Here is a 72089-nt window from a genome sequence, read left to right on the forward strand (position 1 = left end):
AAAAAAATATGCGATCATGATTTTGATTTACAGATTGCTGGCGGGTTATACAGGAGAAAATGATCGTCTGAGAAAAAAAATAACAATATTATTTCATTCTTTCCCGTACGCGACATATTGACAAAAGCAGCAATGTACTTAATGTCCTTAAGAAGAAGAATAGTATTTCAGGGGAAATGCATGACTTCTTTTAAGAAATGATAATACATTTAATGTGAATGTCGCACTTATTACATAATTATCTAGTTGTCATCTCTTCCCGATAATTGGCTATAATCTATTTAATCAAGAATAGTAACAAATAACCAGATTATTCAAATCGAAAGGAGACAATTATTTTGCCAATAGAAATTTTATCAAATAACGGAAATATTTGACAAAACAATAATCAATATTAGATAGAACTTCGCGCGACTAATGGCTTCTTTTTATTGAAATTCTTGTTTTGTTTGCATTTGTATGACACTAAAAGGCTAAAACTATTTCTCCATAGTAAATATGCTATTTGTGACAGTTCATGTTACAAGGTAGCAAATGAAACAGAATATTTCAAAGATTTCCAAGATTTAGTAATGTTAAGGAAATGTTTGTAGAAGGACTCATTTGACTGCTGTGCAAATTTACAATTTAATTCAATCACTGTGGATAGAAACATGGAAAACGAAAACGTAAAACAAATACTGGAGCAAATAAAAGATCAGTGTTTACTTAAAGGAGTTGGTGGAATTAAAGGGCTTACAGTACTTTTTCGTAGAATGGACAAAGATTTTTCAAAGCGATTGTGTTTCAGTGAGTTTTCTCAAGGTATACAGACTTATGGTCTCCATGTAGAAGAAAAAGATATAAGTCTTTTGTTTCAAGTTTTTGATATAAATAAAAGTAACGAAATTGACTTCACTGAATTCTTATCTAAACTTCAACCGGCCATGTCACCCAAGCGTGTTGAAGTAGTCAATCAGGCGTTTGAACTACTTGACGTAAATAATGATGGGGTCTTGAAACTGGAAGATCTAAAAGGTATGTTAATTAGTATCAATCAGTTGTAATTGACAATACATGAGGTTTTAAAGTTTCAGAGCGAAATGCGTATTCCTTGCTGAAAGCATGATTATTATGTTACTCCCTTTTTAATGAAAAAAAAACAAACAAAAACAACTTTAGGTAAATTATTTTATAGGGTCTTTTTAGCGATGTGAATTTTGTAAATAATAGCATTACGTGCTAGTTGCCGTTATTTTCTTATCGATCGATATCTATGTTGTAACAGTTTTTAATACGCATTGCGGTTCAATATATCAGTAAATTCAATTAATCAGATATTTCTTTAAAATACAAAATATATCAAAATCAAATAAATCTTGATATGGTATGGATATGATCAGTTCCATAAGGTATAAATTAACAAACTATAGTCTACATATAGAACAGCAAAAGAAGCCTTCATGCATAAAAGCAAGGAAATAAGAATAGTTTCAGAGGTATATGACTTTTATCGCTTTAACGATAGACTTTTACAGACAGAATACAACTGCTTAAAATTCAAAACATCCACTAGATTGTTTGTCGTACATGTGTGATTATCAAACAGGCGCTGTCTATCTGGTTATTCGAACTTCTTCCTGTCCGTTCTTTATGTAAATCCTGACCTACCACCATTTTAAAGGTTACTTTTGCATTTACCTCATAAACCACGGATGATGACCGCTAAAACCGGCTGTTTATGTGTCTTTGTTCCTTTCATCAACTAAGAATGTGCAAGGAATTGACTTCTCCAGTTACAAACCTAAAACTTATGTTGCTACATCTCATTGAAACCAGTAACCATTTTTTTAAATAACTGCCCTTCGCATTTTTTTTACTTTTGTCTGGACAAAACTCAAATTCTTATGGAGATAATAAATTATCTTTTTGATACTTCAAAAAGATAGATCTCATTGAACAAAAAATTAGGTGCTAAATAATGAATCATAAGTCATAATTATGGCCCTTAGAAGTTTTCATACATAATTTTGTCACAAAAAATATCTCTCTTTTAAGGAAAGGCGCGGTGTCTAAAAAGTATATTTATAACTCTCTATTGCATATGTTTGAGTTATTACTCACTTAAATGTTAGCTCTTGGGCATAACAAAAACAGTATTGCAGATTTCAAGTCGAAACTTCAAGGACGGATAGTTCTCGTTTAGCAAGAGGCACATGCATTGTTAGTTCAATTTTGGAATTATTCCCCTTTGTTTGTTTTCACATTTATTTTCTGTGTCTAGAGAACTTGAAACTTCATAGATTGATAAATCAATTTAAAGGAAAATGCAGTGACTATGAATCATATTTCGTCTTTGCAGAAGTTTGCAAGTTATTGCCCTTTTTTTCTTGCATATCAGACTGGAGTTTCCGTGAGTTTTACCCATGCCGGAAATTTCATCTTGCATGGGGGTTCCAGATGAGTCGCGTGCTGTACAATGGCACGGTTAGGATGACGTCATTTTACCGTTATGAATGAAGTTGTAATTCATACGCTGTTGTAAAAAAGTAGTTACGGTTGTAATGATATAAATTTTCATTGAAAATAAAGATAAAGAATTTAAAATATAATGGAATATGGTAGAATATGCAAGAAAAAACATCTGACATATGTTTGCGGTTCGGATCGGAATATCCGTCCCTCGGTCACCCGCCCATGGGCGGTAACTCGGCAAGCCTCGTTACCGCCCCATGGGCGGGCCACCTCGGGACGGATATTCCGATCCGAACCGCAAAATATGACAGATATTATTTATATTATTTTTCTCCTTTTTTTATTTCTTATCTAGTGTATACCTAGAAACGATGTTTCAACGACTATACTCGCAATAAAGATTTAAATATCTAAAAAGTGATCACAACATTTTTTGTAAGACCTTTAATTAGTTTTACACATGTATCTACCGCAATTATGATTGCAAAATAAATCAGAAGTCATATTAAGTTTAGTAACAATGCTAAAATATTGTGTGCTTTGTATCAAATTTAAACTCTAAAAATAATGCTAAAACTTCAATCACGTGATTTGTACGAAATGCAACAGAATTCCATCATTATATTTATCATTTATTCATTACTTTTATGTTTCGCCTCTTATAATGTTAAAAGTGAACGGTGTTTCATGAACATTTCCGTTGTTTTCTTTTTCTACCGGGCTCATAACAAATTAACCATACTACATATCAAAGTAAAACTTAAAGTGTATGTTTATCTGAGACTTTCTTTTCATAGTATAATTGTATTTCATATGTTTCAGTTGTTTATTCAAGAAACGCAAAAAAACATCCAAAGTTTGTTTCTGGAGAATGGACAGAAGAACAAGTACTACAGCACTTTTTAAATAGTATAGATACTCCCGGTAATCCAGATGGCAAGGTGACACGTGAGGAGTTCATGAACTACTATGCCGGAGTGAGTTCAACAGTAGATGATGATAGCTACTTCGATCTCATGATGCGGGCATGTTATGGCCTGCCGAATAGTGGTACATAAGGGGGCATATGAAAGGCAACATATCATAAAATAAAATTTAAATTATTATATATTGTAATAGACATACTCTTGCAAGATGTACCGACGTTTTTGAATATAAAGTTTGGATAAATGTAATACAAAAACAACATTGATAATTGTGTAGCATGTTTATCATTTTTGGTTATGCTTGTTACGTGTTTCTTGTCCGATTTCATTCTGCGCAATTTTGTTGTACTTGAAGGCAACACACAATGTTACAAGTGTCCGTTGAGATCAATTTGGTCCGCGCAATATATATCACAGCATTGTGTTTAGATATATAGATACTATGCCATGCTTTATGCGATTTTAGGTATTCTTTTGTAGATTAATTATATTTAAAGCCACATGGATTTTAAGGAAAAATTGTGATATATTGTTATACATATAAAATTGAAAACATTTGAAAACGAGGAAACAGTTCAGTCATGGCCATGAAGTCTCGACTATTTTACGATACTATAAATAATGCACTGTTAATGAACAAGTCATGCCTGCAAATATGCTAAAATTACAATTATTTCTCACATAATTCTTATGTAAAAGCATTTAAATGTATGTATAATTACGATTCGTTATTGTCATCTTATTTGTTGTAAGTATGTAATTGTTTTCAAATTGTCAATGTTCATAAACTGTGCTTGTTAAATTATTTGTAAATGCTAAACAATTTGTAAAATAAAATTATTAACATGTTTTGCTTTGTCATTATGCCTTTCAAAACATGTACGAATCAATATACCAAAATAGTTAATATTTAATTTTCTTTTTATTATAGGGTAAACGCACGTTTTTCCGTGTTACAACGTCTGCAGAGTACCGAGGGACGGTTCGTGCAACAATTCCGAGGGACTCTGCAGACTTTATAGTGCATCGACGCTATTATAGCATAAAATGTTAAAACAGATTTATGATGTATATTTAATTCAAAACACATACATTAAATCCTTGTGCTTAGGCGGTATTTATCCAGTTCTACATGTTTTACGTATCCGTTCTATTTTTCCGGGGCCAACAATTTGGGAAATACAAATGCTCAGAACCGAACGAAATTTCGAATTTTAATTGATTTAACAAAGCTTAACATTGGAGATTTATTATCTCAAGAAAAAGACATTAAATAACTGTACCTAATACAAAACATGACCCTCAGAAATTCCTAGAATGATTTCAGTTTGATGGTAGAAAAAAGATCAGTGACATCAGAATCGTTTTTTTAAGCACACACGTTTATAAAAAAAATCAGGCACTAAACATTATTCTCTCAAAGAAATATAATGGGCATTCATCAATATAAACATCAATAAAACAACATTTTCTCATATTAATTTTGTGTTTTCTTGTTTTGTAAGTTGATTGGAGGATTGCGTTCATTGAACGCCGCCTTTCCTTGTTGATCTTGTTTTTCATATTTTAAACTTACTGACAGATATTTGTTTACATTGACAACTGTCCGTTTCTTAGAAAGGGCGACAACTAAGATAAGCGGATATGTCTAAAAGCCGTATATCCGGCATAGTTACTTGAATGCTGCTGACCGATATGCTATTGAGGTCCTCGAATCAATAATTTCAATATAACAAGAGCACATGACTCTTTGGCAAACAGACCAAATCGTTAATTTTTGTTTGTTTGTTTACTGGGCCCTTTATGTATTTAGCAAATGTAAAATCGGGCTATAACAAGAGCGAGTGACTATGTTAACACATGGTTTTAGTCCCGTAATAACATGGGCAAAGAAGGGAAAAATAGCCGATTTTATGCTATTAATGCCATTATACCACAAATAATCAGCCTTGAATTGACTCAAAGATCAAACAGGATCGTCTAGCATATGAGCATTAGTCTGTCTGATACGTAACACACGTTTTGTACGTTTTTTGTTTGTTTTTTTTTACAATACGAATCATATTTAAGTTATTCAGATAGATCTGTATACTATATGTAAGTTACTCTTTATTTCATGAAACGAAAGCATAATTCAGTTTCTTATCGTAGCTGTCGTAATATTAGATAAACCAAAGATCAAAAAAAAATGTTAACAGTCTCAAATCGGAATAGAATTTCCACACATTACTTTTTCCAATGAAAGCTTACACATTGAGGTTAAACAAACTACATGTGTTACATTTTTTTTGGAGTCGACTAAGATCTCTTAGCCAAAGGCCTTGCTACTTGCATTGCATTAAGTAAAATGCAATCACATCGGGATTACAAGATAATTTTCCGATATTTTTTTTCATTTTATATTATCAAATAATATCCTAAAAAAATATAGCTTTTTTATGTCATTTGCTTTACTTTAAATCAAATCAGTAAAACAGAATGGAATATTTTCTGTTGCTTTGTAACACTACTGGGTCAGTTTCCTTAACGTTTAAGTATTTCTACTAACGATTTTTTGGTAAATAAGATCAAACTATCCCATTGATATTTTATGAGAAATCAAATTAAGTTAAATGTACCCATCCGCAGTTTTTTTCTGCCTTTATGTGTGTTGGTATGTTGTATTAATGTGAGAAAATATTTTTGTATAATATTCAGCATTGCTTGATAAAGATACGAAAGACTATTTTCATTGTTCTATTTTCAATTACATTTTCTTACTTATACACAAGCTTTATATAAAACAACGTTAATACGACACATTCTTTATATAATATTTACAACAATTACTTTTAATGACATATTATAAAATAAATTTTCCATGCCAACGTTATCATATAACCAGTTTACAGTTATATATTTCCACAAAATGGCCACATTCAATTCCCATGGCAGTAAAAATTATAGCTTCGTGCATACATGATCGTTGAGTTTAAGTTATTAGAATGAAACATTAACAATTGTTTTTCAAAACAATTTTTACAAAATCACGTAGGAGATTTATCACATGCTAGCAAATCAAAAAGTAGTCTTTAATAGTAGCTTATATTTTCAAATTAGTTTTTATGTTTGTTGTTGTTTAAAAGATGTTTGTATAAAGCTGTGTGTAAACAAAATAAAATATCGCGGGACAAATATTTTGTTACCAATTTAAAAAGGTTTTAAACCAGTTATAAGTAATTATGTGCATTGCCATTTGCTCAAAACGAATTATACCTACATATTTCTTGCACACAGGCATTTTTTAATTATCATTGTTAAATCAAATAAAATGTAAACAACAAACAGCAAAAATATAGCTTTAGATTAGAAATGTATCAAAGTGTATTTAAGGCTTTGGTTTTCTGCTTAAGCCGGTGCTAGGGGGCGTGGACGGTAGTTTGCACTTAACAGTACCGTCCATGAACAGGCTCAATCAAACCGAGCCTGCAACATTTTCAATTTTGTCGCGTTGGGTGTTCTATAGGGATTCTTTTTTCACTATATTTGACAATTGATAAGACTTATTTTGGTTAAGGTACGTCGCACCAGCACAGTACAGGTTTACTGGTAGAGAAATACCTCAAGTACCCTCGCGTGCAATATTTAAGGCAAGAACGGACCTCTGAATAGAACCACTGAAGCTAGTTGTCATGTCATACAATATTGCTTACAAGAATTCTCATTCCCTTTGATATCACAGGTTTTATTACAAAGAATGGCTTTTCACAACGGCAAACGAATCGTAATTTCTCTAACTTTTTTTTCTTATAAACAGTACTTTCTTTAGATTTATCAGGCATGAGCAATAATGTAATGAAAATGTTGCAGGCTCGGATTCATTAAGCTTGTTCAAAAACAGTACTGTCAAGTGCAAACTACACTCCACGCCCCCTAGTACCAGTTTAAGCAAAATTCAACATTTTTAACATGAAAATGGTGAAATTTTGAATTTAGAAACATCCGATGTGTTCATCATATAACCTTCAATGTGACACTTTCGTGCTATTCCATGAATTGCGGTGTATGGTCCTTAAGTTAACGAAAACATTCGTCCAAAAACGAGACAACAATGGAATTTTGAAAGGGGATCAGAAGTTATGAAGCCTGCTTTTCACAGATATTGTGTGAAAAGTTAAAAAGCAGGCATCATATCCTAAGGGTGGATCATACTAAATCATTTTACATTTATTCAAACTAACCATAAACAAGAGGGCCATGATGGCCCTAGATCGCTCACCTGACCCATCAAACTCATCCAAACAATAACCTAGACAAGCATTCTGACCACGTCTCATGACAGGTGAGTCAAAAATGTGACCACTACAGTGTTAACAAGGATTATCCATATTTGAGCAGTGTGACCTAGTTTTTTACCCAGGTGACCCATATTCAAACTTGACTTAGAAATCATCAAAACAAACTTTCAGATCAATTTCCAGGATACTTGGATCAAAACAGTAGCAACTAGAGTGTTAACAAGATTTTTCTATTTTTAGCTCCGGTGACCTAGTTTCACATGCGATTTCGAACTCATCCGAGCAATTACCTAGACAAGCATCCTGACCAAGTTTGATGATAATTGAGTCGAAAATGTGACCACTAGAATGTTAACAAGTTTTTTCCATATTTGGGCGGTGTGACCTAGTTTTTCATCCAAGATGACCCATGTTCGAACTTGATTTAGAAATCATCAAAACAAACTGTCAGACCAATTTACAGGATATTTGGATCAAAACAGTAGCCACTAGAGTGTTAACAATATTTTTCTATTTTTAGTTTTTCATCCGAGATGACCAATGTTCAAACTCATCCAAGCTATCAACTAGACAAACATCCTGACCAAGTTTGATGATGATTGAGGTAAAATTGTGACCGCTAGAGTGTTAACAAGGTTTTTCTATTTTTAGCTCTTGTTACCTAGTTTTTCATCCGAGATGACCCATGTTCGACCTCATCCGAGCTATCAACTAGATAAGCATCCTGACCAAGTTTGATGATGATTGAGGCAAAAATGTGACCACTGGAGTTTTAACAAGGTTTTTCTATTTTTAGCTCTGGTGACCTAGTTTTTCATCTGAGATGACCCATATTCGAACTCATGCAGGCTATTACCTAGACAAGCATCCTGACCAAGTTTGATGATGATTGAGGCAAAAATGTGACCGCTAGTGTGTTAACAAGGTTTTTCTATTTTTAGCTCAGGTGACCTATTCTTTTCATCAAGGATCACCCATGTTCGAACTCATGCAAGCTATCACCTAGACAAGCATCTTGACCAAAATTGATGTTGATTGATGCAAAAATGTGACCGCTAGAGTGTTAACAAAGTTTTTTTTATTTTTAGCTCCAGTGACCTACTTTTTCATCTGAGATGACCCATGTTCGAACTCATCCGAGCTATCACCTAGACAAGCTTCCTGACCAAGTTTGATGATGATTGATGCCAAAATGTGACCGCTAGAGTGTAAACAAGGTTTTTCTATTTTTAGCTCCGGTGACCTACTTTTTCATCCGAGATGACCCATGTTCGAACTCATCCAAGCTATCACCTAGACAAACATCCTGACCAAGTTTGATGATGATTGAGGTAAAATTGTGACCTCTAGAGTGTTAACAAGGTTTTTCTATTTTTAGCTCTTGTGACCTAGTTTTTCATCCGAGATGACCCATGTTCGAACAAATCCGAGCTATCAACTAGATAAGCATCCTGACCACGTTTGATGATGATTGAGGCAAAAATGTGACCGCTGGAGTGTTAACAAGGTTTTTCTATTTTTAGCTCCAGTGACCTAGTTTTTCATCCGAGATGACCCATGTTCGAACTCATCCGAGCTATCACCTAGATAAGCATCCTGACCAAGTTTGATGATGATTGATGCAAAAATGTGACCGCTAGAGTATTAACAAAGTTTTTCTATTTTTAGCTCCGGTGACCTACTTTTTCATCCGAGATGACCCATGTTCGAACTCATACGAGCTATCAACTAGATAAGCATCCTGACCAAGTTTGATGATGATTGAGGCAAAAATGCGACCGTTACAGTGTTAACAACAAAATGTGAACGGACGACGGACGACGGACAATCATCGATCCTAAAAGCTCACCCTGAGCATGCTCAGGTGAGCTAAAAATGTAAATAACATTAAAAAAACAATAAAAAACATCTGAGGTAACCTTTATTCTAATCTTTTCAGAAATATTTTATTTCTTTATGTTATGTTGAATTATGTTGAATTAATTGTTTTTCAAATAAAATAATACATGCATCAGTAGTAGTATTTGAAATAAAACAATTTTAGACATATATTTAAATGAAAATAAAGCTTGTTCAAGGAAAATATGGACATGAAATATTGCGTTTTCCTTAAACAACTTGAGAAATTTGACAATAAATATAATCACTTTTTTCTTCCCCATATTGCATTATCCATCAGAGAAGAAAATATAAGCAAATTACTTACTTCATAATGTACTGTTAATAATTATGGAGATTGAGTAAAAGTATAAACATTTGTATCAACACTATTTCAATTTTCCAAAATATCAATTACAATTCTGTGAGCATGTTCATGTAATTGAAATAAGATTTTCTTTTAAAATAAATATCGAGAAAAATATCATAATTGAAGTTGACATTAAATTCTAAAGTATTCTGAAGAAGCCATTTTAAATGACTCTATATTATAGCACAAACTTAATATTTTCGATCTTCATTCATTGTTATAAAGACTTAAGAAATTTGATGAGAGTCTGGAATAAATGTATTAAATTTAATTGCTCCAATTACGCAGCTTTATTGGCGTATTTCAGTCTTAAATTTTATAATCATTTCCTGTAATTGTTTTATCAAAAGCTCAGAAAATCCCTTAACAGCTGAATTGTTGCATTCATTACTGATAGACATCTATGCGCTTGAGTAACAAGTCCTTAATGATAATTACAGTTCAAAATGTATTTTCTGATGTAGAACAAATTGACATGTAAATAATAAATTATATCACCAAGTCGTAATTACTGTAGGGAAATAAACGTTTTACTAAGAAAGCAATAAGAACTTATGACATTTAAATGTCTAATGTCACGCCTTTAACAGCTAACATGATGGCCAGTCCGTACGTGTATCCATTTACACCTGGATGAAGTTAAATAATGTGGAATTTTTGCTTTTTGCTTTTGACGATATGATTGTCAACAGGACTTTAACAATTAAGTCAAGCTTTTATTACAATACAACGGTAAGTTTTCTTTTGTTTAACTTATTAAACATAGTTCAATACATCATTTTAAAGTATCTAATTGCATGACAAGATTATTACAGTAATTCTTAAGGAATAATTGAATCAAAGAACTATTTTATTTAACAATGTTTAGATATGAATATTACTCTTATAGATATATAAATTATTTACAATCAAGACTAATGGACATTTTTTAGATAAGTTAATATTAATTTCCATTTCTTTTCTAGAAGTAGTTCCCAATTCTTATATTGAAAATGATCATATCCTTTTATATTAGTCAAGTTTGGCGAACCATAGCAACTAAAAAAATAAACAATTATTAGTTGATATTTCTGTTCTTTGTTTCACGATCCTCTGTTTGGCAAGCCATAGCACGCCCGCATCATAAGATCGAAATAGCTGTCATCATCAACGGTTGAACTGACACCAGCATAATAGTTCATGAATTCTTCACGTGTCACTTTGCCATCCGGATTTCCAGGTGTATCGATACTGTCCAAGAAGTTCCGGAGCACCTGTTCTTCAGTCCATTCACCGGATACAAACTTTGGATGTCTTCTTGCGTTTGTAGAATAGACGACTGAAATAAAAAAAACACACACTTGTTCATTTTCATCACAGATACCAATATGGCGTTTTTTCCTTATAAAGATAATGAAAACAAAAATAATGATATTTTAAGAACACTTTATGTCACATTAAAATTACTTGCAATATAAGTGAAACAATTTGTTTTGTTAAGTACGCAACTAAATATATTTCTTAAATTTTTGAATAAATGGTTGCTTATTGAAAATAAAAAGATGGTAGCCACGGCATTATATCGTTATTCTTTATTTATTATTATTTATTTTTTTTTTGGATTTTCGGTTTCTCGGTACTGTTTTAAACAACATGGGCATATTCATTTATGGTGAAGATAATAGTTATATTAACTTCACACTCAAATGTAAATTTTACTTTCACGAAAACTAATGCTGTACAAAGGAAATAAGCATTTTAAGTAGTAAGAAAATCTCATTTTTAAATTGATAGTAAACACTTGAGCATTCTATTCATTTACAGTATTACATGAAATGAAAACATCAATTCAAATTTAAAAAAACCCCCGATGTAAATATTTAAACCCGACAAGTGGGATTTTTGCCTTTATTATTATAATATTATATATCCAAAAAGTGATATTTCCTTTTGCATTTTTTAAACTTGCCGTTTTAGACTTTCACATATGAAAAACTACCTAAGTTATACGCGAATTGATAAAAACATGTTAGCAGAGAATATTGAATATTAAAAGGAAATTGCACACTTCGGAAGGTAACAGATCACTTCAGTTGCGTTGCTGTGATTCAACGACTTCTCTAAACAACCTTGTTTAATCAATATCACCCCAAGGATTTCCTGTAACAGAATTAGCTGTATCGCCTAGTTACAACATTGATTATTTTGATTTCCCCCTTTTTTCAAATTTTAAATTTTAAAAACTTCCTGTTTAAAAATTTTTTTTAATTTTCCCTTTTGAGAACCAATAGCTAAAACTTAAGTAAACTGCCCCTTTTCTTTATATCTTTTAAGGGAAATGAAAAAGTTTTTGGGGATTACAAAAATTATGTTTATACTTACGTTTAAAAACCCGATTTATAAAAACATAGGTTAATGAATGCTTTTTAATTTCAAAAATAATTTCCCATTTAAAAAAGGTATTATTTTTTTTTACTCCCCCTCTTAAAATTTCTTCCAATTTAAATTTTACCCCCTCTTTTTTGCACCCAAAACAAATCAAATGTTTTCGTTAATGAAAAGGGTTTTCAAAATTTTGGACAAAAGGAAAGGCCTAAATTTTTGGGAAAATAAGCTTAAAAGTCTATCTTTTTATTTCTATCCCTGTCAAATGAATCAAATAACATTCGGAGATCGCTTTTATCAAATTCAATACCATACAATTTCAATCCCTTCTTCAAGCTCTTGATAGCACAAACACTTTGAAAAGTCAGTATCCATTCTTCTGAAAGCAACAGCTAGTGATTTTAATCCACCAACACCTTTTAATAAAACATTGATCCTCAATTTTTCAAGAAGTTCAAATACTCGCTTATGTTCAATTATAACTTGCTTGTACATCTTGTTAGTTGACCTTAAAGAATCGGATTACAGCTCAGATTTTACTTATATCATGTTACAAATTCATATATTCGTTTTTAAATTCGTAAATTTTGTAGATAAGTTAATTAAAAAACAACTTGATAAACATCCTTTGCTAAAAAACATGTCAACAAATATGCACGTCATTTGATCACAAAAGTATTTTCATTTTAAGAATTTAAACATATTTAATATATTCCATTCAACTGTAGTTAATGAACTTAGTTAGTGTTCCTAAGAAATATTCATGTGGAAAAACGTTTTACTCAGTTCCATATCCTAACACAATAAAGAACTCAGCAAACTAAACATCAGTTACGTTTATCCTGAAATTGATCAATAACTGTATACCTCATGAAGCTTGATTTAAAAATAGAACTGTGAGTAATTTGTAACCGATACAAGTTACGATTGGTGCAAATTAACAACAGGTAAAAAGACAATTATTTAGAAGCGTAACGGTAAAAACTGATATTGGTTTTTTCCCAAGCGGTTTTAAGCAAGCCCTGAGCAAACGTATATGTTATTACCTTGAAATTTTGATAATTGTACATACAATGTTTTCATGCAATATTCTATTTGCTTTTCCCTTATTATTAAAATACATAGTTTGTGAGGTGTGACAACGTTAAGTAACCCTGTCATGTGTATAGGCAGCAAAAGAAAGTCATACATAAACAAACAATGATGCATTCGTTTTTGTTTTTTTATCCTTTTTCACATTATATGCCTAAAAGAAACGTATTGAATCTAGATTTTAGACTTATCAACGGCGCATGTTTCTAAAGAAAATATAGCTAGAATATATAAAGAATTTAAAGATGTATTATTGTTCAGTAATTCAGTCCCTTCTTTATAATAAATATACATTGCTTGAACGACTTTTAAGACTGTATTGACCAAAACAAGAGTTTGTCTATTTTGAATACTTGAACTGATGTTGCCGCTTGTATAGCTGGGACATCATGAAAAATTATTTGATGATACTGTAATGGTATTTTAAAGACTTTGAATTATTGGAAACATTCGATTTATTTTCATTCTAGCTTGTGGGTAGTAATTAAGAGGTATTTCTGAACGCTAACAAAAAACTGAACTGTTTTAATCAATTGCGTACAGCTAATGCAAAAACGAAAAATGTGACAATTTCAATAAAGTTTGCAATAAATTAACATAATTATTCTAACATTTTAATGACATTTTTGAGTTGCATTGTTTGTAAACATCACTTCAGAAGAATCGGAAGGATTTTGGAATGGTATGCATGTGAAAGAAGGCCCATATTCATATATTTCAAGGATTGACAAAAATAAATGGACATTAAATCAAATTTAAGAATTAATAGATGAAAACTTTTTTTTTCAATTAATATTATCTATCATTGAATAATGCTTTGCAAAAGGTGTTTTGTTCATGTAAATGTTTTAGAAAAAAATCTAAATTGTGATTTTCGGCACAAAGCAAAAACCATAGCACCTAACTACTTGTAATATACTACTTTCAACCGGAAATAATAAATACATGTATTAGAAATCATTTGTTGCTGATATTAAAATTTAACATAAAATATCTCAACATTGCTTTAATAAAAAAATAATAAAATAAATAAAAAAAACAAACAAACAAATCAAAAGGAAGCACGCTAAACGCTAATGGAATATTTAACTATTTTAATGAACTGTGGATTTCTTTTCAATGCAATTATTTACGTTTGAAATTCGTTTGAATTTTATTTAAAACACTTTTTACATTATAAAACTATAACTAATAAATTATTTATAGTGATTTAACATTGGTAAATAAACTCTAATGAAACAGATAGAAAAACTACTATCGTAACTGTTATATGTTGCCTCTAGAGAGTAAAATATTACATATACAACAATATACCAGACGCCTTAGTACAGGGCAAAGCAGGGAGATACATTGAGGTAAATGTATGTTATAAATATTTATAGATATTATAAATAATTATAGATATAAAACTCGAAATATAATTCTATTTTTATCCACTAATACATTCCTTTATATAACTTTAATGTCTAAAACAGAAAATAGGTCGAAGAAGATGAAAACAATTCCAAAACGATGCATATTATGTGTGAAGTAATGCATATAAATAAGTTCTGTGACTTGTAATAATTCTTTGATTTAGTTAAGATGAAGAAGCAATATATGCATTACATTTCGTTTGTCAAAACTAGTGAAAAAGTTATTTGTACATTATGAAATGCATACTTGTATTGACAGGAAATTGACGAAGTGTGTGTTAAAATGCATTACTTTTATTACTTTACTACTTTGCAAATTACTTACTTATAAGTTACTTTGAAAATGCGTATTATTTCGCCACGTCTATTGGCCATGTTAATATAGTTTTGCCACGTGTAGATAGTTTGGCTACTTCTATATAGTTTGAGTACGTCTATAGAGAGAGAATGATGATTTTAAGTGCCAGCATACCACTTTCAAAAACAACTGTTTAGGATGAGAACTTTTAAGATTTGTTTGTTTGACATTTCTCATATGTAAATCTATTATTATATAATATATGGGAAAACCAAAGGAGTTGTCTCACCTTCAAAGTACATTAATCCTTCCCCGTTTTAGTTATGCAAATGATAAACCATTTCGTTCCTTCTTTTTCTTATATTATCACGTATACACTTCTAAAATTTACCCATTTATGTGAGTTGAGTTGAGTTTATTGGCTAACCTATATATAAGATGCATAACATTGGATGCATCTATTTCATTAATTAAAATTGCAGGGTAACGACTAAAAGTTAAGATGGCTTATTTATGCAATGTTTTATTATCAGTTTATCTCCACGATAATGCAAAACACTAAGAGGAAAAAAACAAGAATAACAAATAGAGTGACTTTGTCTACGTTATTTGCATTTCTCATGTCCAAGGCATAAAACAGAAACTACGTTTCACAAAATATAATATAGAAGTGTTAGAAAATCTACCAATTGTAAATAATATATAAAAACAACAAACTTTCAATGTACGAATGTTTGGATTCCATCTTGTTCAACCTTTTTAGCAACTCACCATTTTTATTTGTTTGGGTCGTCAGACCAAACAAATAATGTTAGCGAAATTTCAGACCCTGATGCTGTTAATTGCAAATGCCGAAAGTAGTCCGCTTTTCAGAAGCGGTTACTTCCCTTTATATGTACACTAACGCCGAAAAATTCAGGGGAGATCACTGCGTAAAGATTTTCAAATGACAGGCGCATTAATTTTCAAGCAAAATAGTTTCCGAATGGTCGAAGATTTCTTATATTGTTTTATTCATTATAGATATACATGCTTATAGTAATCTCCATGATTATTTACATCTGTGTTAAACAACAGGTTTCGAAATAATAAGGGTTACAAACCCTAATTTAGAATAATGTGGTTTTCTTCAGGCCCTTTTCACATAACTTCACCGTGGCCGAGGGGTTTGCACCTCTCGCTTCCTAAGCGAGAGGTCTGGAGTTCAAGTCCCGGTTAAGGCAACTCATTTTTTTTTTAAATTGTTATAGTCAAATAAACATTGAATTGAATAACAGTGTTGCAATTAGTCTTATAGCCAATTTACTACAGTAAAAACACTGGAAACAGCATTGGTGGCACTATACAAAAACAAATTGGTTTATAATCTCACAACTTTCACCTTTCTGACATTCTGAGACCCAAACAAATTCAGTGCCTTCTGTGCTTTGATTTTATATATTCTCATAAATCTGTTCGATATATTAAAATCATTTAAAATTACAGTAATTACTTAATAATATGTAAAAGTAACCTACTCTAAAAAACCTTTTTTCAATCGTGCATTTTGTTTGCTTTTAGTGAAAGTATCTAATCTTTATGAACCCCCATAATTCATGGAGTTTTCATTTTCAATATTGAATTGTTCTAAACATTTGCAATTATCATGTAAATGACAGTCAGTGATTTAGATTGCAGCTTACCAATGATATCTTCTTTCTCTTCCAAGCTATCTTTTATAAAGAGGAAATGAATAAGAAAATTTTCATTAATGTTTCAATTAATCATAATGGAAGCAACCACAAATTTTTAACATATAAATTATCGATAATGAAATTCGCTTACTTGTTTGCTTGTAATAGATTGCGCGGGTAGATTCTTTAGATAAAATAATCACCTGAGTTGCAAACATTTCTTAGTTTACATTACAACAGATGGTATTTAAGTGAATTTTAATGCAATTTTGTTATTGTAAACTTTCCATTTCTAAACCGATTTATTTTCATTTGTACCAATACGTTTTGTACTTCAAGGAGGCACTCATGATAGATTGAAAATACGCCTACAAAGTTTAGGAACTTTGAAAATTTACGATTGACATTAACTTAAACCATTATTAATGTTTCTATGATATGGATATTGTAAAGCAGTCTTAGGAAATTTAAGGAATGATTTTGATCAACATCTCCCTAAAAAGGGCCACCATCTTGGTATTGAAAGAAAGCTTAGGACCTTATTTGCTTGAATATGATACTTTGAAAGAAAACAAATGTTGAAGAAATACTATTATTGTCATTCATATGCCTACAAACTGGACGAATAAATGAATTGTAAAGATCATGCTAAATTAACAAAATTAGCTTTGCTTTGTAAGAATATTTTATCTTTTGTTTCCTTGTCATTCTCTCATAATTTAGTACCAGCATAATAGTAATCGCAATTGCAAAAGTATAATTCATCCAGTAATAAAACTACTTGTTATTGCTTATTACATAATTATGTTTAATGTCAAAGTTTTTGTTTTTTTGATAGCTGTTTGTAATCGTATGAAAATGTATCTTCAATCAATATAAGAATTGAATTGAAATGAAAAATAAATCATGATTGATGTCAAATAAGAATAAAAAGGTTTTCGAAGGATTTTTTTAGTGGATTTGTCCAAATTAAGATTTAACAGACTGTATCGTTATCCTCAAGTAATACTCATTATCCTCAAGTAATACTCATTATCCTCAAGTAATACCCATACAAAATGTATTCTGTCGACATTTCAGGCTTTCAGTTTTCTAAAATATTTGATTGAATCTGTTCTAAAATCATGCATATATTTTCAAATTTGTTAAATAAAATATATCATGATGATATTTCTGCACATACATAAACAAATTCTATTTAGGTATTCTATTCTAGGTATTTTCTCCCTAAATTGTTTGCTGTAAGGATTGAGTACTTTTTAAAAATCTTATTATCTTTACTAGGTTCAATTTATAAATATAATTATAATACTACAAACCATAAAATATGAAACATTTGTTGTTTTTTTTAATTATTATTGCTTATGGCAAACAAAATTGAAAAATAATTTTACTGATAAACTGATTAAAAACATTTCTCATGAAACATAAGTATTGTTATGATCGGTAAAATATTTACCTACTTTTTAAATCATCCATATTAAGAACTCCATCTTTATTTGCATCAAGTAAGTCAAAAGCTTGATTTATAACTTCTATTCTCCCTTTTGTCATCGGAGGTCGTAACTTGGACACCAGTTCCATGAAATCAATTTGGCTATCCTTATTTTTGTCGAATGCATCAAACAGTACCTTTGCATCCTCTTCTACTAATTTAATACCAAAAATATTTAAACCTTTATAAAATTCTTGAAGAGATAAACGTTTGTTAAAATCGGTATCCATCATTCTGAAAATCACTGAAAGACGTTTAATTCCGCTCACATTTTGTGATAAACACCGTTTTCTAATTTGTTCAAGTAACCAGTTAACTTTAGCATGTTCCATGGTAAACGATTTTCAATTTTAATACGATTATTTACTCACATAGCATAACTCCATCATTTTCTCAAAACTGTATCAGCGAGTTCTTCATATTTCAAACGAGCATTGTCTATATCCTATCTATTGGTCCATCATTGGTGAATAAATGCTCCAATACATCTTAGTAAATAAATATCTCTACAAAATCGCATTTACAATTTAACTGGGCGAAAACAGGAAGGAATTTCCTGAGTAATGTATTTCAAGCGAAATCTCTAAGAATGCTTTTGTGAAGCATATTAGTCAAATGCCACTTTGAATTAAACTAATTACAAACGGATCATTATTAAAATCCTACAAGTTATGTTTTCATTCTAAAAATTAATTTTCCAATGAAAATTAAATGTAAAAGTGATCATATGCTTTAAAAGGAGATTTGATAATCTAAATATATCGAAAGAAATTCCACAGGAGAATGTTAGAGTATACCAACTTAGGGTATTCTAGTACAATATGTAAAGTAGTACAATATGTAAAGTTTAGATTTTTTCTTCAACGTGTTTTTGTAAACTTTCAAACAAAATTGAGGAGAATTGATAGTCTTGATGTTGATTTTAAGTGCTTTCAGATTTTTCAAACACATTTAACTATATACCTGAATTTTTTTCTCACAAAATACATTGTATGCCGAAAACATGGCGCTGTTTTCCAAGTCAGTACATCGAAGTTTCATGTTGTTTGAAACGAATCGTGATAATACTAAGTATCTTTTTATAATATAAGTTGTAAAGTTAAAGAAAGTCTGACAAGAATTTATTTAAGTGCTTTATTTTTCTCGTGCATATTAAGTTTAAATTTTTGATGTAAAATTTTTACAATATTGTAATTTTAGTAAGAAGGACAAATATAATGATTGTTTAATGTTCGATTTTAAACAGAATCAAACACAACCGTATATTTACGGATATACTTATGTGCCTTTTAGTTTCCTTTTCATTTTTCAACCCTTTTCTCTTTTTTGAAATTTTTCATTAAAACTAGATTTTTGAGAATGACTGACTTACATAAATACCATACAAGGGATTACAAACTTTTTAAAACAAAAACACCTTCCTTATGATTTTTGTTAAAATCTATCAATTTCATTGTTTCGAAGTTCGACATAGTTTGTGGATGTAAATGCACGAAAATATGAAAGTAAGGTATGTTCTATGAGAACATTTTTTCAACAAATTAAAATAAATGTATTTCAAACATTGCTGATTATTGAAAGGATATTTCTTTTAGTATTAAATAATATATACAAAACAATAACATGACATCTAGAAGGTATTCATACTAATAAGTATGATTTGCAATACAGCTTTTACCAATAAAATATCCTTCAATCTGCTTGACGAATGTGTTAAATTTCGGAATACATTTTGTAAAAAGAATATACGTAATACGTTTGTTTTGACTTTTGTATTACTTAATATTGCTGAAATTTTGAAAATTTAAACATATTTTCCGGCACAATACATTTCAATATAAAGTATCATTTTAACAGGATAAAACGATATTCGAAATAAGATTTTCAAACAAGTAGAAAAATAGTTCCAATAGAACATGAAAGTGTATGAAATCAGCACACTTAAATGATATGGAAACTACGTTAAAGTAATTAATTTTACATCTGGGTGAATTTTGTATTCAAGACCCAATTGCACTAATATTTAGATTTTCTTCCGTTGAATAGACTCGTATTTGTTTACATCCAAGCAATTGCAAGAACATTTAATTCGTAGTTTTTGCTTTTTTAGGTATTTCCAGACACAATCAGGCGTATACAAGAAGATATAATCGACATGTTTTGCTTGTTTAGGTATTTCCAGACAAATTTCAGACGTATACAACAATATATCTTAGCACTGTCTCTCCGACGTGCATAAAAAATTGTGTTTTCACCATACAGTAAACAAATCAGAGGTATTGATGTTATATAAATTAGATAGTCAATGAAACATACGAAATCATTTAAATGTTAAAAAAAACGCAATATATATTGTTGAATTCCTAACTTACGGTATCGTTTTTGTTAATCTGTGAAGATTTCGTCAGTAAAAAAACTACAACAAAAACCTGATACACTTACAGTGTGATTACAACAACTATACCGAGGTTGGAGGAATATTGTCGAAGACACGTTCCTTTCCTTTACATGTTTAAAAAGTTTTGAGTCAAAGTAACAAATGAAGCTTTTTCCTCGCAAAGTGATTAAAAGTTTATGCTAAAACACTACGTTTTACATTAAGCTTATATGTAACGTTCAAGTTATCAAACAGAGCCTTTCTTCCATTTGGATTAAAATCATAATACAACAAAGTCATGTCAACTAATGTCAGATTGCGTTTCCTGGGAAATAACAATTTCCAATATAAAAACAAGTTATAATTTATAAAACACGATTGTTTATTTGTCAACTGCAATTATTTTGAAAGTTCCAAATAACAACTAGACAATATGAAATTATAATGGGACGAATAAGGATATGATGTTTAAATAAAAAAACAACAACTGATTACTCCACAAAAGCATCTTCAAATAATACAAATAACATCCTTGAACGTAACATGAATAATTAGAACACATATTTTTAAGGAGAGTATGCTTTCAATTACAGTGAATTATATAAATTAAATTTTGATACTCCATTGGCTTACAAAGTATATGTATACCAATTGTAACGTGTAAATGTTAATTATAGTCAGCAATATAGATAAGAACAATATATACCCGTTTATATATGATTTAAGATTAATTTATAGATAACGTCGTTATACATATTTAAGTTGGTAGAAATTAGCGTATTCCATTTAAATGCCATTATAGTTACTGGGCTATGAAATTAAATACGAAATATTTTACAGATAATATAAAAGGTATTTAAATAGTGTTGTGGTGACAAACGGAATCATTGAATGTTGCCTCTTCATGTTGCAGACTCAGTTTGATTTGTAGCAGAAATAAGTGCAAGATATCGTTCTTAGAAACCAGGCACCATCTGAAGCAGAATTCAATATCTAATGGTGAAAAGGGTTTCTGATTAATAGTGAAGTAGTTTCGTATAAATGACAATTGTTTAAAATTATTTTGAAGACAGTGATAAAATATACATTTTTAAACAATTTCATTTTTTTAAATAGAGGTACGTGAATTAAAAAATATGAATAAGACATGTCTTTCGTGATTATGTCTTCATTTTTGACAATCCTATACGAAATTTTACGGAAATCAGATGTTTCCTAGAATGAAACATAGATTGAATTTTATAACATTGGAACCGCTATATTGTTATAAATAAAACAAACGATAATATTGTATTATGAGCATGATATGTGCATGTTTAATATGTTTAACAATTCTTTTAAGTACAAAACTATTGTATCAAGAATGTAGAGTAGTTTTGAAAAAGAATTATTTTCCGATGTTGCTTTACAATAATTATGCATATTGATTACCTATAGCTTTTTTATTTAGAAAGTTCCCATGGAAACAAAATGATATAGTTATATAATCAATGAAAGAGACAATCAATAACCTAGGAAACCCGATCATGATTTACAAGGCAATCAATTACATGTCCCTAATGACGCAATCAGGAAAGAAGAAGTAATACTGCTGGCCTGAATTATCTAAAAAATTAATTCCTAAACTACTATTTATGAAATAAATTACTTTTTAAATGAAATATTCAATGTACGACATGTATTAAATGATATCTGAGAAATAGTATATCCAGTTCGGAGAAAATTTGAAAATGATGACCACAATTGGTAACTGAAAATCAAAATTTGTTCAGTAATAAAAAAGAATAGAAAGGAAGAAAACAGATAACAAATAAATCCCGAACAAACATGCATATAAATACCGACAAACTTTACCTTCAAGATCATCCAAAATAATAGCTTGATCTTTATTCACATCAAGTTTTTCAAACGCTTCATTGATAACGTCAACCCTGCACTGTTTCATTGGTGGGCGGAGCATGTGCATAAATTCACAAAAGTCAATCCCTCCGCTTCTATTTATATCTAAAGCATTAAAAAGGATATGCAGATAATTTTCAGATAATTTTACTCCTAATTTCCCTAGTGCTAATTTAAGCTCCTCAAACACAATTCTTTTAGAGTAGTCTATATCCATAGCCCTGAAGATTAAACTAAGTCCCTTGATACTATTACAACCTCTTTTTAGACATTCCTCTCGCAAAACTTCTATAAGGCTTTCAGCCGTCTCTGACATTTTTTAAATCAGTTTTATATTTAATAAAACTGCAACAAAACTCCGAGCAACTTTCAAACCCTTCCGCAATTATGAAAGGAATAACTTATTCACAACAAAAATATATACAAATCATAATGCATGTTCTTTTCAATATATGTAATCCATGTATGATGAATTGTACTCGAAGTTTGTTCTGAGTTATGACTCGGCAACATTTACATGTCTCTTGTATGAACAAGGAGACATTTATATATAAAACGATATTAAGATACAACTTTTGTACATGCTTTTAGCATTGCATAAAGAGGAATGCAATCATGCAATATTTGTTATTTACAGAACATATATATTTGTATAAATCGATGAATGTATATGCTCAACACTTATTTAACCTATTAATTTATCTAAAATAAAGTAATCAATAACATACCACAAAACTGTAGAAGCTATGTTAAAATTAATTGTAGCTAGACTGACAGATTCCTTTAAAATGTAGGTAATTTAAAAGATGTTTCACATCTTTTCCATAAAAGTATATGTTTGAACTTCATGGGGCATGCAAAATTATGCGTGGAGTAGAAACGTTGTTTTGCACGCACTCAAAAGTAAGACCGCGGTAGTGCTCTTGATTTAGGTTAGATAATATAATTTTTTTAGCTTTAAATGGGAAGAAATTTATCCGCTGATTTGGGGAATACGTGCTATCAGTAAATTTAATGAAAAAGCTTTTATCGATCTTGTTATTTTCAGGCGGTGTTTTGTCGTTGGAGAGCCTTTATTCATTTCCAGTGTTATTTCAATATTTTGATGTTTTTCCCCAATTGCTCTTTTTAATTTTCTATTACATTTTCCTAAATATTTTTAGAAATTGCTTCTAAAATGTTATTTACTCTGCAAGTTGTATTGATATTTCCTTTATTGAACAGAATCTACCATTTAAACATGTGTCATATGCATTGCAGCATCTGTTACCAGAATCATAAAAATCGTACTCTCCAATTAGCATTGTCAATAAAGAAATCGACAACAATTATATTCTGTTGACATAGAAGGCCATTGGTATTTTTATAAGTGCAACTTGTTTTTTATGTGATTAATCTTTATAGTTCAATCGCTTATTTTGTCTGCATTTCTTTGATATCTCTCTCTTTATTTTAAAGAGTAATTTAATCGTTTTTAAATGTAAAGAATATTCCTCATAAATATACTCCATGATAGAACTTAAAGTTCAATTCAAAGAAATTTTAATTATCATTTTAGTTTAACAAAGACATATGGTGCAGAACCTTTAATACTTCTTTTGTTGAGTCAGAAGCTTGCGTCAAGAAGGACATGATATATTGCAAAACAAAAATATCGTGAAAGGGTACGCTGCAAAATCGATTAGGAATGTTGAGGAAACAGGTAATAAGGAAAGCTCATCTGAAATATTGTTTTAGCTAATTGGCAAGATTACTGTGTACTCAATACTTATAGAAATTAAAAAATTGAAATATTGAGGAACAGCATCCAAACTGCACTATTTTAAAATGTTTCACCGAATTAGCAGATTAATACCGTGTATGGATAATAGTGGTAAGTGCAAGCAATCCTACGAGCTCCCTAGAACTGAATTATGTGCAATTTATGGAACATCTAATTTGACGCGCCAATCTTTGAAAGAGAGATATGGTTCCTAAAGTAAAAGAATGCATGAGCCCTAAATGGGAAAACAATATGGGACACTAAATATGAATTGCATTTTGGAAGCCATTTATAAGTTAACAAATCTTAATTATTGCAATCTTATCTTAATACAACTTTATTGCAGACGATGATTAATTGAGGCAGTCATTATATTATTTATTTAAGGATGTTTGGCAGGACAAAATGCGCAGTATATACGATTGCATAATAATATATTTAGGAAAACAACCGTTAATACACGCCAATACAATATGATAAAAGTCTTTTTGACGAAATTTGTATTATTAATGTGCATCAGCCGTGCATATAAATAATATGAACGTCACGTTATTCAATAAAAATCTACATTATCAGTTTGGTTAGACAACATTTTGTAATCATTACTTTATGTTTCACGTTTTTGTACTAATTTTTTCATTTCCATCTTGAAAATGAATTTTCACTTCAACACGCTAATTGTAAAGAGAATATCCTTAAGTAAGCTATATGCTGTTAAAACATATCAGGTCTACATGAGTAAATAGAAAGTGGCAATCAAATGAGTTGTGAAGATATTTGTTTGAGGATAGTATTTTCAATTAAGACGAGAAAGATTTTAAGTCACGCAAATGGGATTAGGTTTTCATTTTAAATTATATTTTTGATTCTAAATTACATGTAAAAGTCATTTCAATCCTTATTCTTTCTATGTTTCTTTTTTGCAATTTCAAGTTTATTGATAGGAACGGAACAGTAAAAATAATAAATTTATGTCAATAATTGTCAATAATTCAATAAACCAAACAGTCATTTTAAATATTTTTCTATCTTTGATGTTTTATAGTTCGCTTCTTTTCTTATTTATACCAGATGTCAAAGCAATTATTTATGTTGCTGTATATGGCAGTATCAAAACGTTTTTTTTTATTTCCAAGTCTCCGTAGAATTGTTCAATCTCCGATATTCTTTAGTTATCAGTGATTTTTCAAAATTGTATCTTATACGATGATGCAATGTATAAATTGTATTGAAATATATACAAACGTTGGTTATAAGCGTTATTTTGAAAATAACAAATGGAAATCATCTCACAGAATGCGCACACTTCGCTTTATTAATTACATTATGCACAAAAAATTAAAATCCCAATTTAAAATTTCGACATTGTTAGATTTCGACATGTTCAACAATAAAACAATACGTATTATTTTCATATAATCATGAAAAATATTTGCAATATATTGTCATATACATGTAACATAGAAAATATCTTTGATATTTTTATGATTATTGCTTATTGATTTACAATAAAAAAATTGCAAGCTGTTTTACAGGAAAATTAGATCGTGTGATTGTACGATAAAATTTCTAAACTTCTTGTTAGTGTTTCTTTAAATGAATTGATGAAAAAAATGTTAAGCGTTAAGATGCAGTTATTATCATAGAACTAATATTTTTTACTTCATACTTTTGAAATAGCAATTCCTTTGATACTAAATGAGTAACAATATAAAAACTATCAGTTATAGCGCTTAAAACAACGGAATAATGAGTAATATTGTGAAGTACTGCCATGTCATTTTTTTGTACATGTGCGAGTGGCATTTTTATTTTCGTATCAGTAAAATAAAAATAAAATATCAAATGAAAACAGAACTATAAACAAGTTGAGGTGTGAAGACATTTTGCTATGTCAGTAAAAAAACATAAGTAATGATAAATATTTAATTACACCGAATGTAAATCAACAACAGTTGTTGATTTACATTTGGTGTAATTAAATATTAATTAATCAGTATGCGTACGTTCTAATAGAATTATTATACCATACCTCATATTAAAAAAAATAATATTCTACTTTTATATAGGATGTATTTGCAAAATATGTTCTTTAGCTGAAAAGGTTGTATTTAAGTTGTATAATATTTGTCTTGGGTTTCAGATGCCGGGTCTGTTTCCTATTCAACCAGTTTCAAATCCAAGCAGCATTTCTCTTCAGTTAAAGATTTCTGATATTTTAGAACACTTTTAGAAATGGAAAAAACAGCAGTTAATAAAAATTCAGCAGCAGCTATGGTTCACTGACCTGAAAAATGGGCAAAGATATAAAGGTGTATAAAGAAACCGCGTCTTCAGTATAAAGCACTTAAACTACACTATAAAATTAACCAACTCTCTTCATATTCGTTTGTAAGTTAACAAATACTCGTTGTAGAAAATCTAAATATTAGTGTTATTGGTATCTCAATATTTACCACAATGCCCTACTAATCTGAATATTTACCATAATGTCCAGCTGCTTGATCAGGTAATATCATTAACTTGTTTTCCTCGTTATACTGGATTATCAACCTAGTCTACCTTCAAATTTGTACAACCCTTTCAAACCATTTCAAATATGTATATTAAATATATCCTACGTTTGAAAAGGTATCTTAAAAGATTTTCGCATAATCATTTTTATGATTATTTTTTCAGAATTAAAATATTAGTTGCAGAATTTTAACGATGATCTGTTCTCAATAGATTTAATTGAAAGTGGCACCTGACTGCTGCACTTTCAAAAATATTTTGCTTTGAAATATACGTCAAGTATTTTGTTGAAGATTAATTTCTGCTTTAGATAAGCTGAATGTGTAAAGCTATTTATAACCGGAGACGTATTGGATCATATATTCAGCAGTGATGAATTTTGTAAAGGTTTGAATATTTTTGGTATTGTATTGGTGCAGCAGGATGCAAAAGTATTATTCGACGCATTTGATAAAAATAAGGATAACCAAATTGATTTAAATGAAACTAAATCTCTTTAAAAAAGAATTTGATACAATAACAAAATTGAATTAAAATTTAATTAAGCGTTATGCTGTTTCACGGTAAACTAAAAGTATTTGGAAGTAAGGTGATGGTCTTTTTATAATCTAACTGATCTGCAAGCGTTATCTACTTAAAGTGATATTCAACATTTAGAGCAAAACATTGAAGGAATCGGGAAAAACATCACTTTGGTTTATAAAAATATGTATGACATACATATCTATTTCTTCTTTATAAGGGGATAACAGACACTTTTGGTAATAATCCGTATCTATCACTGCCAAGCCTGATACATGTTTAACATTAAATATTGCAACATTTTGAGATAAACACAAGTACATTTAAGTGAAATAACAATAAATAATAATGTATATGTTATAGTTCAAATGTTTCTAAGAAACAGGACAAATTAATTTTCGCATCTGGCATGTTAACTGTATATGTTCGTTCTAAACATTTCCCTCTCTATTTATTAAGGAATTTAGATAGTTTGATATTCATGGAAAGAAATACAAATTCGTTATGCATGCAGATATTTTTGAAACTATCACGAAAATGATGGATTTTACAGATAACTGAACTTATACTTATGTAAGCATCAATTTACAAGCAATATGTATCTATTTCGAAATTGCTTCAAAACCCCTTTAGCATGTTTTATTGCTCCAGAAGGTTTAAATCATATACAAAATGTATTGGTGGATAAAGATTAGTTACATTTCGAGTTTAATATCTATAAATATTTACGATATTCATATATCTCAAGGTAATAGATATTTCTGAATATCTTGTTCAGTATTTAAGCATCTGATATATAAAATTTCATTGTTCAGCGGTGTAAAATATAGCTTAAGTAGTACCACCTCAAGTATGCTGCTGCTGTTGTTGTTGTTTTAGAGAGTTCAATCATCAATGATACATCATTTATAATATGTGCACGATTAGGAATATAGTGAAGGACCTATACGCTTATAAATGATTAAAATATGCCTTTTATAATGTGTTTTTCCTTTATATGCGTTTATAGATGAGGCATGGAATATGTATCTATGTTTTATTTGCGCTTATAGAACGAAATGACTGAGTATCCGCCTGATTTTAGTATACGGAAGAACATTTCCTTGAAATAATGCAATTCATATTAGTATTACCTTGAGAAAATAGAATATAATTAATAAACGAACAACATATGAACACTTGATGCACATACTTTTTGTATTATTCTATATTTATAAATTTTCGTGCATGCATGAATTTTTCTTTTGCTTTGAGTCTTATCAATAGCTGTGTCATAATGAAAATATATTGTCTTCAAAAGATGTACATGATGTAATTCTAGTATACCTTGAAACATTGAAAATTCTGTAACTATTTCCCATAAGATAAAAATATGTGCGCTCTTATTTGTATGCAATGTGTGGTAACTTTAGTGCATACATTTTTTATTCTCGAGGTTCTACAGTGTTTTGAATTGTCACTTATTTACTTCTTAGACAAAATGTTAATTCTAGTTTTTATGCATGTCAACACAGATGTCACCAACGTATATGGTTTCCTTAATATTAGATAGGGAAAACATTATTAATCATTCGAATACAAAACTGAATTCTTTCGAACATTCAATAGACATAATAACATTTTGATTTACAAATTGACAAATTATTGTTAATCAGAGTATATATTAATTTGATATGGATGTTTTGGACTCAGTAAATGAAAACTAGGCCGTATGGAGTAAAATATTGATTTTATATGGACTTTTTTGACTCGGAAATGAAATCGAAGTTAAATTGAGAAGGTTTAATCATATGTTGCATATTCTGTTTCTTCATGAGAAGACTCAAATTCGAAATTGTGTTGATTACAAAAGTATAAGACAACTTATGTCACAAACATTAATTTGTTAATTTTGTTACATTGTATATTTAAATCGCCACCTTTGTTAAGTGATGCTTCACTAAATATTCAATGTGTTCCCAATAATAAACATGAGCATTCAAATGAAACGAATCAATTGTTTGTTTGTTTCTTGACAATGAATTATGGTGTTCTTTAGTACAGTTTATGCAGTGTCCGATAGTGAATAAGCTATATGTCATCGTAGAATATATAATCAAAGTTGTTACACTTCACAAACTAGATACGTCATCAATATATATGCGATATAGATGAAATTGTAATTTTTTAAGAACATCGTTAGATCATATATCAATATATCATGATTACACCTACCCTAAACCCCTTTTGAAACGACTTGAAAAAAGCAATATCAGCTCTTATATTTTCACTGTTTTATTGCAATTGTGCTTTCATTTATTGTCTGTCTTTTTACCTGCTGTTTAAAGAAACGCGATCATTGCACCAATCGTAAATTGTAGTGGTCTCAAATTACTCACTGTTATCTTAAATCAAGCTTCGTGAGGGAAACGGTTATTGATGAATGAAGCTGGTATTGAGGGTGCTGTGTGTCATGTGACAGAAATTAGTGAAACATTCTGTCGGAGTGTTTAGTTAGTACACGAATAACAGTTATAATTGATAACTAAAGTACAAAATATGACAATCAAAATATTATCAAGGTAAAGATATTCGTTGGCAGGTTTCATTTTTCTTTGATTTACTTTATCTACAAAGTATAGTCTAATGGAATTATTATTGTATTAAGGAAGTGTATATTTCACGTTACTAAAATCAATTCATACAATGTATAAGAAAGCTAAAATTGAACATAAAAATGTGTTGGAACTTCTTAACAAACGGAGAGATCAATGTTTATTAAAATGTGTTGGTGGATTAAAATCACTAGCTGTTGCTTTCTGTCCTACCAGGAGCTTTAACAAGGAATAAATTTATATGGAGTTGAATTTGATAAAAGCGATCTGCGATTATTATTTGACTCATTTGACAGGGATAGAAATAATCAGATAGGTTTTCTAGAGCTTATTGCGAAACTCAGACCTCCTATGTCAAAACTTAGAATCGATGTCATAAACCAAGCATTCGATTTATTAGATGCAAACAAAAATGGTGTTTTAAAAATGGAAGATTTGAAAAGTGAGTAACATAATATTTTTATTTCATGTGTACTTTATTAAAAAAAGAAAGTGTTCAAATTAACCTATGCATGATTAAATGTTTCTTGCTTATTAGACAGATACGTTAACATTTTTATGTTCTCATTTCCTTTTGTAAGTAGAAGGAATGTTTTTGGTAAAAAATAGCTCTTGATCTCAAAGCAATTAAAATAAAAATGAACATTGACAAGAAACAGATACAAGAACTATTTCTAAAAATAATCAATAAAATTCAATTGAACCTGACAGGAAACCCTTGTCGTGAAATTGATAAATCTGGGTTGTGTAAGAGCAATCATGTTAACACATCAGGACTGAAGTGTTATGTTTACAAATAAAGTGTAAGATGAACTCTTTATAACCAATATTCTCTCTTTCGACGTGTATTAACTACAATATCTGACTAATAGTTTCTTAACTTAAGTAAATGTTTATTTAAGTCTGTAGAGTTTGTTATTTGAATAATATATGTTAAACCTATTATATCGGGGGGAGGGTGTTTTTTATATATATTTTTTGAGTGCCCAATTTTAGTTGCAAATATAAAGGGTATGAGTTACAATAAAAACACGTGTATGCTGGTTTGGATTAAAACCATATCTAATACTATATCTAATGCTATGAATAAATATGAATTAATGCTTTCATTGCTTTTATTAAAATGTATCGATTAAACCTCTAATAAGTTTTAAATATGAAACATGCGAAATTCCATTTTAAATCTGAAAACAAAACGCAAATAAAATTAAATTACGAGCCTTAGATCTTAGCATGAAGGTAAAATAATGACATTTCAGTTTGGGATCATTCAATTGCACCCATGTTATAGTTATAAAAGTTGCCTACCATCAGTTGAATAATTGAATTGTTAGCAATAATATCACCCTGTCATTGTTCGGCTTCCTTATATGTGCTTCCGTGTTGCAGTAGTTTGTCGAGGTTGCGTTCACAGATTACCGACGTTTACTTGGTGATTATTTTGTCATATTTCTTTTTAATTATATTGTACAGTTTATATAAGATCGTATATAATGCACCACTTTGATCACTTCATAAACGACATAATCTATTTGAGAAAAATCAAATGTCATATCATAAACAAGTGTATACTTATTACAAGCTCATATTAGAAGTGGTTTTATAATTTCAGTCGTCTATTCTACAAACGCAAGAAGACATCCAAAGTTTGTATCCGGTGAATGGACTGAAGAACAGGTGCTCCAGAACTTCTTGGACAGTATTGATACACCTGGAAATCCAGATGGTAAAGTAACAACCGAGGAATTCATGAACTATTATGCTGAGGTCAGTTCAACAGTGGATGATGACAGCTATTTCGATCTTATGATGCGGGCGTGTTATGGTTTGCCAAACAGAGGATCGTGAAATTAATGAAGACACATAGATGTTTAACATTTGTGTTGTTTTCTCCGAGATTAATGGTATGGTTCACAATACTTGCATCAATGATTAATTTGAGGTTGTATGTGCGGATATTGCTAAGAAATGGTGCATCATGCAACCTCACATGATCATGAAAAACAGTTCGGTTTTAATATGAAAGGAGAAAAAGAATAATTAATACATAAATGATATAACTTCATGATCCACAAACAAGAATAAACGTCTCAAGGGCATGCATGTTTATCGGTTATAAATTAACAGTTGAATCACAAATGGTATACACCGATTATAAAGGTGGAGGGGCGTTAAATCACAGTCTAAAAGAAGTTATAATTAATTAAGAACATTTGAGATGTTTTGAACCTGAAGAATATAGTTGAATGTAAGTCATTTGTGATAAAAGTAGAAACATGTAAATTTTTGAAATATTTTAAAATATTATGACTTCCATAAAAAATATTATATCACTCTTAAAGTACATATTGCCAAAATGCAAAATAGGCAAAGCATGGTTCAGGTTAGTATAAAAAATTTAAAAGGACACACAAAAAAGTAAGAAGCATTTCTAGCATTTAAGGAATAATGGGGTTTTATATTAAGTAAATCCAGCAATTAAATGACAATCTTCATAAATAGGGTCGTTTAATATGAATAAATATGGGAATATTATGTTTTACTATAATGTGTTAGTGTTATACTGTATAAATCAAAATATTGCACAAATGCTTAAATTAAGTTCAAATGTAACTTCAATTTCCATACATTTACAGATAAAATCATTAGCATGAAAATCTATGATTAAAGTAAAAACTTGTTTTAACAATATCCGATATTATTATGCATCTTGCATTTGAAATATATCATGAAGTAAGATTTAGAAACAATTGATTATGCAAATTATTCAATTGAACATGCGTAGTAAGAAATAAAAGAAAAAGAATAAATGTTATATATATGTACATAATAAATGTTATATATAGATACATAAGCACTTCATATGTTCTCTTAGAGTAGCAGCAGCTGAGTTATTGTATCAAGATCTCGTTAAACTGGTGGGAAGATATTCTGAGACATACAATCCAAGTAGTTGTAATTGTAAATATTTTACGACATAACGCTATGTGCGAGTTTCGAATTCGATTCAAGAAGCAAACGCTAAAGAATGCTTATTTTTCAAATGGGATACTTAAGAAAATCAAGAATCAGGTATTGCTCTTCCTAAAAGCAACGACTATAAGTAAATGAATTATTTTATCATCATGTGAAATAGACAATTTGTCACAAAATCACCACTTCCTTAAGTCTATAAATAAAGCATGGTCCTTCAAGATCATTGATTTAAATACTTTTAATTTTGAAGATTATGAATATGTTTTCTTTATCCACATGTTTAGATTTGAAAATTAACAATAACCTAAAAAAGATTGCAAACATTTAATAAGTATTGGAGAATATAATGATAATGATACAATGATAGAATATTTCATAACGTGTTCAAAACTATTTATGACAATGCAATGGTTTCTTTAGGATTAAAAGTTTATCTATTGTATCTCGTTACTTTAACATAGTGTTATAACGTATTTGACTTAAAGTGTCACCATAAATAGTTAATCAATAAGGAATGCACGAATGTATTACAGCTGAAACTGTCTTGGGAGTAGAATATGGTAATCTGAAGAAGTATATGCTAACAGATGAACATCATAACGTTGTTATGGCAACTTTATTGAATCGGTTATGTGTCATTTTATTGATGCAAAGTTATATAGTTAGTTAAAGTCATCTTATAAAAATGATTTCATATACATGTCTACCATCTTCGTTTCTTGAATGAAATGATGGAATAGTTTAGCTGTGAAAATGAAAATCACAATCATTAATACAAACGATACTAATGAAGCCAAGCCATGGGGAAAATGAGTTTTATATTCAATACAATTTTCAACCGTAATTAATGTTTTATGATAAAAACTAGAATTATTTACGTCAGAGAGTGGCTTGATTACCTGGAAGGAAAAAGCTTTCTAATTCACACTGACGCTGTATATTAATGGCACAATTCGACATCATTCGCATTTAAGGAAAACATGAAAAAAAACCTGTTGCCTGATAAAAAGGATGATACATCTGTTATGGTAAGGCCAAATGTAAATATTTGCATCTTTATAACATATCAAGTTCTTCCTCACTTAAAATGTGCAAAATGTAATAAAACGTTGAATAAATTTCCCAATGTTTCCTTTAAAATGCGAATAAAAAGAATATGCGATCATGAATTTGATTTATAGATTGGTGGCTGGATATATTGGAGAATATGATTGTCTGAGAAATGCTGCTTTGCGTGTGAACTGTATTCTTAACCCATTACTTCATGAGCATCTAGTGAAAAATGGCTAGTTTCATTGAAAAGTCTCCCCTTACAAGTTCAAATTGCTATCAAACTATAAAAACTGCTTCAATACTTATCAAACTTAGCACAAATATTGACTGGACCATTGCCTTTGTTACAACATGCCCAGGCTAAAATTTCCTGTTACCATGGCAACGAGGGAACATCTCAAAATTGTCAAAAATCACTATTTTGCGTTGATTTTTCCCATCAAAATTGATTTCAAAGTGCTGCAACTTCTCAATGGATTGAGATAGAGTCAAATGCTTTTCAGCGTTGGTTACACGTTACCTTATGATTGATCTAGGGTCAATTTTTACCTCTCACAAGTCCAAAATTTTCTTGGCGATGAGGGGTACTGCCGCCCCCTTTAAACCCCCAAATCAGAAGGGGCACATCCCCCTTCTGGCAACCCCCTGATGTATCTTATGGTTGGAGGCCGCGCCGAAAAGGTGATCATTTTTTTAAACAACATTTCTCAAACAAAAACAAGTGTTGGGGGCCTAAATAAGGCATTTCTTCACCATTTGAGAAACAATAAAAGGGGTTGAAAAAGGAGTTAAAAAGTGTGTATATCGGGTAATGGGTTAAGAAATGATAATACATACAATGTGAATGTCACATTTATTACATATTACGTAATTATCTAGTTGTCAACACTAGATAATTGGTTATAATTGTTTTAGTCTGGAGTAGTAAGCAAATAACTTGTATAATTCACAGCGAAAGGAACCAATTATTTAAAAAAAACAATTTGAATAACGGACACATTTGTTTTAACAATAATCAATATTAGACTGACAAGCATTATTTAGGATAGAACTTCGCGCTACTTAGGACTCCTTTTTACTGATACTCTTGTTCTGTTTGCATTTGTAGGAGACTAAAAGGCTAAAACTATTTGTCCATAATAAAATATGCTTTTGTAACAGTTCATGTTACAAGGTAGTGAATGAAACAGAATATTTCAAAGATTTCCAAGATTAAGTAATGTTAAGGAAATGTTTGTAGAAGGACTCATTTGACTGCAGTGCAATTTTACAATTTAATTCAATCACTGTGGATAGAAACATGGAAAACAAAAACGTTAAACAATTACTGGAGCAAATAAAAGATCAGTGTTTACTCAAAGGAGTTGGTGGAATAAAAGGGCTTGCAGTACTCTTTCGCAGAATGGACAAAGACTTTTCAAAGCGTCTGTGTTTCAGTGAGTTTTGTCAAGGTATACAGACTTATGGTCTCCATGTAAAAGAAGAAGATATACGTCTTTTGTTTCAAGTCTTTGATAGAAATAAAAGTAACGAAATTGACTTCACGGAATTGTTATCTAAACTTCAACCGGCCATGTCACCCAAGCGTGTTGAAGTAGTCAATCAGGCGTTTGAATTACTTGACGTAAATAATGATGGGGTCTTGAAGCTTGAAGATCTCAAAGGTATGTTAATTAGTATCAATCAGTTGTTATTGACAATACATGAGGTTTTAAAGTTTAAGAGCGAAATGCATATTCCTGAAAGCATTATTATTATGTTACTCCTTTTTTGATGAAAAAAAAAACAAAAACAACTTTCGATGAATTATTTTATAGGGTCTTTCTAGTGATGTGAAATTTGTAAATAATAGTATTTCGTGCTAGTTCCCGTTATCTTCTAACCGATCGATATCTATGTTGTTACAGTTTTTCTTACATATCAGACAGGATTATCTACCGTTTACACCGATGCTAGAAAATCCTGTCATACACCCCCATGTAAGACAAGTCGCGTGCTTTAAATGACGTCATTGCTGCGCGCCTTTTATGAATGAATTGCGTTCTTAGGATGACGTCATTTAACCGTTATGAATAAGGTTGTACGTTCATACGCTACTATAAGAATAAACTGCGTAATGAGAATATCAGTTTTCGTAACTTTTGTTCTGAAAATAATTGAAATGTAATATGCAAGAAAAAGAATCAAACACCGGCTGTCGGTACAGACGGAAATATCTTGCTCTCGGGTAACTGTTTAGCGGAAACTCGACAGAGCCTCGTTACCGCTTTAAACAGTCACGAACGGACCTCTGAGTAGAACCACCGAAGCTAGCTGTAATGTGATACATCATTGCTTACAAGAATTCTCATTGCCCTTGATATCACCGGTTTTATTACAAATAATGGCTTTTTACAACGGCAAAAAATATCGCCATTTCTCTTACTTGTTTTCTAATAAACAGTTTTTTTTTTAGATTAATCATGCATACTGAATAATGTATAGCAATAAATACCTATTTAAAGTCAAAACTTAAAGTTACACATGTGTGTTAGTGTTAATTATAGTAGTGAAGGAACGAAGCAACTCTTCGATTTGAACATGGCTTTAAACATTCGATGCTGCCAATGATATCATAATAATAACTTTGAGTGTATATTCATGAATCTTTTCTTTGGTTTCTTTATTGCTATTTAATGCTGCTTTTGATCTGCCGCCAAGAAAAATATACTTTCATGACTAGTAACGATTTCTTTCTTATCAAATCGTTTTCGGTCGAGTAAAAAATAATTTAATGTAAACAGACAAGTAAGACTTAAAAGAGAGACATTAAGAATCCATAAAGAAAGGCCAAAACGACAAAATTAAACATATTGCAGGCTCGGTTTCATTTAGCCTGTTCACAAACGGTACTGTCAAGTGCAAACTACCGTTTGCGCCCCCTAGCACCGGATTAAGCATAACTCAACATTTTAACATGGAAATTGTGAAATTTTGAATTAAGAAACATACGCAGATGTGCTGATATGTCGTTCATCATAAAACCTTCAATGTGACACTTTCGTGCTATTCCATGAATTGCGGTGTATGGTCCTTAAGTTAAAGAAAACATATGCCCTAAACGAGAAAACAATTGACAAGAACTAAACAAAATGGAATTTTGAAAGGGGATCAGAAGTTATGAAGCCTGCATTTCACAGATATTGTGTGAAAAGACAAAGTTAACAAGCAGGCATCATATCCTAAGGGTGGATCATACTAAAACATTTTACATTTATTCAAACTAACCATAACATTTGGTAATACATTTTAACACTTCTATTTTATTTTACGAGTTTAATTTAAAACATTCACAACGGGTTCCTACAGCCACCAAACATAATTGTTTGTTTGCTGATAGGCAAATGCAATCGCTTCTTCATGGCTGCCAGAATCTTTTTAAGTGATAAGTTAGGTGTTTGAACATTTCAACTGTTAAATATTAAAAAAAAACACACAATAAAAGCATCTGAGGTGACCTATATCTTAATCATTCAGAACTATTCTATTTTGGTATGTTGAATTAGTTGTTCGTCAAATAAAATAATATATGCATGAGTAGTATTATTAAAATTAATATATATAAATATATATATTTAAACAAAGCCTGTAAAATTAAAATATTGATTTTTCTTAAACAACTTGAGGAATTAACCACTTGTTTCTACTCATATTACATTATCTATCAGTGAGTAAAAAAACCAAATTACTTATTACATATGTTACTGTTAATAATTTCGGAAATTGAGTTAAAGTATATACATTTGCATAAACAATATTTCAATATTCCAAAATAAATGTCATAATAACAAGTTTATTCGAGCATGTTCGTGTAACTGAAATAAGATTTTATTCTAAAATGATTATGTAACAAAATAACATAATTAATATTTACATTGAATTTTTAGATATAAAACTTTTATGACTCTATAATATAGCTCAAACTTAATATGCATAGCTCAAACGTAATATGTATGCATTTCGTTTATTGTAATGAAGACTTAAACAATTTGTCGAGAGTCTGGACATAAATTTAATTGCTCAGATTACGTAGCTTTATTGGTATTTCAGTCTTAAATGTTATGACTTTTTCATGCACGTGTTTTTTAATCAAAACCTAAGATAATTCCTCAACAATTAAATTGATACATTATTTACTTATAAATGTACACATCTATGCGCTAGAGTAGCAAAATGTTGTTAACAAATCCTTAATAGTAATTAAAGTTCAAAAATATATTTTCTGATGTAGAATTGACATGTTAATATTAAATCGTATCACATACTTGTAATTAATCTAAGAAATTAAGCGCATAACTACGAAAACAGTGAGGACTTATGACATTTAATTGTCTCAATGTCGCGCCCTTAACAGCTAACATATTGGCCAGTCCTCACGGGTATCCATTTACACCTGGATGAAGTTAAGGTCTGCGGAATCTTTGCTATTTTCTTTAGACAATATGATATATTAGAAGTACAGGACTAAAACAATTAAGTTTAACTTTTTTTACAGTACAACGATAACTTTTATTTTGTTTAACATATTCAACATAGTTCAATACATTATTTTTAAGTATCTTATTGCATGGCAATATTATTACAGTGGTTCTTAAGAATAAAATTGAATTAAAGAACCATTTTTAAATAACAATGTTTAGATATGAATATCACGCTAAGCCTTTTAAATATATAAATTATTTACAATCAAGACTAATGGACATATTTTTAGATAAGTTTAAACAATAAGTTACTATTAATTTCCATTTCTTTTCTAGAAGTAGTTCCCAATTCTTATATTAAAAATGATTTTACCCTTTCTAACATACATAGCTTGATAATATTAAAGTTTGGCGAACCATAGCAAATCAAAAACATAATAAACAATTATTAGTTGATATTTCTGTTCTTTGTTTCACGATCCTCTGTTTGGCAAGCCATAGCACGCCCGCATCATAAGATCGAAATAGCTGTCATCATCAACGGTTGAACTGACACCAGCATAATAGTTCATGAATTCTTCACGTGTCACTTTACCATCCGGATTTCCAGGTGTATCGATACTGTCCAAGAAGTTCCGGAGCACCTGCTCTTCAGTCCATTCACCGGATACAAACTTTGGATGTCTTCTTGCGTTGGTAGAATAGACGACTGAAATAATAAAAAAAAAACACTTGTTCATTTTCATGTGATTCAACGACTTCTCTAATCAATATCACCCTAAGGATTTCCTGTAACATAATTAGCTGTATCGCCTAGTTACAACATTGATTATTTTGATTGCCCTTTTTTATTCGTTTTCTAATTAATTTAAATTTCCTGCTTATATTTTTCATTATATTCGTTTTGAGAACAATAGCTAACACTTTATGTCAACTGACTATTCTTTATATCATAAGGAAATGAAAAAGTATTGATACTAATTATGTTCTATACTGTACGATTAAAACGATTTATTAAACATAGGTTAATGGATGCATTTATTTTCTCAAATAATTCACATTAAAAGGTATGACTTTTTTTTACTCACTCTTCAAATCTTCCAATTTTAAAACACCATCTTTGTTTGCATCTAACAAATCAAATGCTTCGTTTATGACATCGATTCTAACTTTGGACATAGGAGGCCTGAGTTTAGCAATAAGCTCTAGAAAGTCTATCTTTTTATTTCTATCCCTGTCAAATGAATCAAATAACATTCGGAGATCGCTTTTATCAAATTCAATACCATACAATTTCAATCCTTCTTCAAGCTCTTGATAGCACAAACACTTTGAAAAGTCAGTATCCATTCTTCTGAAAGCAACAGCTAGTGATTTTAATCCACCAACACCTTTTAATAAACATTGATCCCTCAATTTTTCAAGAAGTTCAAATACTCGTTTATGTTCAATTTTAACTTGCTTGTACATCTTGTTAGTTGACCTTTAAGAATCGGATTACAGCTCAGATTTTGCTTATATCATGTTACAAAGTCATATATTCTTTTTTAAATTCGTAAATTTTGTAGATAAGTAAATAAAAACCTTGATAAACATCCTTTGCTAAGAAACATGTCAACAAATATGCACGCCATTTGATCACAAAAGTATTTTCATTTTTAAGAATTTAAACATATTTAATATATTCCATTCAACTGTAGTTAATGTACTTAGTTAGTGTTCCTAAGAAATATTCATGTGATAAAACGTTTTACTCAGTTCCATATCACAACACAATAAAGAACTCAGCAAACTCAACATCAGATACGTTTATCCTGAAATTGATCAATAACTGTAAGCCTCATGAAGCTTGATTTAAAAATAGAACTGTGAGTAATTTGTAACCGATACAAGTTACGATTGGTGCAATTAACAACAGGTAAAAAGACAATTATTTAGAAGCGTAAAGGTAAAAACTGATATTGGTTTTTTTCCCAGGCGGTTTTAAGCAAGCCCTGAGCAAATGTATATGTCATTATCTTGAACTTTTGATAACTGTACATACAATGTTTTTATGCAATATTCTATTTGCTTTTCCCTTATTAATAAAATTCATTGCTGCGTTGAGTAACCATGGGCCAATGTTAATGATATAATAAACACTGCTCTATAGCTGGACCAAAACATAAAATTATATACTTTACAACGGCGCTTTAATTATTTCTAGAGAATATAAAATTTGAATACTTAAAATATTATTGTTCTAGAATTCACTCCCTTCTTGATTTACGTACTTTGGGGTTCGACCCCAGAGTGCGTTACGCACTTTGGGGTCCAATTTTGACCTCAAAGTGCGTTAAACAGGTACATATGCATTTTTTAACATCAGACAAGCAACCGCACTTTGGGTCATAAAAATTCAATCAATAAAATGAATTCTCATGGTGTTTTAAATAATATATTGCAGTCAAAGCCAATGGTAAACAAAAATCAAAACATGTATCCTGAATTATAGTAGAATCAATAGGGATTTTAAAAGAGTGAAGAACTTTCATCAAATAAAGAATTTGTATCAATTAATTAGCTCAAAATATATTTTCTCACATTTTCCATTTATTTCAAAAGAATGTACATGTTTGCATTTAGCATTTTCCTGTATACGTTTATTTTAATATACTATAATTCATCTTGCAGGGCACCGAGATGCAGCGACTGCGTTTAGATTTTTTACTGTAACAGTTTGAGTTTGATACATACGGACTTTTGCATGACCAGAGTTGCATCTAAAATCATTTATGTTATTTTTTTATGACAGCCACACTTTATCCTTGCATATCGTGGCTTTAAAAGACACTTTAAAAAATAGTTGCCTCGATGGTATTTGAACCCCAGACCACTCGCACCTTGGACGAGCACGTCACCCCTGCACCACGGAGAAGTTATACGAAGAAAACTGAATATATAGAATTTGAGGGTTTGTAATCCTTATTAATTTCGAGGTATTTTGTTCACGATAAACCTGTTGTTTAACACTGATGTAAATAATTTAGCAAAAATCTTCTCGCCAAACCAGTCTGACATGTATATATTCCACTACTCGACAGTCAGATTTATCTGAAGTATTATGTAATCGACATTGCTAAAAATAGCATTTTCATTGATTAAAATTATATTCATCCGCGTAATTTGTGATAGTGCATTTATTGACAATTCCATAAGCCATCACTACTTTTAAGCTTTGAATGCGTTGTAATTTGTTGGATACTTGTAACAAAATAAAACTATTTTTTTTCTTTTACATCGCAAACTTACTGTTGTGAGATTTGTCGTGAAGCGCTGTGCCAGAGATTATATGTCAGCATTGTATTTCCTGATCTGCGATCAGAAAATACAATAATGTAAAGTTCACACGGGGGGGGGGGGGGGGGGGGGGGGTCCCGATCCCCCCGATATTATAAGAAAAAGGTTTTAAAGGCCAATTGTGTTTTTATTTGTATTACTTAAGCTTTTTTTAAATTTTGGTGTACTTCAATAGTATCCAAAAAGTTACTCATTGGCCAATTATCTGAACCATCTTTTTCATCTGTTGCTTTTTGGCAATGAGTACAGTTATAGTGAATTAGTATTTTATATGGAAGTCAAATACTACATTGTTTACATTTTGCTACTTTTATGACAATTCTTTTTATATTTATCGCTACTTTATTCAGGTAACAAGTATCTTAAATTTCTCTGATACTATGATTTAAACATTAAAAAAATCATGTTTGCCATTTCTAAAGAAGTATGTAAGATTTCCCATTGAAAAGCCTGTGGAGAACGGTTGTTACGGAGTTTGTTGATAAACTTAATAACCTATTTGTAAAAATCACTATTTATAGTCTGATCTAGAAACTGGATATTTCACCAGAACATTGCAATAGAGTATTTTATAGTTTTTTTAGGAAAAAATATTAACTGCATTTTATTTCATCCCCATCATATTTAAAATGGGGCTTAATATGGCACAAAAAGTTATCAAGTAAATGACTGACAGAACATGATATTTTTTCGCAGCATCTTTTAATTTTAGGATACATTAACAATTTATGTACTAGAGTACTTTGTTATATGGACACAATTTTAGATATTTCAAGTGGTAAAATTAATGAAACTTTTATCACTTAAGCATCAAACCGCCATCTTGAACTCCACCTCAAATATTTCAATGTCGCAGATCGAAAATAAGTCAGAACTCAGTATTTAAGCAGAACTCAGTTGACACCTTCAGAACTTTTGAACCCAAAGTGCGTTGATATGTAGCATAATTACGCACTTTGGGGTCAATTTCTCGATTTTGACCCCAAAGTGCGTTGGACCCCAAAGTGCGGTGCGAAGTGTAACGCACTCTTGGGTCGGACCCCAAAGTGCGTTTGACCCCAAAGTGCGGTGTTACACAGCATAAACACGAAACAATTTGAATCCGCATTTTCTGATAAATGGTTTCGGAAATGCTGTAATGATGATTTGAAGGTTCGGAAATATTGGAAATTTCGATATTCAATCGTAAACAGCTAATGCAAAATGAAAAATATGGAAATTTTAATGAATTTTGCGAAAAACTTATAACATAATTAAGGCTGATACTTTTTTGACATTTTTTAATTGTCGGGGATTGTACAGTTTGTAAACATCACTTTAAAAGAATTGAGTGAATTTTGGAATTTTTTGCATCTGAAAGATAGCTGATATTCATATTTTACAAATATTAAGAGGATATTTTTTCGTTTGAGTGGAACATGGAATATATTTTCACGAAACATGATAAAATGCCACATATTTACACGAGCCGGGACGGCGAATGAAAATATTTGGCATTTTATCATGTTTCGTGAAAATATATACATCTTTTGTACCATATTTCACGAAAATCGAAAAAATAACCTTTTTATTTCATTTCATTATCAAAACAAAAATGGTTACGAATCCCCTTGCTTGCTACGCAACTGCAATTGTACAGCGCGCAGTATTACATATTTATTATTCATAAATGCGTCTTGTTTTGCACGCGATGTTTGGCGCTATATTGTGACGTCACGTAAACACTCTTTAAACCTCTGTACAGCGTTTATAACTGAATTAAAGATATTGGAGTTTTGACTCCGCCCACTTTCATATTGTTTATATTTCATATTTATTTTTTACAAATATGAAATATATTTGACTTATATAGCACCGTATTTCATGGGTAAAATTAAATAAAAAAAATGATATTTTAGGATTAATAGAGGCAAACAGAACTGCTATATTCTTCAATTTAAGTTATATAATATTAAATATTAAATAATACTAAGCAACAGGTTTATTGTTCGTGTAAACATTTCAGAAATATTTAAAATTGTGCTTTTTGGCAACTCTGAAATTAAAGGTTCCTGAACCAAAGCAAACTATTGCATAAAGCTAAAATCAAAGCATCTTACTACGTGTAATATACTACATTTAACTGGAAATAATAAATTGTAGAAATTGTCCGTTGCTGATATTAAAATTAAACATAAAATTTTCCTTAATAAAAAAATAAAGTAAAATAAGATTAAAAAAAAATAAAAGAAGCGCTAAATGCTAATGAAATATTTGAATATCTTAATGAACGCTTTGTTTCTTTTCAATGCAACATTAACATATATTTAAGTTTAAAGTTTGGTTGAATTTTATTTAAAAAAAACAACAAACTTTTCACAATATAAAACTATGAAAAAGTTAATTATTTAGAATGATATAACATTGCTGATTAAACTTTAATGAAACAGATAGAAAAAACTACTATAGTTACTGTTATATACATTTTGTTTTTCCTCTCTAGAGAGTAAAATATTACATATACAGAAATATACCAGTTGCCTAAGTACAGGGCAAAGTACGGAGATACATAACATTGAGGTGAATTGTGAGTTATAAATATTTATAGATATAATAAATAATTATAGATAAAAAACTCGAAATAAAATTCTATTTTCATCCAGTAATACATTCCTTTATATAACTTTAATGTCTAAAACATGAAATAGGTCGAAGAAGATGAAAGCAATTCCAAAAACAATGCATATTCTGTGTGAAGTAATACATAGAAATAAGTTCTGTAATCTGTAAAATGCTTCGTTTAAGTTAAGTTTCAAGCAATGTATGCATTACATTAAGTTACTAGTAAGAAAGTTAATTATACATTTATGAAATGCATAAATGTGTGGACAGAAAATTGACGAACTGAGCATTAAAATGCATTACTCCAATAATTTAACTACTTTACCAATTACTTACTTGTAATTTTCAATTAAACCTAAAGGAAGAATTAAGAAAATTAGAATTCCTAAAGAAAGCCCAAAATGGCAAAATTGACAATGTTGCATTAAAATGCTCGGTTTAATTGAGTCCGTTCATGGACTTCAAGAGCAAACTACCGTCCACGCCCCCTAGCACAGGCTTAAGCAGAATTCAACATTTTATACATGAAATTGTAAAATTTTGAATTTAGAAACATCCGCAGATGTGTTCATACCGCGGTTATCACGCAACCCTTAATGTGACACGTCCGTGTCATTCCATGAAAATCGGCACATGGTCCTTAAGTAATAGAAAGAGTGTGCCCTAAATAGAAAACAATGGGCGGAACTAAACAAATTGGAATTTTGAAAGGGGGTCAGATGTTATGTAGCCGCATTTGCTTAAATGTATTAAATCCCAAAGATGAATCTCGCTTACTTGTTGGCTTGTAGTAGATAGTGCAGGTAGAATATTTAGATAAATATTATCACCTGACTTGCAAACATTTCTTCGTTTACATTAAAACAGATGGTGCTAAAGTGAATTTTAATCCAATGCAAACTTTCCATTTCTAAATCGATTTGTTATCATTTGTACCAATACGTTTTGTACTTCAAGGAAACACCAAGGATAGATTGAAAATACGCCTACAAACTTAAGGAATTTTGTAAATCTACGATTTACATGAACTTAAACAGCTATTACTGTTCCTATGATATGGATATTGTAAAACAGTCTTCGGATATTGTAGGAATGATTTTGAAACTATACTCATTGTAATACAATCTTTAATGGTGATGAATTTCATTATTTGCTTGAATGTGATATTTATAAAGAACCCAAATATTAAAGAAATACTATGGTTGACATCCAAATGCAATATCAATGAATTGTGAAAGTCATGCTAAATTAACAAAATTAACTTTGCTTTGCAAGAATATTTTGTCAGTTGTTCAATCTTGTTTTCTTGTCATTCTCTCATATTTTAGTACTTTCTTTATTACAGCATCATTAGGTATTTAAACATTGTCTATCCTTTTATTGTACTCATACTTGTAATTGCTTATCACAATAAGTTTGATGCCAAATTTTCTATGTTTTGTTAGCTGTTTGTCTTCAATGAATAAAAGAATTGAATTGAAATGAAATGAATTGAAAATAAATCATGCCATTGATGCAAATGCGGCAAAACAAGAACTAAAGGTTTTCGAAGTACTCCTTTTGAGTTGATTTGTCCAAATTAAGACTTGACATACCTTATCGTTATCCTCAAATAATATTCATACAACATACATTCTGCTGACATTTCAAGCTTCCAGTTTTCTTAAATATTTGATTGAATCTGTGTTAAAATTATGTAGATATTTCAAAATTGGTAAACTATAAATAAATCATGATGACGTCTCTGCATAAATCTTAACATATTTAAAAGGTAATATTTACTATAAAAAATTTAAACACGGATATACGTTTGGTATTTTAACCTAGAAGATTCGTTTGCTTTATGGATTGAATTATTTGTAAAATCTTATTATCTTTACTAGGTTCTATTTATAAATATGATTATAAAACTTCAAACCATGAAACATAAAACATCGGTTAATCTAATGAAACATTTTTTTATATTAATAGTCATTGCTTAAGACAAACAAAATTGATAAGTAATTAAGCAATGATAAAATATACTAATAATGATAATATTTATGATCGTACTTTTAAAAATCGATATATTGAAAAAAATCTCATTAAACATCAGTATTGTTATGGTCGGAAAAATATTTACCTACTTTTTAAATCATCAATATTAAGAATTCCATCTTTATTTGCATCAAGTAAATCAAAAGCTTGATTTATTACTTCTATTCTTCCTTTTGTCATTGGAGGTCGTAACTTGGACACCAGTTCCATGAAATCAATTTGGTTATCCTTATTTTTGTCAAATGCATCAAACAGTGCCTTTGCCTCCTCTTTTACTAATTTAATACCAAAAATATTTAAACCTTTACAAAATTCTTGAAAAGATATACGTTTGTTATAATCAGTATCCACCATTCTGAAAATCACTGAAAGGCGTTTTATTCCGCTCACATTTTGTGATAAACAACGTTTTCTAATTTGTTCAAGTAACCAGTTAACTTTAGCGTGTTCCATGGTAAACGATTTTCAATTTTAATACGATCATTTACTCACACAGCATAACTACATCATTTTCTCAAAAATGTGTCAGTGAGGAATTCATATTTCAAACGAGCATTATCTATATCCTATCTAACATGGTCCATCACTGCTGAATAAATGCTCCAATACATCTTCGTAAATAAATATCTCTACAAATTGCATTTACAATTCAGCTGGGCGAAAACAGGAAGGAATTTCCTTCGTAATGTATTTCAAGCGAAATCTCTTAGAAATATTTTGAAAAGCATGAAAGTCAGATGCCACTTTTAATTAAACTAATTTTAAACAGATCATTATTAAAATTCTACAAACTTAAGTATGTTTTAATTCTAAAAATACTTAAATTTATGACATTTCTATCTTTAAAATATTAATTGTGATTGATCATATGTTTTTAAGGAGGTCTGATAATCTAAATATATTGCCAGAAATTATCCATGAGAATGTGAAGGTATACCCACTTAGGCTATTCTAGTACAATATGAAAAGTATGTTAATGTCATTAAATTATGTGGTACCTATGCATTATGATTTAAACTTAAATAACAATAACAATAATCATGTTTATATTTCCTTCAACATTTTGTTAACTTTCAAACAATTGAGGAGAATTGAGAGTCTTCGTGTTGTTGTATAAGTGCTTTCTGACTTTTTTCAAACGCTTTTACTATATACCTGAATCTATTTTCATATAACGTATTGTATGCCGAAATCATGGCTCTGTTTTCCAAGTCAGTACATCAAAGTTTCATGTGTATTTTGTTTGAATGGAATCGTGATAGTTTTAAATTGTTTGGGTCGTCAGACCAAACAAATAATGGTAGCGAAATTTCAGACCCTAATGTTCTTATTTGCAAATGCTGAAAGTAGTCCAAACTCCTCGCTCGAAGCGTTTACCTCCCTTGATATGTACATTAACATATAAACGTCGAAAAAATATATAAAGGGGAGATCACTGCGTAAAGATTGTCAAATGACAGGCGTATTAATTTTAGTAACGTTTACAGACTAGCTTTAGAAGCGAGAGGTCCGGAGTTCAAATCCCAATTCAGACAACTCATTTGTTTTTTTGTTGTTTTTTTAACTGATTAAGCCAAATAAACATTGAATCGAACAATTAGTCTTATAGCCAATTTACTATAGTTATAACACTGGAAACAGAATTTGGTGACACTTTACAAACAAATTGGTTTATAATCTCACAACCTTCACCTTTCTCACATTCTGAGACCCAAACAAATTCAGTGCCTTCTGTGCTTTGATTAGATTTTTGGATGTAAATAAGCAAACAATGAAAGTAAAGTATGTTGTATGAGAACATTTTTTCAACACGTTCAAATATTGCTGATTATTGTACGAATATGTCACCATATACAATAAAACATGGCATCTGAGAGGTATTCATTCTGATAAGTATGGTTTGCAATATAACTTTTACCATTTAACCATCCTTCATTCTTCTTGTGTTAAAGCTGAAATTTTGAACATTATTAATATCATTATTATTTTTAATTATCAAACATATTTTGTTTGGCACATCACATTTCAAAGAAGTAAAGCATTTTAAAAGCTTGAAATTCAGGTGAAAAGTTATTTTGAACAGAATATCGTTGAAACGTTAAACTTGATGTTTAATCACTGAAAATTAGTTTTCTTAACTTTAAACAACATAAAACGGTAATGGAAGTTAGATTTTCAAATACATGTAAAGTACAAGCTCAAATACAAAATAAAAGCTTATGTAATCAGCCTACTTACGTGATGTGGAAACTACGTTAAAGTAATTAATTAAACATCTGGATACATTGTGTATTCAGGTACACATTGAAGTAATACTTTTGTTGTTTTCTTCGAGATTAATTGATTCGTATTTGTTTATACCCAAGCAATTACAAGAAGGTGTAATATACGGTTTTTGCTTGTTTAGGTATTCTCAGACAAGTTTCAGAAGAGGCGCAACAATATATCTTATCTATCTGTCTCCCCGACATGCATAAACAGAAATTGTGTTTTTACATAACGGTTATTGATGATAAATAAATTAGATAGTCAATGAAACATACGAAACCATTAACATGTTTATCAACAACGCAAGGTATATTGTTATCGTCCTTACTTAGGGTAGCGTTTTTGTTAATCTGTGAAGATTTCTTTAGTAAACAAACAACAACAAAACAGTGATGTACTTACAGAACAGGAAGAATATTTTCTAAGGCATGTTTCCATCCTTTTCATTTTTAAAAAAAGGTTGAGTTAAAGTAACAAACGAAGCGTTTTCCTTAATCAAAATGTGATTAAACTCTTCGTTTTATGTGTTGCTTATTTAATCTTACAAATTATAAAACTAAGGCCTAATTCCATTTCGATTAAAATCATAATACAACAAAGTCAAGTTACAAGAAGAGCTCGTGTGCTAATGTCAGATTGCTGTTCCTGGAAATAACAATTTCCTATATAAAAAAGTTATAGATGCTATGACACGATTATTAATTTGTCAACACTGCAAATATTTTGAAAGTTAAAAAAACAACTAGACAATACAAAATTATCATAAGAGGACGCGTAAAGATATGTTTGTCAAAATAAAACAAAAAGCTGGTTACTTCGCAAAGTAATCTTCAAACAATATTCTTGAACTAAGCATGAATTATTCGAACAAATATTATTTAAGATAAATTTTATGGATAACGTCTAAATATATTTTAGTTTGTAGTCATTAGTGTACTCCATCGAAATGCCCTTATAGTACCTGTGCTATAAAATCTATTGCAACAGGCAAGCATATAATCGAATTCTATAACAGACAATATAAAATGTATTTAAATAGTGTCGTGGATGGAATGTTGCCGCAAAACATGATGCAGACTGGGTTTAATTGAGACTTTATATTGGTAGCAGTAGTAAGTGCAAGATATCGTTCTTAGAAACCTGGCACAATCTTAAGCAGAATTCAATATCTAAGGGTGAAATGTGTTTCTGATTAATAGTGTAGTATTTTTCGTGTACATGACAATTGTTTAAATTTATTTGAAGACAGTGATAAAATATACATTTTTAAACAGCTTCATTTTGAGACTAGAGGTACGGAATAAAAAATATGAATAAGACATGTCTTTCTTGATTATCTCTTTATTTCTGATAATCATTTTTTTTTTAAATACGAAAATCAGATATGCCCTAGAATAAAACATAGATATTGGATCCTACTTATATATTATAAAGTGATATTATTGATAATACATTAAGACAAATTATTTAATTTAATGTTTAATACTCTATTGTTATTTGCTTTTACAGCACGAAATATTTTTTATAAGCACTGAAAACGTCATATGTAAAATATTTACTATTATTTAATAATATATTTTCTTATTAGTAATTTGTTGTTTGTTACTAGTGCATATTTATAAATAAAATTGGTCACACTTATTTCTTTGATTTTTAGTCTTCTAATTGTCTGTAAAATATATCCTATCTTCGTTACCTTAAACTGACCAATCCAAAGACTGCTATAAATGCTATTAAACTATTTAGAAAACAATGTGGGAGAGAAGAAATGTATAATTTATTTGAGTATTAATGTCGAATTATACAGTTCCTTTATGTACAAAACTATTGTTTCAAGAATTTAGAGTAGTTTTGAAATAGAATTTTTTTCCGATGTTGCCTACAATAATTATGAATATTGATTACATTTAACTATTTAATTTATAACGGTTCCCATGGAAACAAAATAATAAAGTTATATAATCAATGAAAGAGACAATCAATAACCTAGGAAACTCGATCATGATTTACAAGGCAATCAATTACATGTCGCTAATGGCTCAATTAGGAAAAAAAAGTAATACTGCTGGTCGGAATTATCTAGAAATTAATTCGTAAAACTAGGATTTATGATATAAATAACTTTATAAATGAAATATTCAATGTACGACATAAATAAATTTAAAGCTGAAAAATATTATATCCAATTAGGAGAAAATTTCAAAATAATGAGCACAAATGGTGACTGAAAAATCAAAATTTGTTCAGTAAGAAAAAAAAATAGAAAGAAAAAAAAAACAGATATAAAAGAAAACGGAACAACCATGCATATAAATACCCACTGTTCCCGACAAACTTTACCTTCAAGATCATTCAACATAATAGCTTGATCTTTGTTCACATCAAGTTGTTCAAACGCTTGATTGATAACGTCAACCCTGCACTGTTTCATTGGTGGGCGGAGCTTGTGCATAAATTCACAAAAGTCGATTCCTCCGCTTCTATTTATATCTAAAGCATTGAAAAGTGTATGCAGATAATTTTCAGATAATTTCACTCCTAATTTCCCTAGTGCTATTTTAAGCTCCTCGAACACAATTCTTTTAGAGTAATCTATATCCATAGTCCTGAAAATTAAACTTAATCCCTTGATACTATTACAACCTCTTTTTAAACATTCTTCTCGCAAAACTTCTATGAGGCTTTCAGCCGTCTCTGACATTTTATAATCAATTTATTTTTAATAAAACTGCAACAAAACTCCCAGTAACTTTCAAACCCTTCCGCAATTATAAAAGGAATAATTTATTCACAACAAATCATAATGCATGTTCTTTTCTATATAATATATAATCCATGTATGATGAATTGTACTCGAAGTTTGTTTATGAGTTATGTCTCAGCAACATTTACATGTCTCTTGTATGAATAAGGAGACATTTATATATAAAAAGATATTTAGATACAACTTTAGTACATGCTTTTAGCATTGAATTAAAAGGAATGCAATCACGCGATATTTGTACTTTACAGAACATATATACTTGTAATAATCGATGAATGTATATGCTCAACACTTATCTAACCTTCTACTGGTTTATCTAAAATAAAGTAATCAATAATGTACCACAAAACTGTAGAAGCTGTGTTAAAATTATTTGTAGCTAGGCTAAGAGATTCCTTTTAAATGGGGATAATTTAAAAGATTTTTCACATCCATTAAAAGTATATATTTGAACTTCATGGGGCATGCAAAATTCTTCGTGGAGCAGAAACCTTGTTTTTCACGCACTCAAAAGAAAGACCGCACTATTGCTCAGTATTTAGGTTAGATATTAGCTTTAAAGGGAGGAAATGTATCCGCTGATTTGGGGAATACGTGCAATAAGTAAAATTTAATGAAAGGGCTTTTGACGATCGTGTTATTTTCAGGTGTGTTTTTGTCTGGGAGAGCCTTTATCCATTTCCAGTGTTATTTCACTATTTTGATATTATGCCTTATTGCTCTTTTTATTGTTTATTACATTCTATCTTTATTTTTAGAAATTGCTTCTAAAATGTTATTTACTCTGCAAGTTGTATTGATATTTCCTTTATTGAACAGAATCTACCATTTAAACATGTGTCATATGCATTGCAGCATCTGTTACCAGAATCATAAAAATCGTACTCTCCAATTAGCATTGTCAATAAAGAAATCGACAACAATTATATTCTGTTGACAAAGAAGACCATTTGAATCTTTTTAAGCATAACTTGTTATTTATGTGATTAATCTTTATAGTTCAATCGCTTATTTTGTCTGCATTTCTTTGATCTCTCTCTCTTTATTTTAAAGAGTAATTTAATAGTTTTTAAAAGTTTTCCTTTGAAGGATACTTCTCATAAATATAATCCATTATCAAATTATGCACAAAACATTAAAATCCCAATTTTAAATTTCGACAGTGTTAGATTTCGACATGTTCAACAATAAAACAATACGTATAACATTATTTTCATATAATCATGAAAAATATTCGCAATATATTGTCAGATGCTTGTAACATAGAAAATATCTTTGATATTTTCACGATTGATTATTGCTTATTGATTAACAATCAAAACGCAAGCTGTTCTACAGCAAAAATAGATCGTTTGATTGTACGATGAAATTTCTAAACTTCTTCTTAGTGTTTCTTTAAATGAATTTAAATGTTAAGCGTTAAGATACTAACAAATGCAGCTATTATCATAGAACTAATATTTTTACTTCAAACTGTTGAACTAACCATCCCTTTGACACTAAATGAGTAGCAAGATATCAGTTATAAAGCCTAAAACAACGGAATATTTATCTCAATAAGTAATATTGTGAATGGTTGCTATGACATTGTAACTTTTGTACAAGTGCAAGTGGCATTGTTATTTACGTATTAGTAAAATAGAATTAAAATATCAAATAAAAACAGAACTATTATCAAGTTGAGGTGAGAAGACATTTTGCTATGTCAGTAAAAAAGCATACGTAATGATAAATATTAAATTACACCAAATGTATATCAACAACTGATTAACTACTTATCGGTAGGCGTAAATTCTAATATAATTATCATACCATACTTCATATAAAAAGATAATATTCTACTTTTATATAGGATGCATTTGCAAAATATGTTATTTAGCTGAAAAGGTTGTAATGTAGTTGTATCATATTACTCTTTAATTTCAGATGCCGAGTCTGTTTCCTATTAAACCACATCTCAAAGCCAATCAGCATTCTTCTTCGGTTTAATTTTTCCGATATTTTAGGATATTTAAGAACACCCCGCGTCAAATATATTTTTATGTGGTTATTTTTTTTTAAAGTATCTTTTAGAATCAAAATATAAAGTTTAGACATATTTCAAAATGGTTTTAATTATGCCTGACACCTGGATGATGTTAAGATAATACGTAAGATGTTACTTTAATATGATTTATACCGGAAAATGGGAATTTTATCAATTAAATACGATATCAAGACTTTCAGCGATAATAGAAGATTTTGGCAACCTCATGTCATTGTGTTCATGCATTTTAAACGTATACATCCAATCAAACAAAGATATATAAGCTTTGTTTATTTAACAAACGTAAACCAAAATCACAATAACTCTTGCTGTATAATACTTCGGATTGTGATATCCATAAACTTATATATATTGAATTTTTGAAATACACTTGTATATAACATTATATTGTTATTAAATTGACATTTCATTAAATTAGAAAAATGGTAAACAACAACAACTATCATAATTAGGATGTTGATAAATACGAAGTTATTATGCAATATATTTTGAAGACATTGCATTTCACGATGTTTTTCAAGCTCAACTTTAAACAACGAAATGATTTTTAAAATAAAAGCACGCAGCTATGGTATACTGACCTGAAAAATGGAAAGAAGATAATTATAAAGGTGTATAAAGAAACCGCGTTTGGAGTATAAAGTACTTAAACTAAACCATAAGTTTATCAATTCTTTTCATATTCGTTTGTAAGTTAACAAATACTCGTTGTAGAAAATCTAAACATTAGTGTTATTGGTATCTTAGTATTTACCACAATGCCCTACTAATCTGAGTATTTACCATAATGTCTAGCTGGTTGATCAGGTAATATCATTAACTTGTTTTCCTTGTTATACTGGATTATCGACATAGTATACCTTCAAACTTGTACAACCATTTCTAATATATTAAAGATATTCTACCTTTGAACACTTAATTTCAAAGATCTTTTTATGAGATTGGATTTCCATGAAAGTTATTCTTCAGAATTAAAATATAAGTTTCAGAATTTTAACGATGATCTCTTTTTAATTAGAAATGGCACCTGACTGCCGCACTTTCAGAAATATTTTGCTTTGGAATATACGTCAAGTATTTTGTTGAAGATTCATTTCTGCTTAAGATCAGTTGAATTGTAAATGAGAATTTGTAAAGCTATTTATAATGAATACGTATTGGATCATATATTCAGCAGTGATGGACAATGCCAGAAAGAATAGGTTATGCTCATTGGAAATATGAACAACTCACTTATACATTTTTAAAAAAAAACAGACTGAGCAAAACGTGGCCAGAAAAGAGTCGCAAAACATTTGACATTATATTATTCAAACTTAGCAATGGAATATACTGCAATTAATAAGTTACTTGAGCAAATTCGTAATTGTTGCTTATTACAAAATGTTAGTGGAATTAAACGTCTGTCAGTGATTTTCAGAATGATGGATACTGATTATAACAAACGCATATCTTTCCAAGAATTTTGTAAAGGTTTAAATATTTTTGGTATTGCATTGGTGCAACATGATGCACAGATATTATTTGATGCATTTGATAAAAATAAGGATAACCAAATTGACTGCATGGAACTAGTGTCCAAGTTACGACCTCCGATGACAAAAGGGAGAATAGAAGTTATCAATCAAGCTTTTGACTTACTTGATGCAAATAAGGATGGAATTCTAAACATTGATGATTTAAAAGGTAGGTAAATATTTTATTGAACTTAAGGAAATAACTTATTTTAAGATTGCAAATACTTCGTTTATAAATTCAATATAGACAATTTCTGACAACATACATTAGAAGAAAATACCAAAAGCATGTTTGTTCAAATGTTACAATTATACAAAATTAGTAATACCTGTAAAAGTTGGTAAGATACGAAATACATGTTACCTGCAGAATTGTTTAAATATAACCGGAAACTAAATAATGATTCTTACATGTGTAGGTATCCAATAGTAGAGGCAACCATATTTCTTGACAGCATGAATAATTTGAACTGTTTGAGCACTTTAATTATGGATGGTTATCTAGCAACTTTGTCCGACCCGGCCGTTAGTCGAAAATTGTTGTTGTTAATTAAAACTTGAAACTTACTATATGATATAAGAAGCAATTCCGTTAAATAAAAAAGTATGTAAAAATATTATCAATTTAGACACCATCTTCTTTTTTAATACAAAGAGTAGAACTATTAATGATATCTAAAAAGAAATAATGTTACAAATTATTGTTATTAAATTGTGTATGCATTTTCTATACCGAGAATCTTCTTGAAAAAGAAAATTAATTGATTCAAATGAAACTAAATCTGTTTAAAAAAGAAATTGATTCAATAACAAAATTGAATTAAAATTCAATTAAGCGTTAAGCTGAAATTTCACGGTAAACTAAAAGTATTTGCAAGTAAGGTGATGGTCTGTATCTAACTGATCTGCAAGCGTTATCTACTTAAAGTGATATTCAACATTTAGAACAAAACATTGAAGGAATTGGGAAAAACATCACTTTTGTTTATAAAAATATGTATGGCATACATATAACAGACACTTTTGGTAATAATCCGTATCTATCACTGCCAAGCCTTATACATGTATAACATTAAATATTGCATCATTTTGGGACAAACACAAGTGGTATAACAAAAAATAATGATATCGTATACTTCAAATGTTTGAAAGAAACAGGACAAGCTAATTTTCGCATCTGGCATGTTGAGTTCATATGTTCATTTTAAACATTTCCCTCTCTATTTATTGAAGAATTGAAATAGTTTGATATTAATGGAAAGAAATTCGCTATTCGTGCAGATATTTTTTGAAACTATCTCGAAAATGATGGATTTTACAGATAACTGAACTTCTACTTATGTAAGAATCAATTTACAAGCAATATGTATTCATTTCGAAATTGCTTCAAACCCCCTTTAGCATGCTTTGTTGCTCCAGAAGGTTTTAATCATGTACAAAATGTATTGGTGGATAAAAAATAGTTATATTTCGAGTTTAATATCTATAAATATTTATGATATTCATATGTCTCAAGGTAATAGATCTTTCTGAATATCTTGTTCAGTATTTAAGCATCTGATATATAAAATTTCATTGTTCAGCGGTGTAAAATATAGCTAAAGTGGTACTACCTCTGCTGCTGCTGTTATTGTTGCTTTAGAGAGTTCAATCATCAATGATACATCATTTATAATATGTGCACGATTAAGAATATAGTGAAGGACCATGGCCTATACGCTTATAAATAATTAAAATATGCCTTTATAATGTTTTTTTCCTTTATATGCGTTTATAGATGAGGATGGATGGAATATGGATCTATGTTTTATTTGCGCTTATAGAACGAAATGACTGAGTATGCACCTGCTTTTAGAAAACGGAAGAACATTTCCTTGAAATAATGCAATTCATATTAGTATTACCTTGAGAAAATAGAATATAATACAATAAACGAACAACATATGAACACTTGATGCACATACTTTTTGTATTATTCTATATTTATAAATTTTCGTGCATGTATGATTTTCTTTTGCTTTGTGTCTTATCTATAGCTGTGTCATAATGAAAATATATTGTCTACAAAAGATGTTATTCTAGTATACCTTGAAAATTCTGTTTTGGACTTTCAAAAAAAATAAAAAGAAATAATAATAATAAAATAAAACAAAGATTGAAAATAGAGAGAGAGAAAAGGACTATTAAGTATGCGTTCAATTTTGTCGTAAAAATGTACTGTAAAAAGGGATGTGCGCTTTTTTCTGGTAACTTTTCCCTGTAAGAAAAAAATATGTGCGCTCTTATTTGTATGCAATGTGTGGTACTTCAGCGCATACATTTTTTTATTCTCGAGGTTGTACAGTGTTTTAAATTGTCACTTATTTACTTCTTAGACAAAATCTTTATTCTATTTATTGTGTATGTCAACACAGATGTCACCAACGTATATGGTTTCATTAGAAAAGGAAAACATTATTAATCATTCGAATACAATACTGAGTTCTTTCGAATGTTCAATAGAAAAGTATTGTACTCAATAATGTTTTATCACATAATAACATTTTGATTTACAATTTGACAAAACATTGTTTATCAGAGTAGAATATTGATTTGATATGGATGTATTGGACTCAGTAAATGAAAACTAGGCCATATGGAGTAAAATATTGATTTTTTATGGACTTTTTCGACTCGAAAATGAAATCGAAGTTAAATTAAGAAGGTTTAATCATATGTTGCATATTCTGTTTCTTCATGAGAAGACTCAAATTCGAAATTGTGTTGATTACAAAAGTATAAGACAATTTAAGTCACAAACATTAATTTGTTAATTTTCTTAAATTGTATATTGAAATCGCCACCTTTGTTAAGTGATGCTTCACTAAATATTCAATGTGTTCCCAGAAAAAAACATGAGCATTCAAATGAAACGAATCAATTGTTGTTTGTTTCTTGACAATGAATTGGTGTTCTTTAGTACAGTTTATGCAGTGTCCGATAGTGAATAAGCTATATGTCATCGTAGAATATATAATCAAAGCTGTTACACTTCACAAACTAGATACGTCATCAATATATATGCGATATAGATGAATTTGTAATTTTAAAAGAACATCGTTAGATCATCTATCAATATATCATGATTACAACTACCCTTAACCTCTCTTGAAACGGCCTGAAAAACCAATATCAGCTCTTACATTTTCACTGTTTTATTGTGCTTTGATTTATTGTCTTTTTACCTGCTGTTTAAAGAAACGCGATCATTGCACCAATCGTAAATTGTATTGGTCTCAAATTACTCACTGTTCTATCTTAAATCAAGCTTCGTGAGGGAAACGGTTATTGATGAATGAAGCTGGTATTGAGGGTGCTGTATACACATTCTGTCATGTGACAGAAATTAGTGAAACATTCTGTCGGAGTGTTTAGTTAGTACACGAATAACAGTTATAATTGATATCAAAAATACAAGTACAAGTATGACAATCAAAATATTATCAAGGCAAAGTTATTCGTTGGCATATTTCATTTTTCTTGGATTTACTTTATCTACAAAGTATAGTCTTATGGAATAAATTATTATTGTATATTAGTAAATGTATATTTCACTATACTAAAATCAATTCATACAATGTATAAAAAAGCTAAAATTGAACATAAAAATGTGTTGGAACTTCTTAACAAATTGAGAGATCAATGTTTATTAAAAGGTGTTGGTGGATTAAAATCACTAGCTGTTGCTTTCAGAAGAATGGATACAGATTTTTCAAACTGTCTGTCCTACCAGGAGCTTGAACAAGGAATGAATTTATATGGAGTTGAATTTGATAAAAGCGATCTCCGATTGTTATTTGATTCATTTGACAGGGATAGAAATAAAAAGATAGACTTTCTAGAGCTTATTGCTAAACTCAGACCTCCTATGTCAAAACTTAGAATCGATGTCATAAACCAAGCATTCGATTTGTTAGATGCAAACAAAGATGGTGTTTTAAAATTGGAGGATTTGAAGAGTGAGTAACATAAACATTGATTTTATGTGCACTTTTAAAAAAAAATGTTCGAATAAACATATGTATGATTAAATATTTCTTGCTCATTAGACAGACATGTTATCATCTTTGTGTTCTCATTTTCTTTTGTAAGAAGGATTGAAATTTTGGTAAAAAGAGCTCTTGATCTCAAAGCAATTAAAATAGAAATGAACATTGACAAGAAACAGATACAAGAACTTTTTCTAAAAATAATCAATAAAAATCAATTAAACCAGACAGGAAACCCTTGTAGTGAAATTGATTAATCTGGGTTGTTTAAGGGAAATCATGTTATCACTTCAGGACTGAAGTGTTATGTTTATAAATGAAGTGTACAATGTACTCTTTATAATCAATATTTTCTCTATCGACGTGTTCATTTTTACTATAATATCTTAGTTATAGGGTCTTTACTTCAGAAAAGGTTTATTTAAGTCTATAAAGTATGCTATTATATATGTAAAACCTATTATTTACTTGCTTTTTAACTCATTTTATTCCTTTTGTTTATTTTTGTGTTCCTATTTTTGTTTGCAAATATATAGGGCTAAGAGTTACAATAAATGCACGTGTATGCCGTTTTAGTTTCGAACTGCAGCTAACGTTATGTAATAATATGAATTAATGCTTTCACTGCTTTTAAATAAAAAAAATGTCTCCTTTAAACATTTGCTTTTAAGTACAAAATATGTTTCAATTATCAGACATGCGAAATTCCTTTAAAAACCTGGAAACAAAACGCAAATAAAGTTAAATACTGCAGCTAAGGTAAAATAATTAAATCTCAGTTAGGTTACATTTAGTACGTTCATTCAATTACATCATTGTTAAAGAATTTTATTTAGTTGCATACAATTAACCAAAAGTTGCTTAATTGAATGTTTAACAGTAATAGCACCCTGTTATTGTTTCGTCTCCTGGTTTTAGTTGGTTAGCTTTGTGCAAGTGGCTCCGTGTTACTTTCTTTTGTTGAGGCTTGGTTCACAGAATACCGACTTTTTCTTGGTGATTTTTTGTCATATTTGTTTTAACTTATATTGTACAGTTGTTTATGTTAGATTTTGTACAATGTGCCACTTTGGTCACTCCATTAACGACATAATCTATTTTAGAAAAATCAAATGCCATTTCATATACAAGTGTATTTTTCTTCATATTTATGTATCATTTCAGTCGTCTATTCTACAAACGCAAAAAGACATCCAAAGTTTGTATCCGGTGAATGGACCGAAGAACAGGTGCTCCGGAACTTCTTGGACAGTATTGATACACCTGGAAATCCAGATGGTAAAGTAACACGCGAGGAATTCATGAACTATTATGCTGGGGTCAGTTCAACAGTGGATGATGACAGCTATTTCGATCTTATGATGCGGGCATGTTATGGCATGCCAAATAAAGGCTCATGCAAATAACGAAGAAACATAAATGTTTAGTTATTGTTTTTTGTCCAAAATATATGTTATAAAATGATTTATTACATGTTGTATGTGTAGACATTGCTAACAATTGGTGTTTATACAGAAACACATGGTGAAGGAAAACAGAACATTTGCAAAATGAAAGGTGAAAACACTCTTTTAGACATAATGGATATACGTTCAGGTTCCACTAACATTTTTTTTACTTATCTAGCGCATTGATGTTTATCAGTCATAAATCAATCATTGAATCACAAATAGTATAAACCGATTATAAATGTTAAAGGGACGTTGAACCTCAGTCTTTAGAAAGGGAATAAAATATGTATTTTATAAAGTAGTAAAAATGGATTTAGAACATTTAAGATGTTGGTTGAAGAAACAAGCGTTTCAATATAAATATTAAGTTTTGATAAAGAAAGAAAAAGGTAAACTTTTGTAATATTTAAAATATTTTGACTTTCATTTAAAAAATACTAAATCACTTTAAAAATACTTATTGCAAAAATGCAAAATATGCAAAGCATGGTTCAGGTTTATGGCCGAAGAGTAAGTTATTATAAAAAAATAGTTTGAAACATAAAAGAAGAAAGAAGCGTTTGATGATAAAAATGATATCATTTTATGATTAATGGGTTTTTATTGAATAGTTGCAGCAATTAAATAATAGACTTCGTAAACACTGACGTTTAAAATAAATTAATATGGGAATATTATGTTTTATTATTACCCCTCACTTTTATCGTAATGTTAATTTCCCATAGGCCTCTGGGATTTATTCTTTATGTTAATGCAATTGTACAACGTGACTAAGACTTTTGTACTGTTACATAGGTAACAGTATTTCTAACAGTATAAAATCTGGTCACGTGGTCTATTTTCTAAATAAAATGAAATAAAATGGCCGCCATTTTTCTCTAGATTCATTCTTATTTTTGACGATAGGGCCTAGGGAATCACCAAAGTAACAATGACTCTCATAAAATTTAGTTCTTTGCAGTCCCTAGAGTTCTTTTCGCGTATAAAATATCTTTTTGTTAAATAATCAAAAAGTAAACATCCGTTTTCAACGGAAGTAATTGTAATGAAAATAATTTTGTGTCAAACTGGAACATGCAGACGATTAAAGCATGCAACAAAGGATTATTTAACAAATTTAACCAGTGAAACGTTACAGATAGAGTTGGTGGACAGACATTTGTAGGACATCGTTATTTTGTAACTGCACGTTGTCAAAAACCATGCGAAGAATATTCTGGATACAGAAGGATCAGATTTGATAGATCATAACCTTATAAATGAGTGAGTGTTTTGTTTTCGAAATAAAACACAGTTTATTGTAGGTTTATGACTGGTAGATATCATCACTTGCTTAAAGAATAAAAGAAAAACAGCTTCTCAAGTAGGCCTACAGTACACTAAAAAACTTTGTACGGACAGTTAAGTCATTGCTACTCTTGGTTTATTTTGTTACAGCTAGAATTAAAAATTCAGATCATCACAGTATTTGTTCGGGGTAATAAAAAAAAATAATATATGGGTTTGTGTGTAACAGTAAAAATATCACCCCTCGTAAAAATAATGTTACCCTCGGCTACGCCACAAACCCATGTGTTATTTATATACTATTATGTGAGTGCTATATTGTATAAATTATTATTGCATAAATGCTTCAATTTATTTTCAATTCCAATTTCTATACATTCATAGATAATAGTATTAGCACTAACATCTATTTGTAACGTGAAAACATGTTTTACACATACAAGATATATCATGGCCGTGAAGTACGCGGGGTAACGGGCTAGCAGTCTAGCGGGCTAATAGTGTGAACTGAGCGGGTTAGCAATCTAGCGGGATAATAGTGTGAACAGGGCGGGCTAGCAGTTTAGCGGGCTAACAGTGTGAACTTGGCGGGATAGCAGTCTAGCGGTCTAGCAGTGTGAAATGGGCGGGATGGCGGGCCAGCGGATTTAACTCGAAAATTAACTGATTCAACATGAAAACGTTATGATACATATCCTAGCAGTGTGAAGTGGGCGGGCTACCAGTGTAGCGGGATAGCAGTGCTGTGCGGGCTGGCGGGCCAGCTGGCTAAACTTTAAAACTTAATTGAATGAACATGAAAACGTTATGATACATTTTCTAGCGGTTTTAAGTGGGCGGGCTAACAGTGTAGCGGTCTAGCAGTGTGAACTGAGCGGGCTGGCGGGCCAAACTTTATTACTTAATTGAATCAACATAAAAACGCTATGAAACATTTCCTAGCAGTGTAAAGTGGGTGGGCTAACAGTGTAGCAGGCTAACAGTGTGAACTGGGCGGGGTAGCAGTCTAGCGGGTTAACAGTGTGAACTGGGCGGGCTAGCAGTCTAGCAGTGTAAAATGGGCGGGCTGGCGGGAAAGCAAGCTAAACTTTAATACTTAATTGAATCCACATTAAAACCTCATGATACATTTCCTAAAAGTGTGAAGTGGGCGGGCTGACAGTGTAGCGGAATAGCACTGTGAACTGGGCGGTCCACCGGGCTAAACTCTAAAACTTAACTGATTCAACATGAAAACGTTATGATACATTACCTGGCAGTGTGAAGTGGGTGGGCTAACAGTGTAGCGGGATAGCTAGGTTTTAATGTGGATTCAATTAAGTATTAAAGTTTTGACCGCTGGCCCGCCAGCCCGCCCATTTCACACTGCTAGCCCGCTACACTGTTAGCACGCCCACTTCACACTGCTAGAAAATGTTTCATAACGTTTTCATGTTGATTCAATTATGTATTAAAGTTTAGCCCGCCGGCCCGTCAGCCCGCTCAGTTCACACTGCTAGCCCGCTACACTGTTAGCACCCCACTTCACACTGCTAGGAAAGGTATCATAACGTTTTCATGTTGATTCAATTAAGTATTAAAGTTTATCCCGCTGGCCAGCCAGTTCGCTCAGTTCACACTGCTAGCCCGCTACACTGTTAGCCCGCCCACTTCACACTGCTAGGATATGTATCATATCGTTTTCATGTTGAATCAGTTAAGTTTTAGAGTTTAGCCTGCTGGCCCGCCAGCCCGTCCAGTTCACACTGCTAGACTGCTAGCCCGCCCAGTTCACACTGTTAACCCGCTAGACTGCTACCCCGCCCAGTTCACACTGTTAGCCTGCTAGACTGCTAGCCCGCCCAGTTCACACTGTTATCCCGCTAGACTGCTAGCCCGCTCAGTTCACACTGTTAGTCCGCTAGACTGCTAGCCCGTTATCCCGCGTACTTCACGGCCATAGATATATCCGATATCATGCAATATGTATAAAGACCTTAAGGTATCAATATTATTTCAAAAGCTCATATATTATGTTGTAAAGTATTTCTGATGTATATTGGAGACATAAATCCAAGTTGTCGTAATTGTTAATATTTTATGGCATTACGCTAAATGCGAGTTTCGAATTCATAAAGCAAACGCACAAGAACGCTCTTTGTCAAATGAAACACTGAAAACATTAAAAAGGATTGCTCTTCCTACAAGCAACGTCAATAAGTAAGTTAATCATTTTATCATCATGTAAAATAGACAATTTATCACTAAAACCCCATTTCCTTTTAAGTTTGTTTGGTTGTCTACAAATAAAACATGGGGATCCTTCGAGATCATTGATTCCAACACTTTTAATTTTGAAGATTATGAATATGTTTTCTTTATGCACACATTTTTAGATTTGAACAATATTGAACAATAACCTAATAAAAAATTGCAAACATTTACTTACTAAGGGAGAATATAATGATAATGATACAATGATACAAGAGTATTTCATAACGTGTTGAAAGTTATAAAAAACAATACAAAGGTTTCTTTAGGATTTAAAGTATATCTATCGTCTCTCATTACTGTAACAAAGTGTTATTACCTATTTGACTTAAAGAGGCACTATAGATAGCTAAATCAATAAGGATGCACGATTGAATTATAGCTGAAGCTATCATGGGAATTGAGTATGGTAATCTGTAGAAGTATATAAATGGTAAAAGATGAACATCGTTACGTTGTTATTGTAAATTTATTAAATCGATCATGTTTCATTTTACTGATGCATATTAATAAAGTAAGTTAAAATAATAAAAAAATAACTATAGTTAAATAGTGTTATATGAAACAAACTACAATTATTATAAATTAAGTCAGTGAGTGGCTTGACTTTCTGATGGGAAAAGGCTTTTAAGTTCACACTGGCGCTATATATTGATGACACAATTCGATATCATTTGCATTTAAGGAAACCATGAAATAACCCTGTTGCCTGATAAAAAGGATAATACATCTACAATATGATTGTCGCACTTATTACATTATTATCTAGTTGTCATCACTTCACGATAATTGGCTTTTATATTTAATCTGGAGAAGTAAGCAAATAACTAAGATAATTCATAGCGAAAGGAGAGAAATTATATTGCAAAAAATAATCTAAATAACGGAAATATTTGTTAAAACAATAATCAATATTAGACAGAAAAGCATTCATTTATATAGAACTGAGCGCTAGTAATGACTGCTTTTTACTGATACTCTAACTTCGCGCTACTAGTGACAGCTTTTTACTGATACTCTTGTTCTGTTTGCATTTGTATGAGACTAAAAGGCTAAAACTATTTCTCCATAATAAAAATGCTATTTGTGGCAGTTCATGTTACAAAGCAGTAAATGAAACAGAATATTTCAAAGATTTCAAAGATTTAGTATTGTTAGGGACATGTTTATAGAAGGACTCATTTGACTGCTGTGCAATTTTACAATTTAATTTAATCACTGTGGATAGAAACATGGAAAACGAAAACGTAAAGCAAATACTGACGCAAATAAAAGATCAGTGTTTACTCAAAGGAGTTGGTGGAATAAAAGGGCTTGCAGTTCTTTTTCGCAGAATGGACGAAGATTTTTCAAAGCGTCTGTGTTTCATTGAGTTTTGTCAAGGGTTACAAACTTACGACCTTCATGTAGAAGAAAAAGATATAAATCTTTTGTTTCAGGTCTTTGATAGGAATAAAAGTAATGAAATCGACTTCATGGAATTCATATCAAAACTTCAACCGGCCATGTCACCCAATCGTGTTGAAGTAGTCAATCAGGCGTTTGGACTACTTGACGTAAATAACGATGGTGTCTTGAAAATGGAAGATCTAAAAGGTATGTTTTATGTTTTTAATCAATTAATTATTCAATCAGTTTTTCTTGTTTTGATTACCAGTAAGAAATGCACATTTCCTGCTGAAAGCATGGTATCTTACTCCTTTTTAAGGGAAAGGATAACTTTAGATAAATTGTTTTATATGGTCTTTTTAGCGAGGTTAAATTTGTAAATAGAAACATTTCTCGTGTGACTTTGTTCCCGTTATGTGTCTAATCGATCAATATTTACGACGCACTGCGGTTCGATATAACAGTAAATTCAATAAATCAGATATTTCTTAAAAAAACAAATATATCAAAATCAAATAAATCTGGATAGGGAATGGATATCATCAGTTTCATAAGGTTTAAATGAACAAACTATAGTCTACATAGATCAGCAAAAGAAGCCTTCATTTATAAATTTATAAAAGCAAGTAAAGAAGAATGATAGTTTTAGATGTACATGAAGTATTCCACTCAAATCGATAGACTTATGAACAGCGTAAAACTGCTTAAAATTCGAAAAATTCGCTGGTTTGTTTGTCGTGCATGTGTGAATATCAAAAGAGATGAACACACTTTTTATTTACTTTTAGTAATTAAATACAAAGAACTTGTCGAAGCTATTATTTACACCGTTGTCAACGTGATGATTTCAAATTGAAAAATGAAATCTGCATTAAATGTTGCGTGCACATTCATGTAATAATAAATGGAGCATTTAAAATGAATTACTTAAAATAGATGATGGTCAATGCGTTATCAAAATAATCAGAACAATTTCAATACAGAATCACTCTGTTTAACAGCTATTGATTATTAAGGAAACAATTTCATTAACAGTTCTGTTGTCTGAAGTTTATTGCAATAATAATCATTAAGCACAAAGGTGATGATATTTTAATTAATAATCACCAATGGAACAATTGAACCCAGTGTTAAAATTGCACGAGCTACACGATCGATCTTGTAAATTGAACATATTTTTGTCCATATTTACCATACGATTTCCACCTTTCATAAATTCATTATTAGATAAGTATAATTTTAGTTACAATAACGTATTAAACGGATACTCGTCATATTAGATTGGGTGGACATCAAACATATTTGTATTTTGAACTTATATTGCAAGCTGAGGATAGGGGGATATATAGATTTGAGTTGTCTGTCCGGTTATTCGAACATTTTTCTGTCTGTCCGTATGTTCTTTATGTTAATCCGTCCTACCAACATTTTAAGAACTTCCTTTAGATATTACTTTGGCATATTCTCCCATAAACCAGGAAAAAAGACAACTTAAAAAAGGCTTTTTATTTGTCTTTGTTCTTTTCATCAACTACGATTGTGCAAGGAATGAACTTTTCCAGTTACAAACCTAAAACTTATGTTGCGATATCTCATTGAAAACAAGTGTAGTGACCAATAACCATAAGTTTAAGTTACAGCCCTTTGCAATTTTTTATACATAACTTTTTGTCTGAGACAAAACTGAAATACCCTTTGAGATATCCATTTTGATACTTCAAAAAGATAGATATCATTTCACAAAAATGAAGTGCTAAATTATGAATCATTACTCTTCATGGTTATATTATTAAGTTATTGCTCTTTCAAGTTTTCTGACATATTTTGTCACAAATAAATATAATATTTAAGTAAAGACGCGGTCCCTAAAAATCTATATTTATAATTCTCTATTGGATATGATTAAGTTATTACATGTACTCACATAAATTTTATGTCTTAAACAGTATTGGAGATATCAAGTTGAAGCTTCTAGGACGGATATATCCATTTAGCAAAGATTTTGCCTCTCATAATGTTAAAAAAGAAGGGTGATAAAACATTTTCGATATTTTTTTCTTTTTCTACCGGGCTTATAACAAATAAACCATACGCCATGTAAAATTTAAAGTGTTTCTTGATTTGAGACTTTCATTTCATAGTATTCTTGTACTTTATATGTTTCAGTTGTTTATTCAAGAAACGCAAAAAAGCATCCAAAGTTTGTTTCTGGAGAATGGACAGAAGAACAAGTACTACAGCACTTCTTGAATAGTATAGATAGTCCCGGTAATCCAGATGGCAAGGTGACACGTGAAGAGTTCATGAACTACTATGCGGGAGTCAGTTCTACAGTAGATGACGACAGCTACTTCGATCTCATGATGCGAGCATGTTATGGCCTTCCGAATAGGGGTACATAAGGGGGGAAGGGGGGTAAATTAAAGGCTTCATATTAAAGAGACTCTACTGAGGTCAAAAACCTAAAAACATACATTAGCATTTTTTTTACATAAATGAACTAGGAAACTTTAAACAGAAATATATGCAAAGATAGTTAAGAAATATACTTTAAAATTAATTGAAAATCGTAGTTTTATGCTTTTCTTAGCCTATTTTGAGAAAAAAGCGTTTAAACGCTTTTCATTTTGGGTCCTTTTTTACAATTTGAATAATTATTCTTGAAAAACGAAGTGCGTGAATGATCTGAAAGTTTGCACAAAGATAAGTGGTCTAAACCTACATCAAATGGTACATTTATCTGGAAAAAATATTTTCAGTCCCATCATGTAAAAAAAACCTTTAAAAATGAAATTCTATGTCATTATTTTTTATGGTAATTTATTTGAATTTGTTAAACTTACCAACAAGCTTTGAATATTTGTTAACATTATGTGTTTGTATAAATCGTATCTACATTGTTTACAATACAAAGCACATGGATAGTTGTGAAAGATTTTTTTTTTCTTAACTTCTATTGTTCCGTGGTTCCTGTTTGTTTTATTTTTCATAACTGTGTTGTACTTTAATGTATTACACTATGTCATATTGTACAATGTGTCCATAGATATTCATATTAAGTACACGTTATTCATATCACAGCAACATATGTAAATGTATCAATACTTCGCCATGATTCATGCCAGTTTAGGAGTTCTTTGACAGTTGAATTATGTTTGGACAAAGATACAATATTATACAAATATGGACTTTTTAGCTGTTGAATATGATGTGATATGTACTGAAAAAAATAATATTGACCGAGGCGATAGCCGAGGTCAATATCAATTTTTCAGTACATATCACATCATATTCAACAGCTAAAAAGTACATATCTGTTTTATTATATAATTTATAAATAGTTTGTATATGGCTTATCACATCTGCCATTGCATACGACGGAAATCATTATTTTTCAGCTTGTCTACTGTTTCCAAAATTTGGCCCTTTCCATTGGCATGCTAATCCCTAATGTTCTTAAAAATGAAAAATGGTAACTAAAATAGACTTGTTTGACTCTTATGTAGATCTACACCCCACTCAACGTTTTTTTTTTTTTCACAAGTATAACAACAAACTTGGCGTGACGTCACGTCAAAGTCTCGCATCTTTTAGGGATTTCCAGAAAATCTATTTTTAGAAGAAAAACTGGTGAATATACTCTGAAAATCTATTTTAGGGAAAAAAACAGTCTATATACTCTGATATTGACCTGTTATTTTTTACAAAAAGTTGCATGTTAGCCAATCAGGGAAAGGCATTTTAAAGCTATTTATAGATTATATAATAAAATTTTATATATCATGAAAGATTGCAATGCAAAGAAAAAAATTAAGATATTTGAAAACAAAGTTTTAATAATGCCATGAAGGCAGATAATAAACCAAAATAAAATGATAAAGTTAACAATTTAGACACAAGAACTAACATAAAAGACGTCATTTAGTTGTAAAAAGATTTCTAAGGATATGTACATAGAATCCAGTACCTTAAACTAATATAAACAGTAACGTTAACAGAAGCATCTTTTAAAAAAACTAGAGGAAATGGATTTTTATGGATTCCGTCTATTCCTACTTAAAAACAATTTTGTAAAGGGCTTTGTTCATAACTATCCTACTTAATAGTTCTACCCATGTTTAATTTGTATGAAAAATCATATATATTATTTGTATATAGATTATCTTAAACTTTTGGATAATTTGATCTATTATGAAACAGTTCGTTACTTGTAGATTGTGTAATATTCTTATTTATATCTGTGAAATTGTTATCCAACTGTTCGGAATTGCATTCTAATGTGTAATTAGTATTAAGAAATTGTTATCTACATGTTATTGTATATATGCTGTACCTATTGTTTCTGTTATTTCTAGCTCTGAAATAAAATATTGTAAAATTTTATACTTAAGGGGTAGATGTATAGGTTTTTAATATCAAGTTAAAGTTCCTCATATATTTCGCTTCGAATTGACTAGTAGTAAAATTCATCGACAAGTTTCTTATTAACCGATAAAAGTCAAATTCTTGTCGATTTCGCAGGAAAGAGATCCTTAATTGAATGAAATAATTCCCGTGTTTGTGTCAATAGAAATACATTTTATCAGTATTTTATCACTGAAGAGAGATCATTGAGAATTATTTAAGATTGAGTTAGCTTTTTTTTCTTTCTTTTGCAGCAATGAAATTATACTCACTATTATTCATTTATATTTAAAGTTTCACTGGAATCTCAATAATACTTTAGAAGTAATCATTTAGACAAGGGAAATAAGATAATGTTAGCATTGACTATTATGTGTTACCTTGACCTTAATGGTAGGGATCCTAGTTGCGCATGATACATTGTTTTAATATGGTGAAAATTTGTGCAAATTATTTCAAAATCCCTTGCTAAATGGCTCAGTTATAGACCAGACCCTAAGTATGATCGACAAATAGATAGACAGACAAACAGACAGGCGGACAGAACCCTTTTTCTTGCCGGGCGGCAAGCATAAAATGGTTGACAATCGCAATCTCTGTTTAGTGGAGTATGACTATGGCAGAATTCGAAACGTGCAATATCTCTCGCCGTGCTAAAATGCTTAAAGTAATTCGTAAGTGGATGTGGGAGTGAACATTACTTATTATTATTAACTTACTTTACAATATTAGGTACGTTTTCACTTCAGATGTAAAGTTAATATGATGTTCACCACGACATCATGCACATAAAACAGAGACATTATGCAAAAAGTACGACCTTGAGAAAACTCTGCTAGTATGTTATTTGAGTATTTTGATTGCCTCTCAAGCTCGGCCATTATGAAGCTGATTTTTTGTTTCATTGAAAAGTGCCAGTTACACAAAACAAAATCCAGCAATTTGAAAGCGTTTAACAAAATACGCTTACAACAAAACAATCAGTCAAGATTCATTCATTCATGTCCATCAATATTAATTGGGTGGCCGATTATTTTTCACACAAATGCTTAACTTAATCAATAATCAATTATCCGGGCTACCAAATGATAAACCATTGGCACTAATAAATTCGAACGAATTACAACAAGCGCAGGAAGGACAACGACTTTGTCTGAATATATGTGTTGATAAAAAGTGCTGACTATTCTGGGCTTTCTTCATTTGAATTCATTCTTTCTGGGTGTAGAAGACAGGCGTAGCTATCTCCGTAGTGGCGGGTAGATCTTAGACCCACCAAAGGTAGCGTTTGAACGCGCGAGACACGGTTGACTGAGACGACCAAAAATAACGAAAACATTTGTTTTTCTGTAAATTAATTTATTAAAGCAGTGAATAGTTTATGATTTATCAAATATTATACGAATTACTTTTAAAAGCGATCAGACCTTGAAGAAAATAACACATTGTGAAAATATATTACGGTTTGTATATTTAATTTCCCTTAAATATTGAGAAAAAAACGTAATCGGCAAAAATGATGCAATAAAGTTCTGAGTGCCTGTGTATCTAAACGTATACTGGTAAGATATTCAAAGGGAATAATCTAAATATTGATAGTCGGCAGAGCGTGAGATTTGACCAGGGAGATGTACAGTGGGTACTCCGACCGAGATTACCTTAAGTAACATTGACCCTATAAAAAGGGGGACTGGTAGAAATTTATGATCCGTATATTAAGTTATTACTCGCTACGAAGCATGCGCAAGGACTATGGAGTTAAATACACAAAAACATCTGAGAGGAAGAAAATACTTGAACATAAACAATAATGGTCAGACCCTTGCATTGTAACATGACCAGCGATAGGCTGAAAAAATTGCAAAGAAAACTATTAGAATCAATTGGACATGAGGTGATTGGATGAAAGTGGGTGTGTTTAAGTTTAAAGACTAATTTAGAAACTAATACTACATTGTTTTCTGAAGAAAATGAAACATTTTATAAGTCTCTATGATAATTTGTGACTTGGGTATTTGCATTTAGAAAAAGTGAATGTCAGTCCTATGATCAGCAGAAAATTTCAATGAAAAGGAGGTGATCCTCTTTAAAGTTATTTTGCTAAAAAACTGTTTGGTTACCCCTATATCAGGACCATTTTTATGTGTTATGCATTTCATTCTACTAGAAAAATCACTTCTTTAGAATGGCAACTCAATTCTAAGGTAGGATTATGGACAATTTCTTATAATGAAAGTCTATGGGAATAATCAATGTGTGTGTCTGACCTAAAATGAAATGTAATGAACGAAAAAGTGATGTGACAAAA

The 72089-nt window shown here is 30.3% G+C and overlaps 6 protein-coding genes across 9 annotated transcripts; 4 read left to right on the forward strand and 2 right to left on the reverse strand.

Moving 5' to 3' along the window:
* The first annotated feature begins 172 nt into the window (after window positions 1–172).
* Window positions 173–4228, forward strand: LOC132713468 (calcyphosin-like protein). Its single transcript, XM_060696079.1, has 2 exons — window positions 173–1017; window positions 3277–4228. The coding sequence occupies exons 1-2, from the start codon at window positions 654–656 to the stop codon at window positions 3510–3512; spliced, it is 600 nt and encodes a 199-aa protein (XP_060552062.1). The 5' UTR covers window positions 173–653; the 3' UTR covers window positions 3513–4228.
* Window positions 4229–9565: 5337 nt separating this feature from the next.
* On the reverse strand, window positions 9566–47095 carry LOC132713466 (calcyphosin-like protein). Of its 3 annotated transcripts, none has more exons than XM_060696077.1 (2): window positions 46466–47095; window positions 9566–11223 (listed from the first exon to the last, which is right to left on the reverse strand). In XM_060696077.1, the coding sequence occupies exons 1-2, from the start codon at window positions 46827–46829 to the stop codon at window positions 10988–10990; spliced, it is 600 nt and encodes a 199-aa protein (XP_060552060.1). In that variant the 5' UTR covers window positions 46830–47095; the 3' UTR covers window positions 9566–10987. The 3 variants fall into 3 exon arrangements, with proteins under 3 accessions (XP_060552060.1, XP_060552061.1, XP_060552059.1); XM_060696078.1 differs by lacking the exon at window positions 46466–47095 and adding an exon at window positions 22474–23092; XM_060696076.1 differs by lacking the exon at window positions 46466–47095 and adding an exon at window positions 18211–18792.
* On the forward strand, window positions 29735–31808 carry LOC132713471 (calcyphosin-like protein). The gene is made up of 3 exons (XM_060696083.1): window positions 29735–29756; window positions 30140–30352; window positions 31523–31808. Exons 1-3 carry the CDS (start codon window positions 29735–29737, stop codon window positions 31756–31758), a joined length of 471 nt encoding a protein of 156 aa, XP_060552066.1. The 3' UTR covers window positions 31759–31808.
* Window positions 38016–40201, reverse strand: LOC132713465 (calcyphosin-like protein). The gene is made up of 2 exons (XM_060696074.1): window positions 39488–40201; window positions 38016–39108 (listed from the first exon to the last, which is right to left on the reverse strand). The coding sequence occupies exons 1-2, from the start codon at window positions 39867–39869 to the stop codon at window positions 38873–38875; spliced, it is 618 nt and encodes a 205-aa protein (XP_060552057.1). The 5' UTR covers window positions 39870–40201; the 3' UTR covers window positions 38016–38872.
* Window positions 47096–54767: 7672 nt separating the features above from the next.
* On the forward strand, window positions 54768–61182 carry LOC132713469 (calcyphosin-like protein). Of its 2 annotated transcripts, none has more exons than XM_060696081.1 (2): window positions 54768–55141; window positions 60165–61182. In XM_060696081.1, exons 1-2 carry the CDS (start codon window positions 54778–54780, stop codon window positions 60404–60406), a joined length of 606 nt encoding a protein of 201 aa, XP_060552064.1. In that variant the 5' UTR covers window positions 54768–54777; the 3' UTR covers window positions 60407–61182. The 2 variants fall into 2 exon arrangements, with proteins under 2 accessions (XP_060552064.1, XP_060552063.1); XM_060696080.1 differs by lacking the exon at window positions 54768–55141 and adding an exon at window positions 57874–58970 and having other exon boundaries at window positions 60165–61172.
* A 3766-nt stretch (window positions 61183–64948) lies between these two features.
* Window positions 64949–67779, forward strand: LOC132713470 (calcyphosin-like protein). Its single transcript, XM_060696082.1, has 2 exons — window positions 64949–65584; window positions 67544–67779. Exons 1-2 carry the CDS (start codon window positions 65221–65223, stop codon window positions 67777–67779), a joined length of 600 nt encoding a protein of 199 aa, XP_060552065.1. The 5' UTR covers window positions 64949–65220.
* The last annotated feature ends 4310 nt before the right edge of the window (window positions 67780–72089 follow it).

This window comes from Ruditapes philippinarum, unplaced genomic scaffold, assembly GCF_026571515.1.
Source record: "Ruditapes philippinarum isolate M1 unplaced genomic scaffold, ASM2657151v2 ctg7063_1_1_1_1, whole genome shotgun sequence".
In the NCBI taxonomy this organism is placed as follows: Eukaryota; Metazoa; Mollusca; class Bivalvia; order Venerida; family Veneridae; genus Ruditapes; species Ruditapes philippinarum.

What these genes read in the sequence shown, in the direction of transcription:
- LOC132713470 (XM_060696082.1), top strand. Translation starts at nt 65,221, where the DNA reads ATGGAAAACGAAAACGTAAAGCAAATACTGACGCAAATAAAAGATCAG. An exon ending in GAAAATGGAAGATCTAAAAG is followed by an intron (nt 65,585 to 67,543) that starts GTATGTTTTATG and finishes TATATGTTTCAG; the next exon opens with TTGTTTATTCAAGAAACGCA.
- LOC132713468 (XM_060696079.1), top strand. Translation starts at nt 654, where the DNA reads ATGGAAAACGAAAACGTAAAACAAATACTGGAGCAAATAAAAGATCAG. An exon ending in GAAACTGGAAGATCTAAAAG is followed by an intron (nt 1,018 to 3,276) that starts GTATGTTAATTA and finishes CATATGTTTCAG; the next exon opens with TTGTTTATTCAAGAAACGCA.
- LOC132713471 (XM_060696083.1), top strand. Translation starts at nt 29,735, where the DNA reads ATGAATGAAGCTGGTATTGAGG. An exon ending in GAATGAAGCTGGTATTGAGG is followed by an intron (nt 29,757 to 30,139) that starts GTGCTGTGTGTC and finishes AGCTTTAACAAG; the next exon opens with GAATAAATTTATATGGAGTT. An exon ending in AAAAATGGAAGATTTGAAAA is followed by an intron (nt 30,353 to 31,522) that starts GTGAGTAACATA and finishes TTATAATTTCAG; the next exon opens with TCGTCTATTCTACAAACGCA.
- LOC132713465 (XM_060696074.1), bottom strand. Translation starts at nt 39,869, where the DNA reads ATGTACAAGCAAGTTAAAATTGAACATAAACGAGTATTTGAACTTCTT. An exon ending in AAAATTGGAAGATTTGAAGA is followed by an intron (nt 39,109 to 39,487) that starts GTGAGTAAAAAA and finishes TTATTATTTCAG; the next exon opens with TCGTCTATTCTACCAACGCA.
- LOC132713469 (XM_060696080.1), top strand. Translation starts at nt 58,589, where the DNA reads ATGTATAAAAAAGCTAAAATTGAACATAAAAATGTGTTGGAACTTCTT. An exon ending in AAAATTGGAGGATTTGAAGA is followed by an intron (nt 58,971 to 60,164) that starts GTGAGTAACATA and finishes GTATCATTTCAG; the next exon opens with TCGTCTATTCTACAAACGCA.
- LOC132713466 (XM_060696077.1), bottom strand. Translation starts at nt 46,829, where the DNA reads ATGGAACACGCTAAAGTTAACTGGTTACTTGAACAAATTAGAAAACGT. An exon ending in TAATATTGATGATTTAAAAA is followed by an intron (nt 11,224 to 46,465) that starts GTAGGTAAATAT and finishes TTTTTATTTCAG; the next exon opens with TCGTCTATTCTACAAACGCA.